General features: G+C 41.7%; 4 protein-coding genes and 1 long non-coding RNA gene across 5 annotated transcripts; 3 read left to right on the top strand and 2 right to left on the bottom strand.

Annotated features, from left to right (window-relative positions):
• Positions 1-30,435: 30,435 nt before the first annotated feature.
• Positions 30,436-30,942, top strand: LOC306941781 (cofilin-2-like; the record flags this gene model as incomplete). The annotated part of the gene is made up of 1 exon (XM_079527424.1): positions 30,436-30,942. The coding sequence occupies one exon, from the start codon at positions 30,436-30,438 to the stop codon at positions 30,940-30,942; it is 507 nt and encodes a 168-aa protein (XP_079383550.1).
• A 7,927-nt stretch (positions 30,943-38,869) lies between these two features.
• Positions 38,870-54,989, bottom strand: rtn4ip1 (reticulon 4 interacting protein 1). Its single transcript, XM_079527744.1, has 9 exons — positions 54,445-54,989; positions 53,556-53,707; positions 52,073-52,141; positions 50,647-50,771; positions 49,877-49,925; positions 48,420-48,556; positions 47,587-47,770; positions 40,515-40,607; positions 38,870-39,549 (listed from the first exon to the last, which is right to left on the bottom strand). Exons 1-9 carry the CDS (start codon positions 54,707-54,709, stop codon positions 39,406-39,408), a joined length of 1,218 nt encoding a protein of 405 aa, XP_079383870.1. The 5' UTR covers positions 54,710-54,989; the 3' UTR covers positions 38,870-39,405.
• Positions 54,990-55,139: 150 nt separating this feature from the next.
• On the top strand, positions 55,140-67,292 carry qrsl1 (glutaminyl-tRNA amidotransferase subunit QRSL1). The gene is made up of 11 exons (XM_079528243.1): positions 55,140-55,257; positions 55,905-56,064; positions 59,467-59,565; positions 59,682-59,778; positions 60,045-60,206; positions 60,752-60,927; positions 61,568-61,680; positions 61,910-62,102; positions 63,856-63,973; positions 65,217-65,422; positions 66,294-67,292. Exons 1-11 carry the CDS (start codon positions 55,234-55,236, stop codon positions 66,497-66,499), a joined length of 1,554 nt encoding a protein of 517 aa, XP_079384369.1. The 5' UTR covers positions 55,140-55,233; the 3' UTR covers positions 66,500-67,292.
• Positions 57,496-58,780, top strand: LOC306942392 (tRNA (guanine-N(7)-)-methyltransferase non-catalytic subunit wdr4-like; the record flags this gene model as incomplete). The annotated part of the gene is made up of 1 exon (XM_079528244.1): positions 57,496-58,780. One exon carries the CDS (start codon positions 57,496-57,498, stop codon positions 58,753-58,755), a length of 1,260 nt encoding a protein of 419 aa, XP_079384370.1. The 3' UTR covers positions 58,756-58,780.
• Positions 67,293-70,899: 3,607 nt separating the features above from the next.
• On the bottom strand, positions 70,900-71,805 carry LOC306942480. Its single transcript, XR_013792302.1, has 3 exons — positions 71,755-71,805; positions 71,433-71,507; positions 70,900-71,304 (listed from the first exon to the last, which is right to left on the bottom strand). It is a non-coding gene; the product is annotated as an uncharacterized lncRNA (long non-coding RNA).
• Between the last annotated feature and the right edge of the window lie 284 nt (positions 71,806-72,089).

The raw sequence follows: 72,089 nt of genomic DNA, 5'->3' as shown, positions 1-72,089 counted from the left end.
ATGGTCTCGGAGTGATTTTCGTCTTTTTTCCAAATCCTCAAAAATTATGAAAAACGGCATGCTATGGTATGCCGTCCGATATGGGCTATAGCCCATGGTCATAAATGATGAAAAACGAGGATTTGAAAAAAAGACGAAAATGACTCCGAGACGATGGGCTATAGCCCATGGTCTCGGAGTGATTTTCGTCTTTTTTTCAAATCCTCAAAAATGATGAAAAACGGCATGCTATAGTATGCCGTCCGATATGGGCTATAGCCCATGGTCATAAATGATGAAAAACAAGGATTTGAAAAAAAGAGAAAAATGACTCCGAGACGATGGGCTATAGCCCATGGTCTCGGAGTGATTTTCGTCTTTTTTTCAAATCCTCAAAAATGATGAAAAACGGCATGCTAAAACTATGAAAAACTATAGTATGCCGTTCGAGACCATGGGCTATAGCCCATCGTCTCGAAATGATTTTCGTCTTTTTTTCAAATCCTCGTTTTCGTCTTTTTTTCAAATCCTCAAAAATTATGAAAAACGGCATGCTATAATATGCCGTCCGATATGGGCTATAGCCCATGGTCATAAATGATGAAAAACGAGGATTTGGAAAAAAGTCAAAAATGACTCCGAGACGATGGGCTATAGCCCATGGTCTCGGAGTGATTTTCGTCTTTTTTCCAAATCCTCAAAAATTATGAAAAACGGCATGCTAAAACTATGAAACATTTCAAAGATTCCTTTTCAGGCAAACATGTCCACCGTAAGATGAACCTAAATAGGTTTGAATGGGGTTTCTAGGTGTAAGTATGTAGGACTAGTAGCATGCCAAAGTTTGTGCTATTGCCATTGAGAATGCATTGGGCGTTTAAGTTAAATAACTCAGAAACTACAAATCATTTCAAAGTAAAAAGTTCCAGCATGTGTCTCCACAGTAAACTGAATTTGAAACAGTGTGAATGCAGTTTCTAGGTGAAAGTGCTTTTTTGACGTGCCAATATCTGCCATTGAGCCCCATTGTAGATTTCTCAAATTTGAAAGCACTATATTTCTAAAACTATGAAACATTTCAAAGATTCCTTTTCAGGCAAACATGTCCACCGTAAGATGAACCTAAGTAGGTTTGAATGGGGTTTCTAGGTGTAAGTATGTAGGACTAGTAGCGTGACGACGAGTAGAATAAACTGGAAGAAAAGTAACGAGTGTGTTTTCTGGTCCTGTTGATTGAGCAGAGCAGGACCTATAAACCTTGAAGGTTTATAGGTCCTTCTCAGCTCAATCAACAGGACCAGAACACACCTGGGCTGGCTGCCAGGATCACATCCACCAATGGGGAGGCTGTCTGTGTCCTGTCATGGTTTCTCCTCTGTATTATCTGATTAACATCCACGATAACACTTAAAAGCACTAAAGACACCTTTGATGCACAGCACCATTCAAATGCTCTGTACATGATCCCAAGGCCCCATTTGAAAAGTGACACCAAGAAGAACAACTTAATTACAACCTGAAAATCACTGAGAGCTCAGTGGCACCCTTGTTAAGATGAAGTCCATGTGAGCCAGAGGTTGTGAGTTCTAATCCAGCTGAGTTCCTCCTACTTTCACTCTGCAGCATGTTTTGGAGAATAACATCCAGAAGAGAACTGGAAAGAGATGGAAAGCTGAGGAGATTCTCAGAGAGCATGGTGGCACTCTGTGATAAGCTGCTGTCTATGTGACCCACAGGTTGTGGGTTCAAGTTCAGCACATGGCCTCAGACGGCATACTATAGCATGCCATTTTTCATCATTTTTGAGGATTTGAAAAAAAGACAAAAATCACTCCGAGACCATGGGCTATAGCCCATGGTCTCGGAGTGATTTTCGGCTTTTTTTCAAGTCCTCGTTTTCGTCTTTTTTTCAAATCCTCAAAAATGATGAAAAACGGCATGCTATAGTATGCCGTCCGATATGGGCTATAGCCCATGGTCATAAATGATGAAAAACGAGGATTTGAAAAAAAGAGAAAAATGACTCCGAGACGATGGGCTATAGCCCATGGTCTCGGAGTGATTTTCGTCTTTTTTTCAAATCCTCAAAAATGATGGAAAACGGCATGCTATAGTATGCCGTCCGATATGGGCTATAGCCCATGGTCATAAATGATGAAAAACGAGGATTTGAAAAAAAGACGAAAATGACTCCGAGACGATGGGCTATAGCCCATGGTCTCGGAGTGATTTTCGTCTTTTTTTCAAATCCTCAAAAATGACAAAAAAAAGGCATGCTATAGTATGCCGTTCGAGACCATGGGCTATAGCCCATCGTCTCGGAGTGATTTTCGTCTTTTTTCCAAATCCTCAAAAATGATGAAAAACGGCATGCTATAGTATGCCGTCCGATATGGGCTATAGCCCATGGTCATAAATGATGAAAAACGATGATTTGAAAAAAAGACGAAAATGACTCCGAGACCATGGGCTATAGCCCATCGTCTCGGAGTGATTTTCGTCTTTTTTTCAAATCCTCGTTTTCGTCTTTTTTTCAAATCCTCAAAAATTATGAAAAACGGCATGCTATAGTATGCCGTCCGATATGGGCTATAGCCCATGGTCATAAATGATGAAAAACGAGGATTTGAAAAATAGACGAAAATGACTCCGAGACGATGGGCTATAGCCCATGGTCTCGGAGTGATTTTCGTCTTTTTTTCAAATCCTCAAAAATGATGAAAAACGGGATGCTATAGTATGCCGTCCGATATGGGCTATAGCCCATGGTCATAAATGATGAAAAACGAGGATTTGAAAAAAATACGAAAATGACTCCGAGACGATGGGCTATAGCCCATGGTCTCGGAGTGATTTTCGGCTTTTTTTCAAATCCTCAAAAATGATGAAAAACGGTATGCTATAGTATGCCGTCCGATATGGGCTATAGCCCATGGTCATAAATGATGAAAAACGAGGATTTGAAAAAAAGACGAAAATGACTCCGAGACGATGGGCTATAGCCCATGGTCTCGGAGTGATTTTCGGCTTTTTTTCAAGTCCTCGTTTTCGTCTTTTTTTCAAATCCTCAAAAATGATGAAAAACGGCATGCTATAGTATGCCGTCCGATATGGGCTATAGCCCATGGTCATAAATGATGAAAAACGAGGATTTGAAAAAAAGAGAAAAATGACTCCGAGACGATGGGCTATGTTACGTATAGCCCATGGTCTCGGAGTGATTTTCGTCTTTTTTTCAAATCCTCAAAAATGATGGAAAACGGCATGCTATAGTATGCCGTCCGATATGGGCTATAGCCCATGGTCATAAATGATGAAAAACGAGGATTTGAAAAAAAGACGAAAATGACTCCGAGACGATGGGCTATAGCCCATGGTCTCGGAGTGATTTTCGTCTTTTTTTCAAATCCTCAAAAATGATGGAAAACGGCATGCTATAGTATGCCGTCCGATATGGGCTATAGCCCATGGTCATAAATGATGAAAAACGAGGATTTGAAAAAAAGACGAAAATGACTCCGAGACGATGGGCTATAGCCCATGGTCTCGGAGTGATTTTCGTCTTTTTTTCAAATCCTCAAAAATGACGGAAAACGGCATGCTATAGTATGCCGTTCGAGACCATGGGCTATAGCCCATCGTCTCGGAGTGATTTTCGTCTTTTTTTCAAATCCTCGTTTTCGTCTTTTTTTCAAATCCTCAAAAATTATGAAAAACGGCATGCTATAGTATGCCGTCCGATATGGGCTATAGCCCATGGTCATAAATGATGAAAAACGAGGATTTGAAAAAAATACGAAAATGACTCCGAGACGATGGGCTATAGCCCATGGTCTCGGAGTGATTTTCGGCTTTTTTTCAAATCCTCAAAAATGATGAAAAACGGTATGCTATAGTATGCCGTCCGATATGGGCTATAGCCCATGGTCATAAATGATGAAAAACGAGGATTTGAAAAAAATACGAAAATGACTCCGAGACGATGGGCTATAGCCCATGGTCTCGGAGTGATTTTCGGCTTTTTTTCAAATCCTCAAAAATGATGAAAAACGGTATGCTATAGTATGCCGTCCGATATGGGCTATAGCCCATGGTCATAAATGATGAAAAACGAGGATTTGAAAAAAAGACGAAAATGACTCCGAGACGATGGGCTATAGCCCATGGTCTCGGAGTGATTTTCGGCTTTTTTTCAAGTCCTCGTTTTCGTCTTTTTTTCAAATCCTCAAAAATGATGAAAAACGGCATGCTATAGTATGCCGTCCGATATGGGCTATAGCCCATGGTCATAAATGATGAAAAACGAGGATTTGAAAAAAAGAGAAAAATGACTCCGAGACGATGGGCTATGTTACGTATAGCCCATGGTCTCGGAGTGATTTTCGTCTTTTTTTCAAATCCTCAAAAATGATGGAAAACGGCATGCTATAGTATGCCGTCCGATATGGGCTATAGCCCATGGTCATAAATGATGAAAAACGAGGATTTGAAAAAAAGACGAAAATGACTCCGAGACGATGGGCTATAGCCCATGGTCTCGGAGTGATTTTCGTCTTTTTTTCAAATCCTCAAAAATGATGGAAAACGGCATGCTATAGTATGCCGTCCGATATGGGCTATAGCCCATGGTCATAAATGATGAAAAACGAGGATTTGAAAAAAAGACGAAAATGACTCCGAGACGATGGGCTATAGCCCATGGTCTCGGAGTGATTTTCGTCTTTTTTTCAAATCCTCAAAAATGACGGAAAACGGCATGCTATAGTATGCCGTTCGAGACCATGGGCTATAGCCCATCGTCTCGGAGTGATTTTCGTCTTTTTTTCAAATCCTCGTTTTCGTCTTTTTTTCAAATCCTCAAAAATTATGAAAAACGGCATGCTATAGTATGCCGTCCGATATGGGCTATAGCCCATGGTCATAAATGATGAAAAACGAGGATTTGAAAAAAAGTCAAAAATGACTCCGAGACGATGGGCTATAGCCCATGGTCTCGGAGTGATTTTCGTCTTTTTTCCAAATCCTCAAAAATGATGAAAAACGGCATGCTATAGTATGCCGTTCGAGACCATGGGCTATAGCCCATCGTCTCGGATTGATTTTCGTCTTTTTTTCAAATCCTCGTTTTCGTCTTTTTTTCAAATCCTCAAAAATTATGAAAAACGGCATGCTATAGTATGCCGTCCGATATGGGCTATAGCCCATGGTCATAAATGATGAAAAACGAGGATTTGAAAAAAAGACGAAAATGACTCCGAGATGATGGGCTATAGCCCATGGTCTCGGAGTGATTTTCGTCTTTTTTTCAAATCCTCAAAAATGATGAAAAACGGTATGCTATAGTATGCCGTCCGATATGGGCTATAGCCCATGGTCATAAATGATGAAAAACGAGGATTTGAAAAAAAGAGAAAAATTACTCCGAGACGATGGGCTATAGCCCATGGTCTCGGAGTGATTTTCGGCTTTTTTTCAAGTCCTCGTTTTCGTCTTTTTTTCAAATCCTCAAAAATGATGAAAAACGGCATGCTATAGTATGCCGTCCGATATGGGCTATAGCCCATGGTCATAAATGATGAAAAACGAGGATTTGAAAAAAAGAGAAAAATGACTCCGAGACGATGGGCTATGTTACGTATAGCCCATGGTCTCGGAGTGATTTTCGTCTTTTTTTCAAATCCTCAAAAATGATGGAAAACGGCATGCTATAGTATGCCGTCCGATATGGGCTATAGCCCATGGTCATAAATGATGAAAAACGAGGATTTGAAAAAAAGACGAAAATGACTCCGAGACGATGGGCTATAGCCCATGGTCTCGGAGTGATTTTCGTCTTTTTTTCAAATCCTCAAAAATGATGGAAAACGGCATGCTATAGTATGCCGTCCGATATGGGCTATAGCCCATGGTCATAAATGATGAAAAACGAGGATTTGAAAAAAAGACGAAAATGACTCCGAGACGATGGGCTATAGCCCATGGTCTCGGAGTGATTTTCGTCTTTTTTCCAAATCCTCAAAAATGATGGAAAACGGCATGCTATAGTATGCCGTTCGAGACGATGGGCTATAGCCCATGGTCTCGGAGTGATTTTCGTCTTTTTTCCAAATCCTCAAAAATGATGGAAAACGGCATGCTATAGTATGCCGTCCGATATGGGCTATAGCCCATGGTCATAAATGATGAAAAACGAGGATTTGAAAAAAAGACGAAAATGACTCCGAGATGATGGGCTATAGCCCATGGTCTCGGAGTGATTTTCGTCTTTTTTTCAAATCCTCAAAAATGATGAAAAACGGTATGCTATAGTATGCCGTCCGATATGGGCTATAGCCCATGGTCATAAATGATGAAAAACGAGGATTTGAAAAAAAGAGAAAAATGACTCCGAGACGATGGGCTATAGCCCATGGTCTCGGAGTGATTTTCGGCTTTTTTTCAAGTCCTCGTTTTCGTCTTTTTTTCAAATCCTCAAAAATGATGAAAAACGGCATGCTATAGTATGCCGTCCGATATGGGCTATAGCCCATGGTCATAAATGATGAAAAACGAGGATTTGAAAAAAAGAGAAAAATGACTCCGAGACGATGGGCTATGTTACGTATAGCCCATGGTCTCGGAGTGATTTTCGTCTTTTTTTCAAATCCTCAAAAATGATGGAAAACGGCATGCTATAGTATGCCGTCCGATATGGGCTATAGCCCATGGTCATAAATGATGAAAAACGAGGATTTGAAAAAAAGACGAAAATGACTCCGAGACGATGGGCTATAGCCCATGGTCTCGGAGTGATTTTCGTCTTTTTTTCAAATCCTCAAAAATGATGGAAAACGGCATGCTATAGTATGCCGTCCGATATGGGCTATAGCCCATGGTCATAAATGATGAAAAACGAGGATTTGAAAAAAAGACGAAAATGACTCCGAGACGATGGGCTATAGCCCATGGTCTCGGAGTGATTTTCGTCTTTTTTTCAAATCCTCAAAAATGACGGAAAACGGCATGCTATAGTATGCCGTTCGAGACCATGGGCTATAGCCCATCGTCTCGGAGTGATTTTCGTCTTTTTTTCAAATCCTCGTTTTCGTCTTTTTTTCAAATCCTCAAAAATTATGAAAAACGGCATGCTATAGTATGCCGTCCGATATGGGCTATAGCCCATGGTCATAAATGATGAAAAACGAGGATTTGAAAAAAATACGAAAATGACTCCGAGACGATGGGCTATAGCCCATGGTCTCGGAGTGATTTTCGGCTTTTTTTCAAATCCTCAAAAATGATGAAAAACGGTATGCTATAGTATGCCGTCCGATATGGGCTATAGCCCATGGTCATAAATGATGAAAAACGAGGATTTGAAAAAAATACGAAAATGACTCCGAGACGATGGGCTATAGCCCATGGTCTCGGAGTGATTTTCGGCTTTTTTTCAAATCCTCAAAAATGATGAAAAACGGTATGCTATAGTATGCCGTCCGATATGGGCTATAGCCCATGGTCATAAATGATGAAAAACGAGGATTTGAAAAAAATACGAAAATGACTCCGAGACGATGGGCTATAGCCCATGGTCTCGGAGTGATTTTCGGCTTTTTTTCAAATCCTCAAAAATGATGAAAAACGGTATGCTATAGTATGCCGTCCGATATGGGCTATAGCCCATGGTCATAAATGATGAAAAACGAGGATTTGAAAAAAATACGAAAATGACTCCGAGACGATGGGCTATAGCCCATGGTCTCGGAGTGATTTTCGGCTTTTTTTCAAATCCTCAAAAATGATGAAAAACGGTATGCTATAGTATGCCGTCCGATATGGGCTATAGCCCATGGTCATAAATGATGAAAAACGAGGATTTGAAAAAAAGAGAAAAATGACTCCGAGACGATGGGCTATAGCCCATGGTCTCGGAGTGATTTTCGGCTTTTTTTCAAGTCCTCGTTTTCGTCTTTTTTTCAAATCCTCAAAAATGATGAAAAACGGCATGCTATAGTATGCCGTCCGATATGGGCTATAGCCCATGGTCATAAATGATGAAAAACGAGGATTTGAAAAAAAGAGAAAAATGACTCCGAGACGATGGGCTATAGCCCATGGTCTCGGAGTGATTTTCGTCTTTTTTTTCAAATCCTCGTTTTCGTCTTTTTTTCAAATCCTCAAAAATTATGAAAAACGGCATGCTATAGTATGCCGTCCGATATGGGCTATAGCCCATGGTCATAAATGATGAAAAACGAGGATTTGAAAAAAAGACGAAAATGACTCCGAGACGATGGGCTATAGCCCATGGTCTCGGAGTGATTTTCGTCTTTTTTTCAAATCCTCAAAAATTATGAAAAACGGCATGCTATAGTATGCCGTCCGATATGGGCTATAGCCCATGGTCATAAATGATGAAAAACGAGGATTTGAAAAAAAGTCAAAAATGACTCCGAGACGATGGGCTATAGCCCATGGTCTCGGAGTGATTTTCGTCTTTTTTCCAAATCCTCAAAAATGATGAAAAACGGCATGCTATAGTATGCCGTTCGAGACCATGGGCTATAGCCCATCGTCTCGGAGTGATTTTCGTCTTTTTTTCAAATCCTCGTTTTCGTCTTTTTTTCAAATCCTCAAAAATTATGAAAAACGGCATGCTATAGTATGCCGTCCGATATGGGCTATAGCCCATGGTCATAAATGATGAAAAACGAGGATTTGAAAAAAAGACGAAAATGACTCCGAGACGATGGGCTATAGCCCATGGTCTCGGAGTGATTTTCGGCTTTTTTTCAAATCCTCAAAAATGATGAAAAACGGTATGCTATAGTATGCCGTCCGATATGGGCTATAGCCCATGGTCATAAATGATGAAAAACGAGGATTTGAAAAAAAGACGAAAATGACTCCGAGACGATGGGCTATAGCCCATGGTCTCGGAGTGATTTTCGGCTTTTTTTCAAGTCCTCGTTTTCGTCTTTTTTTCAAATCCTCAAAAATGATGAAAAACGGCATGCTATAGTATGCCGTCCGATATGGGCTATAGCCCATGGTCATAAATGATGAAAAACGAGTATTTGAAAAAAAGAGAAAAATGACTCCGAGACGATGGGCTATAGCCCATGGTCTCGGAGTGATTTTCGTCTTTTTTTCAAATCCTCAAAAATGATGGAAAACGGCATGCTATAGTATGCCGTCCGATATGGGCTATAGCCCATGGTCATAAATGATGAAAAACGAGGATTTGAAAAAAAGACGAAAATGACTCCGAGACGATGGGCTATAGCCCATGGTCTCGGAGTGATTTTCGTCTTTTTTTCAAATCCTCAAAAATGACGGAAAACGGCATGCTATAGTATGCCGTTCGAGACCATGGGCTATAGCCCATCGTCTCGGAGTGATTTTCGTCTTTTTTCCAAATCCTCAAAAATGATGAAAAACGGCATGCTATAGTATGCCGTCCGATATGGGCTATAGCCCATGGTCATAAATGATGAAAAACGATGATTTGAAAAAAAGACGAAAATGACTCCGAGACCATGGGCTATAGCCCATCGTCTCGGAGTGATTTTCGTCTTTTTTTCAAATCCTCGTTTTCGTCTTTTTTTCAAATCCTCAAAAATGATGAAAAACGGGATGCTATAGTATGCCGTCCGATATGGGCTATAGCCCATGGTCATAAATGATGAAAAACGAGGATTTGAAAAAAATACGAAAATGACTCCGAGACGATGGGCTATAGCCCATGGTCTCGGAGTGATTTTCGGCTTTTTTTCAAATCCTCAAAAATGATGAAAAACGGTATGCTATAGTATGCCGTCCGATATGGGCTATAGCCCATGGTCATAAATGATGAAAAACGAGGATTTGAAAAAAAGACGAAAATGACTCCGAGACGATGGGCTATAGCCCATGGTCTCGGAGTGATTTTCGGCTTTTTTTCAAGTCCTCGTTTTCGTCTTTTTTTCAAATCCTCAAAAATGATGAAAAACGGCATGCTATAGTATGCCGTCCGATATGGGCTATAGCCCATGGTCATAAATGATGAAAAACGAGGATTTGAAAAAAAGAGAAAAATGACTCCGAGACGATGGGCTATGTTACGTATAGCCCATGGTCTCGGAGTGATTTTCGTCTTTTTTTCAAATCCTCAAAAATGATGGAAAACGGCATGCTATAGTATGCCGTCCGATATGGGCTATAGCCCATGGTCATAAATGATGAAAAACGAGGATTTGAAAAAAAGACGAAAATGACTCCGAGACGATGGGCTATAGCCCATGGTCTCGGAGTGATTTTCGTCTTTCTTCAAATCCTCAAAAATGATGGAAAACGGCATGCTATAGTATGCCGTCCGATATGGGCTATAGCCCATGGTCATAAATGATGAAAAACGAGGATTTGAAAAAAAGACGAAAATGACTCCGAGACGATGGGCTATAGCCCATGGTCTCGGAGTGATTTTCGTCTTTTTTTCAAATCCTCAAAAATGACGGAAAACGGCATGCTATAGTATGCCGTTCGAGACCATGGGCTATAGCCCATCGTCTCGGAGTGATTTTCGTCTTTTTTTCAAATCCTCGTTTTCGTCTTTTTTTCAAATCCTCAAAAATTATGAAAAACGGCATGCTATAGTATGCCGTCCGATATGGGCTATAGCCCTTGGTCATAAATGATGAAAAACGAGGATTTGAAAAAAAGTCAAAAATGACTCCGAGACGATGGGCTATAGCCCATGGTCTCGGAGTGATTTTCGTCTTTTTTCCAAATCCTCAAAAATGATGAAAAACGGCATGCTATAGTATGCCGTTCGAGACCATGGGCTATAGCCCATCGTCTCGGATTGATTTTCGTCTTTTTTTCAAATCCTCGTTTTCGTCTTTTTTTCAAATCCTCAAAAATTATGAAAAACGGCATGCTATAGTATGCCGTCCGATATGGGCTATAGCCCATGGTCATAAATGATGAAAAACGAGGATTTGAAAAAAAGACGAAAATGACTCCGAGATGATGGGCTATAGCCCATGGTCTCGGAGTGATTTTCGTCTTTTTTTCAAATCCTCAAAAATGATGAAAAACGGTATGCTATAGTATGCCGTCCGATATGGGCTATAGCCCATGGTCATAAATGATGAAAAACGAGGATTTGAAAAAAAGAGAAAAATGACTCCGAGACGATGGGCTATAGCCCATGGTCTCGGAGTGATTTTCGGCTTTTTTTCAAGTCCTCGTTTTCGTCTTTTTTTCAAATCCTCAAAAATGATGGAAAACGGCATGCTATAGTATGCCGTCCGATATGGGCTATAGCCCATGGTCATAAATGATGAAAAACGAGGATTTGAAAAAAAGACGAAAATGACTCCGAGACGATGGGCTATAGCCCATGGTCTCGGAGTGATTTTCGTCTTTTTTTCAAATCCTCAAAAATGACGGAAAACGGCATGCTATAGTATGCCGTTCGAGACCATGGGCTATAGCCCATCGTCTCGGAGTGATTTTCGTCTTTTTTTCAAATCCTCGTTTTCGTCTTTTTTTCAAATCCTCAAAAATTATGAAAAACGGCATGCTATAGTATGCCGTCCGATATGGGCTATAGCCCATGGTCATAAATGATGAAAAACGAGGATTTGAAAAAAAGTCAAAAATGACTCCGAGACGATGGGCTATAGCCCATGGTCTCGGAGTGATTTTCGTCTTTTTTCCAAATCCTCAAAAATGATGAAAAACGGCATGCTATAGTATGCCGTTCGAGACCATGGGCTATAGCCCATCGTCTCGGATTGATTTTCGTCTTTTTTTCAAATCCTCGTTTTCGTCTTTTTTTCAAATCCTCAAAAATTATGAAAAACGGCATGCTATAGTATGCCGTCCGATATGGGCTATAGCCCATGGTCATAAATGATGAAAAACGAGGATTTGAAAAAAAGACGAAAATGACTCCGAGATGATGGGCTATAGCCCATGGTCTCGGAGTGATTTTCGTCTTTTTTTCAAATCCTCAAAAATGATGAAAAACGGCATGCTATAGTATGCCGTCCGATATGGGCTATAGCCCATGGTCATAAATGATGAAAAACGAGGATTTGAAAAAAAGAGAAAAATGACTCCGAGACGATGGGCTATAGCCCATGGTCTCGGAGTGATTTTCGTCTTTTTTTTCAAATCCTCGTTTTCGTCTTTTTTTCAAATCCTCAAAAATTATGAAAAACGGCATGCTATAGTATGCCGTCCGATATGGGCTATAGCCCATGGTCATAAATGATGAAAAACGAGGATTTGAAAAAAAGACGAAAATGACTCCGAGACGATGGGCTATAGCCCATGGTCTCGGAGTGATTTTCGTCTTTTTTTCAAATCCTCAAAAATTATGAAAAACGGCATGCTATAGTATGCCGTCCGATATGGGCTATAGCCCATGGTCATAAATGATGAAAAACGAGGATTTGAAAAAAAGTCAAAAATGACTCCGAGACGATGGGCTATAGCCCATGGTCTCGGAGTGATTTTCGTCTTTTTTCCAAATCCTCAAAAATTATGAAAAACGGCATGCTATAGTATGCCGTTCGAGACCATGGGCTATAGCCCATCGTCTCGGAGTGATTTTCGTCTTTTTTTCAAATCCTCGTTTTCGTCTTTTTTTCAAATCCTCAAAAATTATGAAAAACGGCATGCTATAGTATGCCGTCCGATATGGGCTATAGCCCATGGTCATAAATGATGAAAAACGAGGATTTGAAAAAAAGACGAAAATGACTCCGAGACGATGGGCTATAGCCCATGGTCTCGGAGTGATTTTCGGCTTTTTTTCAAATCCTCAAAAATGATGAAAAACGGTATGCTATAGTATGCCGTCCGATATGGGCTATAGCCCATGGTCATAAATGATGAAAAACGAGGATTTGAAAAAAAGACGAAAATGACTCCGAGACGATGGGCTATAGCCCATGGTCTCGGAGTGATTTTCGGCTTTTTTTCAAGTCCTCGTTTTCGTCTTTTTTTCAAATCCTCAAAAATGATGAAAAACGGCATGCTATAGTATGCCGTCCGATATGGGCTATAGCCCATGGTCATAAATGATGAAAGACGAGGATTTGAAAAAAAGAGAAAAATGACTCCGAGACGATGGGCTATAGCCCATGGTCTCGGAGTGATTTTCGTCTTTTTTTCAAATCCTCAAAAATGATGGAAAACGGCATGCTATAGTATGCCGTCCGATATGGGCTATAGCCCATGGTCATAAATGATGAAAAACGAGGATTTGAAAAAAAGACGAAAATGACTCCGAGACGATGGGCTATAGCCCATGGTCTCGGAGTGATTTTCGTCTTTTTTTCAAATCCTCAAAAATGACGGAAAACGGCATGCTATAGTATGCCGTTCGAGACCATGGGCTATAGCCCATCGTCTCGGAGTGATTTTCGTCTTTTTTCCAAATCCTCAAAAATGATGAAAAACGGCATGCTATAGTATGCCGTCCGATATGGGCTATAGCCCATGGTCATAAATGATGAAAAACGATGATTTGAAAAAAAGACGAAAATGACTCCGAGACCATGGGCTATAGCCCATCGTCTCGGAGTGATTTTCGTCTTTTTTTCAAATCCTCGTTTTCGTCTTTTTTTCAAATCCTCAAAAATTATGAAAAACGGCATGCTATAGTATGCCGTCCGATATGGGCTATAGCCCATGGTCATAAATGATGAAAAACGAGGATTTGAAAAATAGACGAAAATGACTCCGAGACGATGGGCTATAGCCCATGGTCTCGGAGTGATTTTCGTCTTTTTTTCAAATCCTCAAAAATGATGAAAAACGGGATGCTATAGTATGCCGTCCGATATGGGCTATAGCCCATGGTCATAAATGATGAAAAACGAGGATTTGAAAAAAATACGAAAATGACTCAGAGACGATGGGCTATAGCCCATGGTCTCGGAGTGATTTTCGGCTTTTTTTCAAATCCTCAAAAATGATGAAAAACGGTATGCTATAGTATGCCGTCCGATATGGGCTATAGCCCATGGTCATAAATGATGAAAAACGAGGATTTGAAAAAAAGACGAAAATGACTCCGAGACGATGGGCTATAGCCCATGGTCTCGGAGTGATTTTCGGCTTTTTTTCAAGTCCTCGTTTTCGTCTTTTTTTCAAATCCTCAAAAATGATGAAAAACGGCATGCTATAGTATGCCGTCCGATATGGGCTATAGCCCATGGTCATAAATGATGAAAAACGAGGATTTGAAAAAAAGAGAAAAATGACTCCGAGACTATGGGCTATGTTACGTATAGCCCATGGTCTCGGAGTGATTTTCGTCTTTTTTTCAAATCCTCAAAAATGATGGAAAACGGCATGCTATAGTATGCCGTCCGATATGGGCTATAGCCCATGGTCATAAATGATGAAAAACGAGGATTTGAAAAAAAGACGAAAATGACTCCGAGACGATGGGCTATAGCCCATGGTCTCGGAGTGATTTTCGTCTTTTTTTCAAATCCTCAAAAATGATGGAAAACGGCATGCTATAGTATGCCGTCCGATATGGGCTATAGCCCATGGTCATAAATGATGAAAAACGAGGATTTGAAAAAAAGACGAAAATGACTCCGAGACGATGGGCTATAGCCCATGGTCTCGGAGTGATTTTCGTCTTTTTTTCAAATCCTCAAAAATTACGGAAAACGGCATGCTATAGTATGCCGTTCGAGACCATGGGCTATAGCCCATCGTCTCGGAGTGATTTTCGTCTTTTTTTCAAATCCTCGTTTTCGTCTTTTTTTCAAATCCTCAAAAATTATGAAAAACGGCATGCTATAGTATGCCGTCCGATATGGGCTATAGCCCTTGGTCATAAATGATGAAAAACGAGGATTTGAAAAAAAGTCAAAAATGACTCCGAGACGATGGGCTATAGCCCATGGTCTCGGAGTGATTTTCGTCTTTTTTCCAAATCCTCAAAAATGATGAAAAACGGCATGCTATAGTATGCCGTTCGAGACCATGGGCTATAGCCCATCGTCTCGGATTGATTTTCGTCTTTTTTTCAAATCCTCGTTTTCGTCTTTTTTTCAAATCCTCAAAAATTATGAAAAACGGCATGCTATAGTATGCCGTCCGATATGGGCTATAGCCCATGGTCATAAATGATGAAAAACGAGGATTTGAAAAAAAGAGAAAAATGACTCCGAGACGATGGGCTATAGCCCATGGTCTCGGAGTGATTTTCGTCTTTTTTTCAAATCCTCAAAAATGATGGAAAACGGCATGCTATAGTATGCCGTCCGATATGGGCTATAGCCCATGGTCATAAATGATGAAAAACGAGGATTTGAAAAAAAGACGAAAATGACTCCGAGACGATGGGCTATAGCCCATGGTCTCAGAGTGATTTTCGTCTTTTTTTCAAATCCTCAAAAATGATGGAAAACGGCATGCTATAGTATGCCGTCCGATATGGGCTATAGCCCATGGTCATAAATGATGAAAAACGAGGATTTGAAAAAAAGACGAAAATGACTCCGAGACGATGGGCTATAGCCCATGGTCTCGGAGTGATTTTCGTCTTTTTTTCAAATCCTCAAAAATGACGGAAAACGGCATGCTATAGTATGCCGTTCGAGACCATGGGCTATAGCCCATCGTCTCGGAGTGATTTTCGTATTTTTTCCAAATCCTCAAAAATGATGAAAAACGGCATGCTATAGTATGCCGTCCGATATGGGCTATAGCCCATGGTCATAAATGATGAAAAACGATGATTTGAAAAAAAGACGAAAATGACTCCGAGACCATGGGCTATAGCCCATCGTCTCGGAGTGATTTTCGTCTTTTTTTCAAATCCTCGTTTTCGTCTTTTTTTCAAATCCTCAAAAATTATGAAAAACGGCATGCTATAGTATGCCGTCCGATATGGGCTATAGCCCATGGTCATAAATGATGAAAAACGAGGATTTGAAAAATAGACGAAAATGACTCTGAGACAATGGGCTATAGCCCATGGTCTCGGAGTGATTTTCGTCTTTTTTTCAAATCCTCAAAAATGATGAAAAACGGCATGCTATAGTATGCCGTCCGATATGGGCTATAGCCCATGGTCATAAATGATGAAAAACGAGGATTTGAAAAAAAGACGAAAATGACTCCGAGACGATGGGCTATAGCCCATGGTCTCGGAGTGATTTTCGTCTTTTTTTCAAATCCTCAAAAATGATGGAAAACGGCATGCTATAGTATGCCGTCCGATATGGGCTATAGCCCATGGTCATAAATGATGAAAAACGAGGATTTGAAAAAAAGACGAAAATGACTCCGAGACGATGGGCTATAGCCCATGGTCTCGGAGTGATTTTCGTCTTTTTTTCAAATCCTCAAAAATGACGGAAAACGGCATGCTATAGAGTGCCGTTCGAGACCATGGGCTATAGCCCATCGTCTCGGAGTGATTTTCGTCTTTTTTCCAAATCCTCAAAAATGATGAAAAACGGCATGCTATAGTATGCCGTCCGATATGGGCTATAGCCCATGGTCATAAATGATGAAAAACGAGGATTTGAAAAAAAGAGAAAAATGACTCCGAGACGATGGGCTATAGCCCATGGTCTCGGAGTGATTTTCGTCTTTTTTTCAAATCCTCAAAAATGATGGAAAATGGCATGCTATAGTATGCCGTCCGATATGGGCTATAGCCCATGGTCATAAATGATGAAAAACGAGGATTTGAAAAAAAGACGAAAATGACTCCGAGACGATGGGCTATAGCCCATGGTCTCGGAGTGATTTTCGTCTTTTTTTCAAATCCTCAAAAATGATGAAAAACGGCATGCTATAGTATGCCGTCCGATATGGGCTATAGCCCATGGTCATAAATGATGAAAAACAAGGATTTGAAAAAAAGAGAAAAATGACTCCGAGACGATGGGCTATAGCCCATGGTCTCGGAGTGATTTTCGTCTTTTTTTCAAATCCTCAAAAATGATGGAAAACGGCATGCTATAGTATGCCGTTCGAGACCATGGGCTATAGCCCATCGTCTCGGAGTGATTTTCGTCTTTTTTTCAAATCCTCAAAAATGATGGAAAATGGCATGCTATAGTATGCCGTCCGATATGGGCTATAGCCCATGGTCATAAATGATGAAAAACGAGGATTTGAAAAAAAGACGAAAATGACTCCGAGACGATGGGCTATAGCCCATGGTCTCGGAGTGATTTTCGTCTTTTTTTCAAATCCTCAAAAATGATGAAAAACGGCATGCTATAGTATGCCGTCCGATATGGGCTATAGCCCATGGTCATAAATGATGAAAAACAAGGATTTGAAAAAAAGTGAAAAATGACTCCGAGACGATGGGCTATAGCCCATGGTCTCGGAGTGATTTTCGTCTTTTTTTCAAATCCTCAAAAATGATGGAAAACGGCATGCTATAGTATGCCGTTCGAGACCATGGGCTATAGCCCATCGTCTCGGAGTGATTTTCGTCTTTTTTTCAAATCCTCAAAAATGATGGAAAATGGCATGCTATAGTATGCCGTCCGATATGGGCTATAGCCCATGGTCATAAATGATGAAAAACGAGGATTTGAAAAAAAGACGAAAATGACTCCGAGACGATGGGCTATAGCCCATGGTCTCGGAGTGATTTTCGTCTTTTTTTCAAATCCTCAAAAATGATGAAAAACGGCATGCTATAGTATGCCGTTCGAGACCATGGGCTATAGCCCATCGTCTCGGAGTGATTTTCGTCTTTTTTTCAAATCCTCGTTTTCGTCTTTTTTTCAAATCCTCAAAAATTATGAAAAACGGCATGCTATAGTATGCCGTCCGATATGGGCTATAGCCCATGGTCATAAATGATGAAAAACGAGGATTTGAAAAAAAGACGAAAATGACTCCGAGACGATGGGCTATAGCCCATGGTCTCGGAGTGATTTTCGTCTTTTTTTCAAATCCTCAAAAATGACGGAAAACGGCATGCTATAGTATGCCGTTCGAGACCATGGGCTATAGCCCATCGTCTCGGAGTGATTTTCGTCTTTTTTTCAAATCCTCAAAAATGATGAAAAACGGCATGCTATAGTATGCCGTCCGATATGGGCTATAGCCCATGGTCATAAATGATGAAAAACGAGGATTTGAAAAAAAGACGAAAATGACTCCGAGACGATGGGCTATAGCCCATGGTATCGGAGTGATTTTCGTCTTTTTTTCAAATCCTCAAAAATGATGGAAAACGGCATGCTATAGTATGCCGTTCGAGACCATGGGCTATAGCCCATCGTCTCGGAGTGATTTTCGTCTTTTTTTCAAATCCTCGTTTTCGTCTTTTTTTCAAATCCTCAAAAATTATGAAAAACGGCATGCTATAGTATGCCGTCCGATATGGGCTATAGCCCATGGTCATAAATGATGAAAAACGAGGATTTGAAAAAAAGACGAAAATGACTCCGAGACGATGGGCTATAGCCCATGGTCTCGGAGTGATTTTCGTCTTTTTTTCAAATCCTCAAAAATGATGGAAAACGGCATGCTATAGTATGCCGTTCGAGACCATGGGCTATAGCCCATCGTCTCGGAGTGATTTTCGTCTTTTTTTCAAATCCTCGTTTTCGTCTTTTTTTCAAATCCTCAAAAATTATGAAAAACGGCATGCTATAGTATGCCGTCCGATATGGGCTATAGCCCATGGTCATAAATGATGAAAAACGAGGATTTAAAAAAAAGTCAAAAATGACTCAGACGATGGGCTATAGCCCATGGTCTCGGAGTGATTTTCGTCTTTTTTCCAAATCCTCAAAAATTATGAAAAACGGCATGCTATGGTATGCCGTCCGATATGGGCTATAGCCCATGGTCATAAATGATGAAAAACGAGGATTTGAAAAAAAGACGAAAATGACTCCGAGACGATGGGCTATAGCCCATGGTCTCGGAGTGATTTTCGTCTTTTTTTCAAATCCTCAAAAATGATGAAAAACGGCATGCTATAGTATGCCGTCCGATATGGGCTATAGCCCATGGTCATAAATGATGAAAAACAAGGATTTGAAAAAAAGAGAAAAATGACTCCGAGACGATGGGCTATAGCCCATGGTCTCGGAGTGATTTTCGTCTTTTTTTCAAATCCTCAAAAATGATGAAAAACGGCATGCTAAAACTATGAAAAACTATAGTATGCCGTTCGAGACCATGGGCTATAGCCCATCGTCTCGAAATGATTTTCGTCTTTTTTTCAAATCCTCGTTTTCGTCTTTTTTTCAAATCCTCAAAAATTATGAAAAACGGCATGCTATAGTATGCCGTCCGATATGGGCTATAGCCCATGGTCATAAATGATGAAAAACGAGGATTTGGAAAAAAGTCAAAAATGACTCCGAGACGATGGGCTATAGCCCATGGTCTCGGAGTGATTTTCGTCTTTTTTCCAAATCCTCAAAAATTATGAAAAACGGCATGCTAAAACTATGAAACATTTCAAAGATTCCTTTTCAGGCAAACATGTCCACCGTAAGATGAACCTAAATAGGTTTGAATGGGGTTTCTAGGTGTAAGTATGTAGGACTAGTAGCATGCCAAAGTTTGTGCTATTGCCATTGAGAATGCATTGGGCGTTTAAGTTAAATAACTCAGAAACTACAAATCATTTCAAAGTAAAAAGTTCCAGCATGTGTCTCCACAGTAAACTGAATTTGAAACAGTGTGAATGCAGTTTCTAGGTGAAAGTGCTTTTTTGACGTGCCAATATCTGCCATTGAGCCCCATTGTAGATTTCTCAAATTTGAAAGCACTATATTTCTAAAACTATGAAACATTTCAAAGATTCCTTTTCAGGCAAACATGTCCACCGTAAGATGAACCTAAGTAGGTTTGAATGGGGTTTCTAGGTGTAAGTATGTAGGACTAGTAGCGTGACGACGAGTAGAATAAACTGGAAGAAAAGTAACGAGTGTGTTTTCTGGTCCTGTTGATTGAGCAGAGCAGGACCTATAAACCTTGAAGGTTTATAGGTCCTTCTCAGCTCAATCAACAGGACCAGAACACACCTGGGCTGGCTGCCAGGATCACATCCACCAATGGGGAGGCTGTCTGTGTCCTGTCATGGTTTCTCCTCTGTATTATCTGATTAACATCCACGATAACACTTAAAAGCACTAAAGACACCTTTGATGCACAGCACCATTCAAATGCTCTGTACATGATCCCAAGGCCCCATTTGAAAAGTGACACCAAGAAGAACAACTTAATTACAACCTGAAAATCACTGAGAGCTCAGTGGCACCCTTGTTAAGATGAAGTCCATGTGAGCCAGAGGTTGTGAGTTCTAATCCAGCTGAGTTCCTCCTACTTTCACTCTGCAGCATGTTTTGGAGAATAACATCCAGAAGAGAACTGGAAAGAGATGGAAAGCTGAGGAGATTCTCAGAGAGCATGGTGGCACTCTGTGATAAGCTGCTGTCTATGTGACCCACAGGTTGTGGGTTCAAGTTCAGCACATGGCCTCAGACGGCATACTATAGCATGCCATTTTTCATCATTTTTGAGGATTTGAAAAAAAGACAAAAATCACTCCGAGACCATGGGCTATAGCCCATCGTCTCGGAGTCATTTTCGTCTTTTTTTCAAATCCTCAAAAATGATGCAAAACGGCATGCTATAGTATGCCGTTCGAGACCATGGGCTATAGCCCATCGTCTCGGAGTGATTTTCGTCTTTTTTTCAAATCCTCGTTTTCGTCTTTTTTTCAAATCCTCAAAAATGATGAAAAACGGTATGCTATAGTATGCCGTCCGATATGGGCTATAGCCCATGGTCATAAATGATGAAAAACGAGGATTTGAAAAAAAGAGAAAAATGACTCCGAGACGATGGGCTATAGCCCATGGTCTCGGAGTGATTTTCGGCTTTTTTTCAAGTCCTCGTTTTCGTCTTTTTTTCAAATCCTCAAAAATGATGAAAAACGGCATGCTATAGTATGCCGTCCGATATGGGCTATAGCCCATGGTCATAAATGATGAAAAACGAGGATTTGAAAAAAAGACGAAAATGACTCCGAGACGATGGGCTATAGCCCATGGTCTCGGAGTGATTTTCGTCTTTTTTTCAAATCCTCAAAAATGATGAAAAACGGCATGCTATAGTATGCCGTCCGATATGGGCTATAGCCCATGGTCATAAATGATGAAAAACAAGGATTTGAAAAAAAGACGAAAATGACTCCGAGACGATGGGCTATAGCCCATGGTCTCGGAGTGATTTTCGTCTTTTTTTCAAATCCTCAAAAATGATGGAAAACGGCATGCTATAGTATGCCGTCCGATATGGGCTATAGCCCATGGTCATAAATGATGAAAAACGAGGATTTGAAAAAAAGACGAAAATGACTCCGAGACGATGGGCTATAGCCCATGGTCTCGGAGTGATTTTCGTCTTTTTTTCAAATCCTCAAAAATGTCGGAAAACGGCATGCTATAGTATGCCGTTCGAGACCATGGGCTATAGCCCATCGTCTCGGAGTGATTTTCGTCTTTTTTTCAAATCCTCAAAAATGATGAAAAACGGCATGCTATAGTATGCCGTCCGATATGGGCTATAGCCCATGGTCATAAATGATGAAAAACGAGGATTTGAAAAAAAGACGAAAATGACTCCGAGACGATGGGCTATAGCCCATGGTATCGGAGTGATTTTCGTCTTTTTTTCAAATCCTCAAAAATGATGGAAAACGGCATGCTATAGTATGCCGTTCGAGACCATGGGCTATAGCCCATCGTCTCGGAGTGATTTTCGTCTTTTTTTCAAATCCTCGTTTTCGTCTTTTTTTCAAATCCTCAAAAATTATGAAAAACGGCATGCTATAGTATGCCGTCCGATATGGGCTATAGCCCATGGTCATAAATGATGAAAAACGAGGATTTGAAAAAAAGACGAAAATGACTCCGAGACGATGGGCTATAGCCCATGGTCTCGGAGTGATTTTCGTCTTTTTTTCAAATCCTCAAAAATGATGGAAAACGGCATGCTATAGTATGCCGTTCGAGACCATGGGCTATAGCCCATCGTCTCGGAGTGATTTTCGTCTTTTTTTCAAATCCTCGTTTTCGTCTTTTTTTCAAATCCTCAAAAATTATGAAAAACGGCATGCTATAGTATGCCGTCCGATATGGGCTATAGCCCATGGTCATAAATGATGAAAAACGAGGATTTGAAAAAAAGTCAAAAATGACTCAGACGATGGGCTATAGCCCATGGTCTCGGAGTGATTTTCGTCTTTTTTCCAAATCCTCAAAAATTATGAAAAACGGCATGCTATGGTATGCCGTCCGATATGGGCTATAGCCCATGGTCATAAATGATGAAAAACGAGGATTTGAAAAAAAGACGAAAATGACTCCGAGACGATGGGCTATAGCCCATGGTCTCGGAGTGATTTTCGTCTTTTTTTCAAATCCTCAAAAATGATGAAAAACGGCATGCTATAGTATGCCGTCCGATATGGGCTATAGCCCATGGTCATAAATGATGAAAAACAAGGATTTGAAAAAAAGAGAAAAATGACTCCGAGACGATGGGCTATAGCCCATGGTCTCGGAGTGATTTTCGTCTTTTTTTCAAATCCTCAAAAATGATGGAAAACGGCATGCTATAGTATGCCGTTCGAGACCATGGGCTATAGCCCATCGTCTCGAAATGATTTTCGTCTTTTTTACAAATCCTCGTTTTCGTCTTTTTTTCAAATCCTCAAAAATTATGAAAAACGGCATGCTATAGTATGCCGTCCGATATGGGCTATAGCCCATGGTCATAAATGATGAAAAACGAGGATTTGGAAAAAAGTCAAAAATGACTCCGAGACGATGGGCTATAGCCCATGGTCTCGGAGTGATTTTCGTCTTTTTTTCAAATCCTCAAAAATGTCGGAAAACGGCATGCTATAGTATGCCGTTCGAGACCATGGGCTATAGCCCATCGTCTCGGAGTGATTTTCGTCTTTTTTTCAAATCCTCAAAAATGATGAAAAACGGCATGCTATAGTATGCCGTCCGATATGGGCTATAGCCCATGGTCATAAATGATGAAAAACGAGGATTTGAAAAAAAGACGAAAATGACTCCGAGACGATGGGCTATAGCCCATGGTATCGGAGTGATTTTCGTCTTTTTTTCAAATCCTCAAAAATGATGGAAAACGGCATGCTATAGTATGCCGTTCGAGACCATGGGCTATAGCCCATCGTCTCGGAGTGATTTTCGTCTTTTTTTCAAATCCTCGTTTTCGTCTTTTTTTCAAATCCTCAAAAATTTTGAAAAACGGCATGCTATAGTATGCCGTCCGATATGGGCTATAGCCCATGGTCATAAATGATGAAAAACGAGGATTTGAAAAAAAGACGAAAATGACTCCGAGACGATGGGCTATAGCCCATGGTCTCGGAGTGATTTTCGTCTTTTTTTCAAATCCTCAAAAATGATGGAAAACGGCATGCTATAGTATGCCGTTCGAGACCATGGGCTATAGCCCATCGTCTCGGAGTGATTTTCGTCTTTTTTTCAAATCCTCGTTTTCGTCTTTTTTTCAAATCCTCAAAAATTATGAAAAACGGCATGCTATAGTATGCCGTCCGATATGGGCTATAGCCCATGGTCATAAATGATGAAAAACGAGGATTTGAAAAAAAGTCAAAAATGACTCAGACGATGGGCTATAGCCCATGGTCTCGGAGTGATTTTCGTCTTTTTTCCAAATCCTCAAAAATTATGAAAAACGGCATGCTATGGTATGCCGTCCGATATGGGCTATAGCCCATGGTCATAAATGATGAAAAACGAGGATTTGAAAAAAAGACGAAAATGACTCCGAGACGATGGGCTATAGCCCATGGTCTCGGAGTGATTTTCGTCTTTTTTTCAAATCCTCAAAAATGATGAAAAACGGCATGCTATAGTATGCCGTCCGATATGGGCTATAGCCCATGGTCATAAATGATGAAAAACAAGGATTTGAAAAAAAGAGAAAAATGACTCCGAGACGATGGGCTATAGCCCATGGTCTCGGAGTGATTTTCGTCTTTTTTTCAAATCCTCAAAAATGATGGAAAACGGCATGCTATAGTATGCCGTTCGAGACCATGGGCTATAGCCCATCGTCTCGAAATGATTTTCGTCTTTTTTACAAATCCTCGTTTTCGTCTTTTTTTCAAATCCTCAAAAATTATGAAAAACGGCATGCTATAGTATGCCGTCCGATATGGGCTATAGCCCATGGTCATAAATGATGAAAAACGAGGATTTGGAAAAAAGTCAAAAATGACTCCGAGACGATGGGCTATAGCCCATGGTCTCGGAGTGATTTTCGTCTTTTTTTCAAATCCTCAAAAATGATGGAAAACGGCATGCTATAGTATGCCGTCCGATATGGGCTATAGCCCATGGTCATAAATGATGAAAAACGAGGATTTGAAAAAAAGACGAAAATGACTCCGAGACGATGGGCTATAGCCCATGGTCTCGGAGAGATTTTCGTCTTTTTTCCAAATCCTCAAAAATTATGAAAAACGGCATGCTAAAACTATGAAACATTTCAAAGATTCCTTTTCAGGCAAACATGTCCACCGTAAGATGAACCTAAATAGGTTTGAATGGGGTTTCTAGGTGTAAGTATGTAGGACTAGTAGCATGCCAAAGTTTGTGCTATTGCCATTGAGAATGCATTGGGCGTTTAAGTTAAATAACTCAGAAACTACAAATCATTTCAAAGTAAAAAGTTCCAGCATGTGTCTCCACAGTAAACTGAATTTGAAACAGTGTGAATGCAGTTTCTAGGTGAAAGTGCTTTTTTGACGTGCCAATATCTGCCATTGAGCCCCATTGTAGATTTCTCAAATTTGAAAGCACTATATTTCTAAAACTATGAAACATTTCAAAGATTCCTTTTCAGGCAAACATGTCCACCGTAAGATGAACCTAAGTAGGTTTGAATGGGGTTTCTAGGTGTAAGTATGTAGGACTTGTAGCGTGACGACGAGTATAATAAACTGGAAGAAAAGTAACGAGTGTGTTTTCTGGTCCTGTTGATTGAGCAGAGCAGGACCTATAAACCTTGAAGGTTTATAGGTCCTTCTCAGCTCAATCAACAGGACCAGAACACACCTGGGCTGGCTGCCAGGATCACATCCACCAATGGGGAGGCTGTCTGTGTCCTGTCATGGTTTCTCCTCTGTATTATCTGATTAACATCCACGATAACACTTAAAAGCACTAAAGACACCTTTGATGCACAGCACCATTCAAATGCTCTGTACATGATCCCAAGGCCCCATTTGAAAAGTGACACCAAGAAGAACAACTTAATTACAACCTGAAAATCACTGAGAGCTCAGTGGCACCCTTGTTAAGATGAAGTCCATGTGAGCCAGAGGTTGTGAGTTCTAATCCAGCTGAGTTCCTCCTACTTTCACTCTGCAGCATGTTTTGGAGAATAACATCCAGAAGAGAACTGGAAAGAGATGGAAAGCTGAGGAGATTCTCAGAGAGCATGGTGGCACTCTGTGATAAGCTGCTGTCTATGTGACCCACAGGTTGTGGGTTCAAGTTCAGCACATGGCCTCAGACGGCATACTATAGCATGCCATTTTTCATCATTTTTGAGGATTTGAAAAAAAGACAAAAATCACTCCGAGACCATGGGCTATAGCCCATCGTCTCGGAGTCATTTTCGTCTTTTTTTCAAATCCTCAAAAATGATGCAAAACGGCATGCTATAGTATGCCGTTCGAGACCATGGGCTATAGCCCATCGTCTCGGAGTGATTTTCGTCTTTTTTTCAAATCCTCGTTTTCGTCTTTTTTTCAAATCCTCAAAAATTATGAAAAACGGCATGCTATAGTATGCCGTCCGATATGGGCTATAGCCCATGGTCATAAATGATGAAAAACGAGGATTTGAAAAAAAGACGAAAATGACTCCGAGACGATGGGCTATAGCCCATGGTCTCGGAGTGATTTTCGTCTTTTTTTCAAATCCTCAAAAATGATGGAAAACGGCATGCTATAGTATGCCGTCCGATATGGGCTATAGCCCATGGTCATAAATGATGAAAAACGAGGATTTGAAAAAAAGACGAAAATGACTCCGAGACGATGGGCTATAGCCCATGGTCTCGGAGAGATTTTCGTCTTTTTTTCAAATCCTCAAAAATGATGAAGACAAAAATCACTCCGAGACCATGGGCTATAGCCCATGGTCTCGGAGTGATTTTCGTCTTTTTTTCAAATCCTCAAAAATGACGGAAAACGGCATGCTATAGTATGCCGTTCGAGACCATGGGCTATAGCCCATCGTCTCAGAGTGATTTTCGTCTTTTTTTCAAATCCTCGTTTTCGTCTTTTTTTCAAATCCTCGTTTTCGTCTTTTTTTCAAATCCTCAAAAATTATAAAAAACGGCATGCTATAGTATGCCGTCCGATATGGGCTATAGCCCATGGTCATAAATGATGAAAAACGAGGATTTGAAAAAAAGACGAAAATCACCCCGAGACGATGGGCTATAGCCCATGGTCTCGGAGTGATTTTCGTCTTTTTTTCAAATCCTCAAAAATGATGGAAAACGGCATGCTATAGTATGCCGTCCGATATGGGCTATAGCCCATGGTCATAAATGATGAAAAACGAGGATTTGAAAAAAAGAGAAAAATGACTCCGAGACGATGGGCTATACCCCATGGTCTCGGAGTGATTTTCGTCTTTTTTTCAAATCCTCAAAAATGATGGAAAACGGCATTCTATAGTATGCCGTCCGATATGGGCTATAGCCCATGGTCTCGGAGTGATTTTCGTCTTTTTTTCAAATCCTCGTTTTCGTCTTTTTTCCAAATCCTCAAAAATGATGAAAAACGGCATGCTAAAACTATGTAACATTTCAAAGATTCCTTTTCAGGCAAACATGTCCACCGTAAGATGAACCTAAATAGGTTTGAATGGGGTTTATAGGTGTAAGTATGTAGGACTAGTAGCATGCCAAAGTTTGTGCTATTGCCATTGAGAATGCATTGGGCGTTTAAGTTAAATAACTCAGAAACTACAAATCATTTCAAAGTAAAAAGTTCCAGCATGTGTCTCCACAGTAAACTGAATTTGAAACAGTGTGAATGCAGTTTCTAGGTGAAAGTGCTTTTTTGACGTGCCAATATCTGCCATTGAGCCCCATTGTAGATTTCTCAAATTTGAAAGCACTATATTTCTAAAACTATGAAACATTTCAAAGATTCCTTGAAGGTTTATAGGTCCTTCTCAGCTCAATCAACAGGACCAGAACACACCTGGGCTGGCTGCCAGGATCACATCCACCAATGGGGAGGCTGTCTGTGTCCTGTCATGGTTTCTCCTCTGTATTATCTGATTAACATCCACGATAACACTTAAAAGCACTAAAGACACCTTTGATGCACAGCACCATTCAAATGCTCTGTACATGATCCCAAGGCCCCATTTGAAAAGTGACACCAAGAAGAACAACTTACAACCTGAAAATCACTGAGAGCTCAGTGGCACACTTGTTAAGATGAAGTCCATGTGAGCCAGAGGTTGTGAGTTCTAATCCAGCTGAGTTCCTCCTACTTTCACTCTGCAGCATGTTTTGGAGAATAACATCCAGAAGAGAACTGGAAAGAGATGGAAAGCTGAGGAGATTCTCAGAGAGCATGGTGGCACTCTGTGATAAGCTGCGGTCTATGTGACCCTTGTGGGTTCAAGTTCAGCACATGGCCTCAGACAGCATACTATAGCATGCCATTTTTCATCATTTTTGAGGATTTGAAAAAAAGACAAAAATCACCCCGAGACCATGGGCTATAGCCCATGGTCTCGGAGTCATTTTCGTCTTTTTTCAAATGAAAAACGAGGATTTGAAAAAAAGAGAAAAATGACTCCGAGACGATGGGCTATAGCCCATGGTCTCGGAGGGATTTTCGTCTTTTTTTCAAATCCTCAAAAATGATGGAAAACGGCATGCTATAGTATGCCGTCCGATATGGGCTATAGCCCATGGTCATAAATGATGAAAAACGAGGATTTGAAAAAAAGACGAAAATGACTCCGAGACGATGGGCTATAGCCCATGGTCTCGGAGTGATTTTCGTCTTTTTTTCAAATCCTCGTTTTCGTCTTTTTTTCAAATCCTCAAAAATTATGAAAAACGGCTTGCTATAGTATGCCGTCCGATATGGGCTATAGCCCATGGTCATAAATTATGAAAAACGAGGATTTGAAAAAAAGAGAAAAATGACTCCGAGACGATGGGCTATAGCCCATGGTCTCGGAGTGATTTTCGTCTTTTTTTCAAATCCTCAAAAATTATGAAAAACGGCATGCTATAGTATGCCGTCCGATATGGCCTATAGCCCATGGTCATAAATGATGAAAAACGAGGATTTTAAAAAAAGAGAAAAAAGACTCCGACACGATGGGCTATAGCCCATGGTCTCGGAGTGATTTTCGTCTTTTTTCAAATCCTCAAAAATGATGGAAAACGGCATGCTATAGTATGCCGTTCGAGACCATGGGCTATAGCCCATCGTCTCGGAGTGATTTTCGTGTTTCTTACAAATCCTCAAAAATGATGAAAAACGGCGTGCTATAGTATGCCGTCCGAGATGGGCTATAGCCCATGGTCAAAAATAATGAAAAACGAGGATTTGAAAAAAATGGAGTATAGCCCATGGTCTCGGAGGGATTTTCGTCTTTTTTTTTCAAATCTTAAAAATTATGAATAACGGCGTGCTATAGTATGCCGTTCGAGATGGGCGGCAAAGGAAGACTGTGTTGTGCCAGATAGCAAGTAGTTGCTATCTGGCACAACACAGTCTTCCTTTGCCTTTGAGTAACAACATTGATACGAAAGAATAACTAGAGAACATTTACCACAACAGTATTGAACCAAAGTTGTTTGCTTTAAAACATGAATATATTCAAGACTTGCACACATTTTCACTGTTCAATTCTCAAAAATAGATTTACACACTCATAGCACACTATGAGCTAAAGCTGGAGGGTTAAGAAATGAGCACAAGAGGGTGTTCTTTATCATCATTAATGCACGACTGCGATGCTGCAGGAAGAGTTCCGAAAGCTCATAATGACAAATGTAGCCACTACGACCACAAATGTCCCTAGAAACTATAGCTAGCCTTAAAGTACAAAAAGTGAAAGTACTAATTGTGTACTAATAAGTTCAAAATATATATAAATCTTTTGAAAATAGCAGATTTACAAGGTCACAATGCATCGCATACAACAGGACAAATGGTGAATAAGCCAGCAGGCAACGCAGGGAGTTGCACCCCATCCTAGTAAACCAGGAGTACCATTCTACCAGAGCCGTTTGCTGTTTAACACCATGCCCTCCTTGCATGTGGATACTTTTGAGTGGTGCAACCACTCCAAGGAACAGCAATGTCCGTGTTCAACTATGTTTGTTTGTGTGTGACTATGTTTGTGTGTGACCAGTACCAATGAGCACCAAAAGTGGCGCTGTTGTTCCAGAAACAGAGAGAGAGAGATAGTGCTGCACTGTTGCCTGCTAATGAGAGAGAGAGAGAGAGAGAGAGAGAGAGAGAGAGAGAGAGAGAGAGAGAGAGAAGGGGGGGGGGGATTTGCACCACTCAGTTCACACGGGGGTGATTTTTATATACTGTATATCATAGAACATGTAAGAAATGGAGAGAGATGGATTTAAACTTGAACTGTTCCCAGTGTTTCCCCGGGGATAAAGCTGAAGCAGTGGTGCCACAGGCTGTATCAGATGCTGCTGATCCATGGCCTGAAAAGAAAAAGGTGTGAAAATGATGACAAAGGACACTGAGGGCACATTCTACTGGGAGCCAGCCCAGCAACAAAACGTCAGCAGTAGGCTAGCAAAAATAATAAAAACTGAATAAAGTTCCACAATGGGAACATAACACTGGTGTACTGAAACAATCATTTAGTAAAGTTTGAAGTATGCTTTCATCCAAGCATTTTACATAGATGCCACATGGAAAGTGGACCGCATCCATAATGCCATTAGCCTTGACAAGAACTCATGAATGAGCTGGCCAAAGTTAAGTCAATTTAGTAAAATGCTTATATTTGTGAGGGGGGTGCAAATACATAGTATTAGTACATACGCATACGGCACACCATATAAATCGAGTGCATCCTCTGCTTCCATGGTTACATCAAAGTACTTTGTCCAATCGGTGTGCAGCTGTGATGCACCAATTTGGGAGAGTTCGGGAGTATAAATAAAGGTGTCTTCATAGCTACCTCATTCAGTTTCAAACCTGTGAGAAGTACTATTTCACAGCAAGGGAAGGCAAGTTCATTTGTATAGCTCAACATCAAGGCAATTCAAGTAAAAAGCAGCAACGATCATAAGGTCTTTAGTTTTGATTTAAAAGAACTGAGTTGCAGCAGACCCCGCGGTTCAAATATGTTCTGCAAAACATCAATGACCTCTGGGATCAAAGTGGCGGATGAAGTCATCGAGGTTTTCAATGACATGAAAGTGCGTAAGGCTCAGGACAACGAGGACAAGAAGAAGTGGAAGAAGGCTGTGTTGTTCTGCCTGAGCAAGGACTACCGGACTATTGTCCTTGATGCCGGCAAGGAGATACTGCTGGGAGACATAGGAAACACCATCCAGGACCCCTACCAGTACTTTGTAAAGATGCTGCCCACAGACGACTGCCGCTATGCTCTGTACGATGCCACATACGAAACCAAAGAGATAATGAAGGAAGAGCTGGTCTTCATCTTCTGGGCTCCAGATGATGCTCCCCTGAAAAGTAAGATGCTTTACGCCACCTCAAAAAACATAATTAAGAATCAATTCACGGGTATCAAGCATGAGTGGCAGGTCAACAGTATGGAAGACATCAAAGACAGGCGTACCCTCGCTGACAAGCTTGGTGGTGTAGATGTAGTCACTGTGGAAGGATGTCCTATAAATCTCTAAAATCTAGTCTCAAGCTTCAATTGAGGCCTACCAGACACATCAGCGTTCCAACTTGGTATGGAGGGGAAGGACAGAGGCAAGAAACAGGATCATGATCATTTGTGGCACTTTTAGGGGGGGAACCACAGTTGGATAATAGTTTTATTTTTGTTTGTTATTTTTGTTTTGTTTCTGTTTTGAAGATGTAAATCCCAAAACATGAATGATATGTTTTTATTTGTAGTCGTCCATAACAAAGGATAGAAAAGATGGGGGCTAATAATGGGTTAGAAGTCATCTACTGTAGATCACTGGTTCTCAAAGACGGCTCCAGGGACCACCAGGGGTCCAAATGGACCCTTGAGGGTCTGTACCGCAGAGTTAAATAAACAGAATCAATTGGGGGTCCCAGAGATTAAAAAATAAAATAAAACATCAAATGGAGGTCCAAATGCATAAACTGGGGGCACATAAAATGTGTTCTTGAAGGGTTCCGATGAGGAGTGATGGATTTGGAGCTAGATCAATCACGTCTTAGACCGATGATTGAATGATGGCTGTTTTGTATTGTCACCTATATCTCTAATGAAAGGCACTAAACTACAAAAAAACGTTTTTGTTTAATTAGCACATTTACACCTGTAGTGAACAATGAAGCACTAAAGCTTAATTACAACTATGTTTAATGAGAGTTTGGTTTGGTTTCTAGATCAGGGCCCACTTGAAAACAAACCATTGTAATGATTAATTAATCAATTGCTTATGTTCAGGCTTGGATCAATGGAACCAATGTAGTATAGTTTTAAAAAGATAGGGTATATATATGATATTTTTTGTAAAAACAAAATGTTTTTTGTTAAAAGGTTAAATCACTCTATTCTGACAGTGTTCTAAAGTGTGTGTTCAGTAACAGAGAGGTCTCCCTGCAGTCTCTCCAGCTCTTTAATAAACAGATCCTGTTACTGAACCAAACACTGAACACTATAGCAACGAGTACTATCACAATATAGATTGTGATAGTACTCCAAAGCAAATTGCTGAACCTCAGGGGGATAGCTGCCTACATGAGGGTCTTGCATGTCTGTTCAGAGATAATCTCACAACTGCTGGCCAAGCTTTGTATGTCACAATGCCATAGGCCAATTTATTTCCCCCCACTTTTTTGTTAATTTAATTTTACCAGGCTGTGACATCAGTCCTCAATCTATGACATATGACTCCATATTTAGGACAGGTTTCAGTGCGATCACAGCCCCATTTTATTCAACATTTAAATTTGGTTAGTGGGGAGGACAGAGAAGGAGATCAGTTGGAGAATCGGAGCTGTATTGCAGTCACTGTACTACTGTGACGAAAAGAGAGTTGAGCCAGAAGGCAAACCTCTCTATCTACCGAGCAATCTTCGTTCCTACTGTCACCTATGGTCATGAAGTGTGGGTCATGATCGAAAGAATAAGGTCGCGAATACAAACGGACAAAATTAGTTTTCTTCGATGGGTGGCTGGCATTTCTCTTAGTGATAAGTTTGGTCACGCGAGAGAGACTCGGAGTAGAGTCGCTGCTTTTTCGCCTGGAAAGGAGCCAGCTTATGTGGTTCGGGCATCTGGTTAGGATGCCTCTTGGGCGTCTCCCTAGGGAGGTCCTCGAAGCACGTCCCACTGGGAGCAGACCAAGGCGCAGTTGGAGGAAACACATCGACTCACTGGCCGTGGAACGTCTCGGGATCCCCCAGGAGGAAGTCACTAATGTTGCTCTGGAGAGGGAAGTCTGGAACATTCTGGTGGAGCTGTTGCCCCCGTGACCCAACTATGGATAAGCGGTTGAAGATGGATAGATGGATGGATGGGTTAGGGTTAGTCAAATTTGAAGTCGGTGGGGCGAACGGTTCTCGAGTTACGTGGATTGCAGACGTACATACACTTGTACAGAGACGTGGTGCATTAGATGGGGTCCACAATGGCTTATCACCCAGCTATGAAACCAATGCTCTCAGCAAGGGTGAACACTACTGATGTTGGTGACCCATTGCCTTTTCCTGTGCTCTCATAGATGCTTTATAACACAGGCCCTCTGTATACATTTACTCTGGTCTGTTGTGAGCTTGTAGATCTGCCATGGTTATGGTTCAAGTGGAACTGGGGAACCATGAAGCGGATAATTCAATAGGAGCAGACCCCATTGACCCGTGCCAATGGGTGCACACAATGGGTGCCTACACGCAATATAACTTTATGTCCATCCAGGCTTTATAGAAACAAAATAAAATGACTATATTATAAGCATGATACAGTTGAGGATATTCTCTTATGGCAAATCTGGATTTAAACTTGGACTTTGTTACAGAGATTTGTGAATGCGTTTGGTTTGTTGTGTGCTATTTGCTTTTCCTTTTTTGTACGTATTATAAACTGCATATACGTACTGTATAACAATTGAACAAAAGGTTAAGCAAATGACAGTGTGTGTGTATATGTGTGTGTGTGTGTGTGTGTGTGTGTGTGTGTGTGTGTGTGTGTGTGTGTGTGTGTGTGTGTGTGTGTGTGTGTGTGTGTGTGTGTGAGAGAGATGTGTAGGCAGAATGATAGCCTAACAGTTAGGCTATCCATCCACCTATACGTTACAGGTGTTTTTCAAAAATAGCAGATCTACAAGCTTGTAGGTCTGCTATTTTTGAAAAATCAAAGAACCACTGACATAGAAACATAGCTTTTTCAGGAAACTGTCAGGATGTAGAAGACATTTTTAGAATCTGATCTCAGGTCAAAATGGGTTAATCTGAGCGGGCCTGCATGGCTAACCCAGATCAACCCCAATAAGGCACAAGTTCAAAGTTGTCTTCTTCAAACTGCCTCTGTGTAGCCTACGGTTGTTTTTTTTGCTAATGGTACAAGATACTACCAGTGTTGTGGCTCTTTCGAATTCGTAGCGGTAACTTTGGTGCGAGGGGTAACATACACTTTTTTTTGTATGCTATTGTTTTATTGACCCATATGTGATTTGGAAAATAATATCCAAGCTTTGTAGGCCTAGAATGGGGAGCCAGTGGAGAGAGGCAACATTTTTGACTGGAACACAGCAGTGCCCGAGACTACTGGCCTGGGCGGGTTGAAGTGACCATGATTGTCCTAAAAGTACAAACGTATCTGTATGAACAGATCGACAATATGTGTGTACACAGTGTTATAAAATGTCATATTAAGACTCATTGTTAATTATGTCCATTTTGTATCTCTGATAGTGAACAAATGAAATATGTGTTTTATTTAATTGGTAACTGTCATATATAATCACACGATTACACTCAAGGGTTGTCATTTATTTTCATTATTGACACTATTTATCGTCTTGATTGACAGTTTAGTGTCATTATCAACACGTGATGTTTACTTGCTGCAAGGCAGGCATCTTGACACTGACAGTGATGCCAGTGTTGTGTCACTAATGGTGGTAAGATTACACCCTCTGGTTAAATATTGATGGCTGTGCAGTCCAGACAATTGGCCAGAACAGAATTGTAATCATCTCAAACCTCCAACGTAAACGTTTGCTAGGGCCCCACACAGACCCTAGGGCAGTGTGTCCGTTTCTCAATGCACTTATATGTCCACTCAGGTGGTGTGCACACGAGGACGTCTCTATATTTGCCAACTGTCAATGCAGCTTGTCTTTTTTTTCTTACTCCCTGCTCTATCATGTTTAGACACAAGGGGGTGGTGTTTAGCTTTCTGTCACGAATTTGGAAAGCAGTATAATTTAAAGTTCATGAAATACTACTGTTATTACATTTTCTACACCCCTTACTACATAATGAAAACATGAAACCCCCTAAAACTCCTGTTTGATGTTTAATCATGTCCCAGTGGATGGCAGAAGTTACGAGTCAGCCGTCAATCTAAATAGTAGACAAACAAGTAGATCTGCTATTTACAGAGCTGATTTATAATTATAAATCAGGCTAAAAAAGTGAAAAAAGGGACTTTAACTGTCTGGGATCTCAACCTCCCAGTGTTTACACTGACTCATAGCACCACCTGCTGTTTGAGAGGGATAATTATCAGGACATTTGTGAATCTGTTACAAAGAAGCATTAAAGTGTGTTCATAAGTTATTTTAACTACAATAATATAGCGTTATAATTAGATTATAATGGATTGTGTAAATAATGCATCATTGACATTATAGTAAAGTGTTACTGGAGAACTTTTGATAAAACTAGCATGGAGAGATAAATCTCACTCACACTCACCACAAGCAACTTGGAATTAAGTTGATTCAATATATAAAAAAATAAAGAAAATAAACCGGCGTTGATGCAATACATTTTGTCAGGTTGCTGAATCTTAGCTTTCTACATTTCTCTGGAGAGTAGCTTCAGTGTAGTCAGTGGTGGAAACTAAAGTAACTATTCTAAGTACATTTACTTAAGCACTGTACTTAAGTACAATTCTGAGGAATTTGTACTTTACTGGAGTATTTCCAATTTCCTATATTTTCTACATCTCAACTCCAAAAAATGTACTTTTACTCGACTACAATAATTTGAAAACTTTAGTTAATAACTTTGTAGATTTTGTTTAGCCGATCAGCTCACAATGCGTCGCGATGACACGTTGTGAGCTTGTAGATATGCTATTTTCAAAAGATTATTATACATTTGAAAACTTGAAATGGAACATTCTGCACAATGACTACTTTCTTTTTGTACTTTAAGTACATTTTGATGCCAATACTTGTACTTAAGTACATTTTCAATTCCAGACTTTTAGAGGTGACTCACACGGTCGCAACAGATTGATGTATGCTTGTTGTATACAAAGCGTGTGATACATCTTGCCCCAATGCATTTCCAATGGGAGTCACATTGTTTGACACAACATTTGTGTTGTATGAGGGGGAGGGGGGGCAGTCGAAACACATAGAAAAACCATACAACACAAATGTTGTGTCAAACCATGTGACCAGGGCTGGACTGGGACAAAAATTCGGCCCGGGCATTTTCGCGTGAATTTGGCCCAGACCGGCCCACCACAACCAGCGCGCAGATAGCAGAAACTCTACCACCCACTCCGTCGAGGCACACACACAAACAAGCCCTAATACCACCACTTTTACAGAACAACATAAATGATACAAACAGTAGTGGCCCTAAGCAACATAATATTATGTGGCCCCACCCCTGCACTGCACCGCCGGGGGGGTCAGGGGGGGCGCTACCTGGTGGCCTGCCGCCTATTGGCCTGCCTGCCTGTCAAAAAAAAAACGACTGCGCCCCTCCCCCTCACACAACACAATGTTGGGTCAAACCATGTGACCTCCATTGGAAATGCATTGGGCCGCTGGGCGGCCATGACACAACACCCAACGAGCACAGAGAATTGCATGAAAGGTGTGAGCTCAGCCTTACTTCTACATTGCAGTATTGATTCTTGTACTTAAGTAAAACACTTAGAGTACTTTTCCACTACTGAATGTAGTGAAGCTTAATTTAATGTAGAATGGTAGCTTATCTCACTACACTTCCCAGGTAGCTTATTGCCCAACACTGGCTGGGGCCATTTCAAATGACCAGAAACTGAACCTACAGTAGCCTAGAAGCATAAACTTTAAGATTGTATTATGTGTCATGTATATTGTAATGACTAACTGAATAGGTTCATGATGCAAAACAGCAAATCATAAACATCATGGACTTATAATAACTGCCCATTCGTAGAACATTACCAACTGAAAGCATTAAAACACAAATTCTGCTTCATAAAACTAAGCAACTGAAATTAGTTTTTCTTCTTTTGTGGAAAATTACCAAAGTTCCCACACACACACACACACTCTACAGCATCAGAAATATGATGCCTTTTCAAAGCCGATACCCACACTCTCTAATGCTATCATATTCATCATCAACTATAGACAAACATTCTGAATACCGGTAACACTACAATAATACCTTCCTACCAGGAACGTGTCCCAGTGACCCACTGCTCTCACTCACACACTCACACACACACACACACACACACACACACACACACACACACACACACACACACACACACACACACACACACACACACACACACACACACACACACACACACACACACACACACACACACACACACACACACACACACACACACACACACACACACACACACACTCTCTCTATATCTCTGGGGATATTCCAAAACCTCTTTCCCGCAGGCCAAAAAGGTACCAGCTCTACACAGGTTCAATCTAGGCCAGGTAGCTATAGCTAGGCTTATATAACTCATAAGATATAACTTATATGACAACAGAGGCATGGAACTTGCCCAGGGTTATTGTGTCTATGTGTGCATGTGCACGCGTACACTTAGACATAACATGTCTCAAGCACTGCAGCATGTGATCTACGTAGGTTAACCATTTCAGTGAAGAGTGGGAATGCCATAATGTCAAAGTTAGATTGATACGGAAGGTCTAAAGACACTGTTCACCTCAATTTGGCAAAAAGCAACTCCGTTTGGAACCAAATAACACTCGGAGAAAAGTAATTGTTTGTGGTTTGTGGTCCAACTGTATTAGGAAGCTGCTAGGTCTGTCAGTGTCGTTTCTCAAGGGATTCAGATTCGGGGGATGAATTCAGAAAGTGGACACAAAGCTTTACACTGTGGGCTATGATTACCATTGTCAACCAAAGGAGAGAGAGAGGGAGGGGCTTGGCCGGGCGCAACAATGAACAAGTGAAGAAGGGAACTGCTCCTTGCACATTACCGGTACACCTGAGTTGTACTTAGGTTGCAGGTATCTGGAAACCGCTGATATGGCTGATCTACATTACATGGTCTATTTCCAGTGCTCGACACAGAGCGTGATGCTCTCGTGAAACTCATTGGCCATGTTTACCAGAGGACATATGTGGTCGTCTTTGTTGTCTACATGGAATAAAGATGAATAAAATCTCATGACTGAAAGTTTAATGATGTTTAGGTATTATTTATCATTCTAAACAAAGTGTTGCTGCTGTTCACTTCAAATACAGTTTAATCTTAAAATAACTAATGACAGAAAATAGCACCATATCAGCCTAATATTGGCAGAATAGTTAATTGGCTCATGTTCATTTGGGTGTTCGGAATCGCTACTTTACCCTCCATTCTTAGTGAAACAGACCTGAGTTGTAATTGTATTTCGTACGTGCTTTAATCACTCCACAAATCCCTTTGAAACACGTTCTTGGCAAATGTTTCCCCAGAATAGGGGCCGTTAATCCATCAAAAACTGTCAAACTGTCAATTTTAAAACCGAATTAACATTTCATGAAAATCTCTCCTTCTGGCTCTCAACAGAGAAACACAGTTTTTAAATCTATTTCCTGGTAGAAATGATGTCAGCTCACCGCCAGGTTGTAATGAAGTCACTGATTGGCCAACGCTATGCAACTATGCATAGATGAGTGGTTCCCATTTTCCCAAAATGTTTTAGCTCAAGACCCGAAAGAGAAATGTGATGTCTCCCCACAAACAAGTGAAAATAGCTAATCTCAAAACAACAGATACAAGCTCTTGGGCCTTTCTCAGCCCCACCTCTCTCCCTGTGTTTTAGGATCCAAGATGGCCGCAGCACCAGGAGGGGGTGGCCTTACTGGGCTGCGTTCACAAATTCAAGACACCTGTCTTGCGTTTGTCTTGTGTCTGTGTTTAATGGCCACTCCAATGCATTTCCAATGGAATCCCATATGGTTTGACCAAACATTTTGTTTGATGGGGTGGGGGGGGGGGGGCAGAACACATCCATTAAAGCTGTGTTCAGACACAAGTCAGGTCTATTCTATTCTATTCTATTCTCTGTCGACCCCGCCCGCTCACTTCTGCCCCACCCCCTCCTGGTGCTGCGGCCATCTTGGATCCTAAAACACAATGGGAGAGAGGTGGGGCCGAGTAAGGCCCTTTCATTCCCACACGTAGATTGCACAGGTGAAAGCACTTCGAAGTTCGGGGAAGGTCTTCTTACTCGTATGCAGTTGACATCGTTTTATCAATTTCTTTGACATCACTCTCATAATATTCATCTTAGGTTTGTAGAGCGGTTTTTCTCACCTAGGAAATACAGTGCTTAATCGTGTTTTTGTATACATTATAAACTGATTTAATTTACGTTTTCCAACAACCAAGCATTAAAATTAAACACGTACATTTTTACTGTACACTCATGGTTAAATGAACACTGTATGTACCCTTATGGGTTCATTTGTAGGCTCTCAGAGTTATGGGGGTCTTTGAATGAATGCACACAAAGTGAGAAACCATTTAGAAAACTTTTCTAAATAAAGTTTTTAGCACTCACTAGACAGTGTGCGGGACAGCGCTCTGTGTGCCTTTGGACCAGCCTTTTGGGCTGCGCACCTGTAATCAACCTTTGAGGTTAACGACAGGCCTTTTTTCCTCCCCCAAGTTCGGTCTTTGAATTAAAAAAATTCAATGTACAAATGTAATGTCAGTGCTATGACTTGGGTCCTCCACCACCACCACCACCACCTCCTGTGACCTGGACGACAGTCTTGCCTCTGGCGTGACCCTGCTGCACCTTCTCCATGGCCTGGGGAACCTGAGAGAACAAGAACTGTTCCTCCAACACCGCCCGGATCTGGGGGAGCACAGACACAAAGGTTCATTTTTCAAGGGACGCTACTCAAAGATCGGTTTCCAAATACTGAGCTTCATGTTAAAAAACTTGAATATTGATTTAGTAAAGATATTACATTAAAGCTGATCCATTAGTGCTCTTCACAAATTAAACATGTGCAACGTAACTATAATAATTTAACTAAGGATGGATACGAAGCATTACTAGTAAATACTAGGGCATTCACTTCTAGTCATTTTTACTAGTTGACTAGTTGCCTAGTTTACTAGTCGACTAGTCGACTAGTTGTTAAACCACCTTTTATGTTTGGGGGGGGGAAAAAACGTTCTTTTTTTTTTTTTTTTTTTAATAAATATTTGTACATTTAAAAACTGTGTACATTGGTGACTATAACTATAATCTACCTGATATTGAGGCCTACAAAATCGGGGAAAAAAAGAAAAAAGAAAATGAACTTTTTTTTTTCTTTTTTTTCTTATCAACTAGTCGACTAGTACCAGCAAGGTCGACTAGTGGACTAGTAAACTAGTCGACTAGTTGCTTAATGCCCTAGTAAATACATACCTAAACTCATGTTAAAATGCATGATTATGCACTAACAATCATCGTGAACTACTGAAGGACCTTCCCCCCAGAGAAATACAGGGTTTTTTGTGTCTTATTTTATATTTTTAATAGGAGGGACAGACAGTAGGCTGACAGGAAATGGGGAGAGAGATGGTGGGGTGACATGCAGTAAAGGCCGTCGGGATCGGGAGTCGAAGCCGCGGCACACTGCCAGACTTGAGCTACCGGCCAAGGTGCCTTGACCGCTGGGCCAAGGTGCCTTGACCGCTGAGCCACGGCCCAGGCCCCTATGTGCATCTTAGAGTAATTCAAGAGGAAATAGATTTGAAAGGAAGGGAAAGAATTGCTCACTGTGGAATATGGAAAGGCATAATAGAATAGAAGTGCTTGCTTGGTACCTGTCCTGCATCCACCATTTCAGAGATGTCATCCAGGGCAGGACCACTCGGTGCAAAGAACCCCCAGCGGTAGTGGACGCCTTTATACAGATGCTGAGAACAAGAAGACAGTTTATTATTGCAGTATTCCACGTTCCACTTTCGCTTAACAAAAACAAAACCTGTAGTACCTCTGCATACCCCTAGGGGTACACATAGCCCCATCTAGAAACACCCTAAGTATTACATTGTGCTGTGGGTTACACTCAACACACTCCACGCCTTGAAGGAAAGCAAAAATAATTGTTCATACATCAATTTCTGTCTCAGGAGACTAAGAACTTTCCCCAATCGTTAACTCAGGTTGAGTCATCTCCCAGTGTTAGATGAGAACAAGAAGACAGTTTATTATTGCAGTGGCTCCCAAACAGTTAGGCCCATTTATTGTCATAGTTAGTCACAACTATCTATTTTTTTGTTGCCTACATAGTTTTTTTCCCCCAACAAATTCCCAATTTTACATGAATAAAAAACACATTCAAAGATTTTTCAAAATAATTTCTTAAATAAAAACAAGCTAAAATAATCCATGAATTAGAGAGATGGAAAAAAAGTATTGTTCCACTTTTTGCTTTGGCAATGTAAACGTGTGTTTTCTGATGCCAATGAAGCCCTTTGAATTTAATTGAAAATCTTAATTGAAAAAAAGCAGCTGTGAGCATGTACGTAGATAGGCTATTTTGGCTAGTTAAAAGGAATACAGGTAATTTCTTTCTTTTCATTTTTAAATTCTACTTTCTTGTATCCTTTGAGTGAAAAAGTGATGGGAGTTTGGCCATGTGATTATTGCTGCGGCGGCAGACAAAAATACAATATGGAGGTAAGAGGTTTCTTGCCTGACAACGAAATGACAGCCACATTGCATCCCAGGGGTTGCCATTTCCTGAAAAGTAACAGTTTTGGACATACAAGGCTTCCGCCCGGCCCCCGACCGAGACGATTTACGACCCCATAACTGGCTCTGCAGGTGAGAATCCCTGGCGTCCCGAGAGCCCTATTGTGGTTTGTTCACTTTGTTTATATTTTCTCAATCAGACGACACGTTCCAAAGAGGCTACGGGAGGCAGGCCAACATCTGAAGAAAAGAGCCTCACAGGTGTCAGGTGACTGGGTGGGGACACAGTCCACTTTTCACACACATAATCCCTATTCAGACTTTAGCGATGCAAAAGGACAAATGATTTGTCTCAGTCTTTTGTGCTGTGTGTGTGTGTGTGTCAATATACTTGTGAGGACCATTATGTCCCCACAAGTATAGTAGAATTTTGAGAAATAGACACATCTTTCTAGTTAGGATTAGATATTTAAACGTTAGATTTAGTAATTATGCCAGATTTATACTCAGTTTTGTAAGTGCCGTGTACTGAAAATAGGCAAACATGTAGCACAGTGACACGTTGTGAGCTTGTAGATCAGCAGAATTACGTGACGTGGATTCCCAAGCCCTATTTGGAAACGAGGACACCTTATCTGCTGGGCCAGTTGTGGGCGTTCTAGTTCTCATTTCAGTGCATGTGTATTATATGAGTGTGGATAAATGTTAGGCTGTGAAACAGAGTGGTATGAGAAATGCTCAGATTTCTTTACTTAAAGGGGAAAACCACCCATTTTCAACATTTTACTCATTAATATACCTTAGAGCTGTGGAAATAATAAAATAAAGTCCCCCGCATTCTGTGTTTCCCAGAACTGTAATTATGAAAAAACCTTTTTTAGACCTCTAGTTAGTAAGGTATATTAATTACATAGTAAAATGTTGAAAATTAGTGGAATGCCCCTTTAAGTAAAAGTGACAAAACCACAATGTAGAAATACAATAATAAAAGTGTTGGCAATTTGAAAGTACCAAAATTAAAAGTGATCCTTATGCAGAAATGTCAGAATTAGCTGTTTTCCGAATTTGTCCAAATCCTTCCGAAATAGCCGATCTACAAGCTGTGTAGTGGAGGAGCTGCTGGTGGAAATGCTTCTGCTCCTGCTCTCCACTGTACTCGAGTTTAAAAAGTACAGTGCAATTACCCCAAAATTGTAGTAAATGTACTTAGTTACTTTCCAACCCTGCCCTGAAGACATACAGTACTATACTGCTGCTTCCTTCCTAAAAACCCACAAGGTATCATCCTCTCTCACCACATGCCCTCCCATCCTCTTCCGTTCTGCAGCTGTCAAATGCATACTGTAAATGTGTCTTTTGACACATTTATGTGTCTTTTCTCAATCTTTATTTGTTCGCTCCAGTACGCCCTTAAATCCATGTACAGCAGACATATTTAAACTGTGTCCATAACATTTCAGTTTTGATGTCTGCATGTTTCTAAATATGCAAAACAACCGCATAATGGCAAATAAGTATTGCTTTCCATTTAAACATAAGACTAAAATGCATTTTTCCATGTTCCTGTAGTACCTCTGCATACCCCTAGGGGTACACATAGCCCCATCTAGAAACACCCTAAGTATTACATTGTGCTGCGGGTTACACTCAACACACTCCACGCCTTGAAGGCAAAAATAAAAGCAAAAAATAAAAGCAAAAATAATTGTTCATACATCAATTTCTGTCTCAGGAGACTAAGAACTTTCCCCAATCGTTAACTCAGGTTGAGTCATCTCAGTGGGGGAATCCTTTGTCCTTTATTTTTTTGGGAGACAAGGCATTGAAATCCAGTGAAGGACAATTGTACTTGTACACAGCAACGCCCCTGTGGGACACCCTCTCTTTGTTCCCTATCAAAGCTACTGTACTCAGGTCATGGATAAAAGCACTGTCCTTATCATCTACAACTTATTTTAGGGCGTATTGATGTCTGCACCAGCTACTTACACTGTAAACAAGTGTAATGCTTAATTGGGTCGTCCACTCACAGTTAACAGTTATCTTTGTATTGAGTTTGTGCTTGAAATGTACTGTAATTCTGCAAACTGTTAATAAATATTTCAATCAATCAATCAATCAAACTTAACCAAATGCATACCAGTTTGGGGGTCCTTGACATGAAAATAGTATAAAAAGTATAAACAACAAATAACAATGTCATTCATTCTTGCAATAAAATAACTGCATCTACTCCCATGAATTCAGTTCAGTTGATTATGTTTAACCCACTACATACAGGAAAATAACCAAACTAAAAAAGGATGACATGATAAGTACAATTAAACTGAATTCAATTGATCTCTCTGTGTTCTTACTCCTTATCATGGAATAGACTTAATTTCCTTATCAGACCCACTTTCTCCTTGCAACCACACTAACATCCGTTGAAGGGAGTGTACACACACACACACACACACACACACACACACACACACACACACACACACACACACACACACACACACACACACACACACACACACACACACACACACACACACACACACACACACACACACACACACACACACACACACACACACACACACACACACACACACACACACACACACACACACACACACCCCCACACACACACACACACCCCCACACACACACACACACACACACACACACACACACACACACACACACACACACACACACACACACACACACACACACACACACACACACACACACACACACACACCCCCACCCCCCTCTCTATTTTCCATACTTATGCAGACCTGTGAAATTACTCAAATTAAATTCCATACTTTCCATACTTGCGTAGGAACAACCCTGCAGATAATATTTAAAATAATCTATTCAATGTTTCTGTGTTGATTCAGTGATAAGATATAGTAGGTGCTTCAATTAATAAAATCACACTTGTGTGAAGTGAGGGACGCAGGGGGGGGCAGTATTTACATCAGCCAGATGACATCTTACATTGTCATTGACTGGGCAGTAACTGACAACGTAAAACAACGCAAACAAACATTAAAGTCCATAGATTTGGCTGGCACATGACGTAATTTCGGGAAGGACATGCATTTTTGAGGGCTCAAAAAAGTAATCAATATACCAGTACTTACTCCCTAAGTAAATAATCAATAATTCCCTAGGCTAGTGGACAGTATAGTCTGAACGAGTAGTGTTCGCACTATACCTGAGGGAGAAATAACTTCTACCATCCAACTATACACTATACCTGAGGGAGAAATAACTTCTACCATCCAACTATACACTATACCTGAGGGAGAAATTACTTCTACCATCCAACTATACACTATACCTGAGGGAGAAATAACTTCTACCATCCAACTATACACTATACCTGAGGGAGAAATAACTTCTACCATCCAACTATACACTATACCTGAGGGAGAAATAACTTCTACCATCCAACATTGAAAAGTGTTACTTGCGCTGTTCATTCCAGAAGACATCAGTTATCCATTGATCAAACACATGGACTCTGTAATCCATGAGTAGTGGATTCATATCCCTTACAGAGAGACACAATGTTAGTTAGTGGTGTCATCTGTGAGGGCAATGATTGATTGATTGATGAATTTATTAACAGATTGGAGAATTACAGTACATTTCAAGCACAACTCAAAACAAAACTGTTTACTGTGGACGACACTAGCCCAAGATTTAGACTCTCGTAGAGTTTTCGATTTTGACGATATCGCTCTCTACGAGACTCTAAGGCTTAGACTCTCGTAGAGAGCGATTTGATTGATTGATTGAAGAATTTATTAACAGTTTGCAGAATTACAGTACATTTCAAGCACAAACTCAATACAAAGGCTGTTAACTGTGAGTGGACGACCCAATTAAGCATTACACTTGTTTCCAATAGGGTCCACCATGTTCAAATCATCAAAACATTTAGAGACGTACAAATAGACACTTCTATAGACAGAACAGGAATTCATCATAAAGGTGGTAAAAAGGGAAAAGAAATATATACAGTGAGGGGAAAAAAGGGGGGGGCGGGGGGGGGGGGGGGATTTAGATTTTACGGGGGCCAGTTTCGAATTGCAGCCATCCGTAGGTGCCCTTTGAGAGCGGTTTTGAAGGAGTCAAGGGATTCGCATGTCTTAATGACAGTTGGTAGGGCGTTCCACATTTTGGTGGCATAGGAGCGAAAAGAATTTAGTCCCTTGTTTGTGCCGAATCTGGGTTGTACATGGTTCGTTGCACTCCCTCTGGTGTTGTGGGTGTGGACTTCGTTAACATTAAGGAAGTATCTAGACAGGTACATGGGTATCTTGGTGGTGTATCGAATCTTGTGGACCAGACCCATTGCAAGATGCTGTACTCTGTCGTCGACCCTAAGCCATTCCAGCCTGTCGAAGTGGGCAGGGGTGAGGTGGGTTCGGGGGGCTAGATCAAGTAGGAGCCTGACCAGTTTGTTTTGGGAAGTCTGGAGCCTGGTTTTAAGGGCCTTTGAGGTGCTGTGGTACCAGGAGGTGCATGCATAGTCAAAAAAACCCTGTACAAGGGCTCCTGTTAAGGTCTTCAAGGTGTTTTTGTTGACCAGTGAGGAGATCCTGTAGAGGAATCTTGTTCTGTGGTTGACTTTTTTGATTACGTTGGTGGCCATTTTATCACCGGAAAGATTAGCCTCCAGGATGGAACCTAGGTAGGTAATTTCATCTTTACGTGTGATAACATTGTCACCCACTCTAACCAAGAAGCCATTTGCCTTGCTGAGATTACTAATAGAGCCAAAGAGAATGGATTCAGTTTTTCCCGATATCTATCTATCTAAGTGCACTACTGCTCAATTTTTGGAGCGGGCGAACAATTTTGCCTCAAAATCACTCTTACCTTGTACAAATGCAAAATCTGAGCTGCTTTCTTGTTTGCCCCACTTGTCCGGTTAGTGTGCGGGAAACAATTACACGCCGCACAGCCGTAGTTTTCAATAAAAAGGGTATTTTGATCCACTATGTCCATACTCTGTCTCGGAATCTGGCGTCCAACTTGGATTTCTCTCCATTGTAAATGCGCTACATTTACAATGGAGAGAAATCCAAGATGCCCACCATGTTCAATTCAGCAAAATGCATCATCATGCTGCAGACAAGTGGTGTTTTTCTTTGTGTGAGGCTTTCATGCGAGTCAGATTCAGTGACTAACAACGTGGCACAGAGGTAGTTGTTACTGGAAGGACAAGGTGAAATCCAAAGGGACTGTCTGGCTGCCTTGGCTTAAAGCTACCATATGTGACTTATTTTAATGAATAAAACATCATTTTAACTAATTGTTATCTAATGTTAATACAACTACAGTACACATCTGCAGTAGCTGGTCTATGCAGCACTATGCACAGCTCTGTGCGTCTGTCCGTATGAGCACGGAATGTGCTCAGCTGATTGGCTGAGCACCGAATGTGATGTATGATGCTAAGAGCGCCCCTCACTTCACACAAGTGTGATTTTTTTTATGAATAAAATGTAATTGTGTCCAATCTGTATGGTAGAGTATGTTAACACAACATACGTTGTACAATTTGAGTGGAACTATAGGATACCAGGTAAACATTGAATGAACCTACCATCTGTTTAATTATCATGCTATCTACATTACATTTTGAACATTGCGGTCCAGAAGACAAGCCTAAGTGACAAAAACATGAGAACAAATGACCAAGGCATGTCTACAAGGTTGTCATAACTAGGTCAGTCGCTAGCCTCAATCAAGCAGAAGACAGCATACCGACTACTTCACTGGTTCTCAAACATTTTCATGACAAATTGATTGTATTTGAATGTCTTTAAATGTTCTGATTAATTGAAAATGTAAACCCTTATGTAAACAAGTCTTAGTGCATTTTCTGGTTTTATCCTCTTAGCAGATGTTGTATTGACCTTTACTTTACTTGAACTGTACTCATTCTCATTCTGCAAACTGTTAACACCCTTATCACCCTGGACGGAGGCTTCCGTCCTATTAAATCATTACGCTCACCGCCCAGGACGGAGATTAATCAAAAGTTTGTTTGGACATCTCTCTCTCTCTCTGTCAGGAGAAGTGGTTCTCAAACTGTGGGTCCCACAGGTTGGGAATCGCTGAGTCGGTGGTGACACAATTAACCTTGAGGGCCATAATGGCCACGGTGGCCCCTGTACTAACCTTGAGGGCCTTCTTGGCCACGGTGGCCGTCGTCTGCAGCATGCCGTCACAGATGCCCAGCGTGTCGGTGTTCTGGAGGAAGGGCGTGACCAGGGTGATGTACTTGGAGCCGCTCCAGGGCTTCAGCAGGCCCAGCGCCCAGCGCTCCGTGTCGCCGCCCACGTTGTCCAGGATCAGGTCAAATCTGGGAGGGAGGGGAGATGAGGGAAGGGAAGGGTCAACTAGTGATGGGGGATTTTTTTTATTGTTTAATCGAAAAAGTAATCGACAGTTTTAATGGATTAATGGAAGGTCGGGCATGGCTGACGGAAGTAAAGGAGGTGTGGGCTACTAGAGTCAAACAAGTCGACAGGGGAGTTCATTTACCGTTTATAATAACCTAGTATTTTCCCTTGTACGGAGCCCCTGAATGGCCATGCATTCAAAATATATTTTATCTTGTCCGTACAAGATATTATCTCGTCCGTACAAGATAATTATTATCATGTCCGGACGAGATAATTATCTTGTTTAAACGAGATAATATCTTGTCCGGACGAGATAATATCTTGTCCGGACGAGATAATATCTTGTACGGACAAGATAAAATATATTTTGAATGCATGGCCATTCAGGGGCTCCGTACCCTTGACATGTTTCTGTTTTAGCTTGTATTTTCTACGAAAAGCACCTTGTGCGTTTATTTTGACAGTGCTACAGTACACAAAGATTATCATTATCAAGTCAGCTTGTGGGGCTCTTTGCATATTATAGCTAAAGAATGAGAAATTTGATTGCCCAGGTTGACAAATGGACAAGCAACCCTAATGTGCGTGCGTCCGTGTTCCACTCACTTCTCCAGTGTACCTAGAGGTACCTCAACCTCCTCAGCAGTGTAGTCCACCACATGGTCTGCTCCCAGTCCTCTTACCAAACGCTCTGCATTCTGGGAGCATGTCACTGTCACGTGGGCTCCCCATGCCTTCGTCATCTGACCACAACACAATTATATAATGTGATTAGAATAATACGGTAACATTTATTGTTCAGTTAATGATTAAAGACATTTAATAGTTATATCGTCTATGCTTTTCCTATCCATCTGAATAGATTTTTCAATCAGGTGTAATAATAAAATACTGCCACTAACTACAACAAAGAACGTTATTTGTTTTGGTATTTTGCCAGCTGCGGGAACCAGTCCTGTGTACAGCATATGGAGCCACTACTATCATTTAACATTGAGAGCATACAGTACTACACTTGCTACAGTAACATGAGCTATTTGGACCACCATTTAAACCAAATTGCTAGCAATACAATCTGTATTGTATTGTGTTTTTGTAGGGACATAGTGTTGGGTGCTGGCACATATGCACACATGGCATAAACACATGGTGTTGTGTGCTGGCACACTACACACTCTGTCTTTCTTTTATCTGTATTGTATTGCATTGTATTGTACTGTATGTTTAGTTTTACTACCATTTTAAGAGCCTGCTCAGCTACTACAGATGTAAATTAGCTTATGGCTAACATTTACATGGAAGTGAAAACTGAAATGTTGATTAAAGAGCATTGTCCCTGTCAAATAAATAAATGTAACACATTTTGTAAACCCCTAAAGCAGTGTGTATCACCTATCACTTTTATGGAGCATAATTTATATAACACATTTGTTTATATTTGGTTGGACTCATTGCTGCCGTTTCTTCTATGACCACTGTTTGTGGTGGTGTTATGTACGACAATTTATATAATTGTGTTTAAGAAGAGAATTGTCTTGCTGAGGAGTGAGGAGTGACTAATAATTTAACTCAGGGGTGACAAACTGGCGTCCCATGGGACAAATGCATCCACGAAAGACACTGGGACAAATGTGTGGACAAAATGTGTCTGCGAAAGACAAATGCGTGAATATGGTCATCATGAATTTAGCCTGTCTGTGCGAGAGCTGAGCTCGGGCTACTCACTTGCTACTGTCTCTCAATACGGCTGCAGTCTAGCCTGCAGTTTTGTTGTGGCTAGGCTACTTAGGAGAACAATAGACACTAACACTATGGTCCCGTCCCCCCCACGCACACACGCAACTGTCCCAGCAAGAATGTGTTGGTCCCGAAGTCACAGATAATTTCTCCTTTTGCAGTCAGTGCGTGTCTTAACTCTCATCATCATAATCCGATTTTAAAAACATTTGAACCCCAGTATGCATATTCTGTGGGTAACATGGTGTGGGCTTGTAGATCGGCTATTTTTGGCAAATTCAGGTCCAGTTTACTACGTTTGGAGGGTTCACGAGTGGTTAAAGTACCTGTATAGCAAACGTTCCGACTCCACCTGAGCCTCCCAGAATCAGGATCCTATGAGGAAAGGAAAAGATGTGTAAAAAGGTGCCAACTAAAGACTTGATTCCACAAATAAATTAAAACACGTTCTCTTCTTATTGTAAGAATCTCAACTGCAGTAGAGGTCTGAACCTTCCTGACAAATAGACCAAGGCTTTCTGTGTGTTCAGGGGGGTTCATTGCCATAATGGTGAGACAGCGTCTCAGACTATAAAAATATTATTATTCTGCACTTTACTCCGTTAAAAGATTTATCTTCACCTTTTTTATCTTTTCACTGAATGTGCTTTTATAATGCACTTCCTTTGCTCAATGTTTCGTGTAAAGCACATTGAATTGCATTGTTGTTGAAATGTGCTATACAGATAAACTTGCCTTGCCTCCAAGGTTTATGACCACCTCCAAGGTCCAAAATACCGCTAAACTAGCACCCACTGGAATAATGAAAAGGCACAAACAATGCAATCTCTAAATGTGTGTGTGTGTGTGTGTGTGTGTGTGTGTGTGTGTGTGTGTGTGTGTGTGTGTGTGTGTGTGTGTGTGTGTGTGTGTGTGTGTGTGTGTGTGTGTGTGTGTGTGTGTGTGTGCGTGCGTGCGTGCGTGCGTGCGTGCGTGCGTGCGTGCGTGCGTGCGTGCGTGCGTGCGTGCGTGCGTGCGTGCGTGCGTGCGTGCGTGCGTGCGTGCGTGCGTGCGTGCGTGCGTGCGTGCGTGCGTGCGTGCGTGCGTGCGTGCGTACCTCTTCTTGGCACAGTTCTCCTTGGTAAGCCCACCTGTGTTGACCAGGCATGACCAGGCCGTAGCAGCCACGTATGGCATAGTTGCCGCCTCTATGTGACTCAGTGACTTTGGCTTATGGGACACCTGAACACAACAACAAATGAAGGAAGGCGATGATGACGGCAGGCCCTCCACTTCCTCCACCCCACCCACAGTTACAGTTTCCAACACAGCTATGCATGCACCACATTGTCTGCCAGGCAATACTAAATAGATATAATGAACTGGGTTAATGAGCACGCTGAAGAAAACATATACAATAATGCAAATAATTAATAATTTGCGTCTTCCTCCATAACAAACTCATAAGATGGTTCCATTTCTGTTTACTCGCTCAGAGGCAGGCTATGGACAGCTAAAATGTGTGTTGAATTGATGTCAATGACATCACTTCAGAGCTACTGATAGCCTTTCTCTTCCTTGGATGTGCTAACCTAGTATACAAGCATAGTATAGTATACAAAATAGAATCGATAGCTAAAACAAACAAATTACATACAGTTTGAAATCCCCACAGATTTATTTTTCTAGGTATCCGCACCCCGCCTTTGACACACACAGTGTGCGGACAGAAATGGTACCATCCTATAGTGAGCATTAGTGGGAAGATAAAGGTTGACAAAAGTTGTAACTTTTGTGTAGCATTGTATTGCATTTTTTTAATAAATTGTGTTCATTGTTATTAACATCAGCCAAATTGTTTACATGAGCCTGGAATGTTTTCCCCCCAGATTGCTAATTTTTTTATATAGTGTTTGTGTTATTTATTTTGCAATAGACATTTAGCAAAATGGCATCCTAACCAGATGCCCGAACCACCTAAGCTGGCTCCTTTCCAGGCGAAGAAGCAGCGACTCTACTCCGAGTCCCTCTTGTGTCGTGTGACTGAACTTCTCACCCTATCTCCAAAGGAGATGCCAGCCACCCGTCGAAGAAAACTCATTTTGGCCGCTTGTATTTGTGACCTTATTCCCACACTTCATGACCATAGGTGAGAGTAGGAACGAAGATTGCTCGGTAGATAGAGAGCTTTGCCTTCTGGCTCAACTCTCTTTTCGTCACAACAGTGCGGTACAGCGACTGCAATACCGCCCCTGCCGCTCCGATTCTCCAACTGATTTTATTTTTATTTTCCAGGCATATTCAAATTTGGCTCAACAGATGTATTAGAGTGTAATACAGTAATTTTAGTTCAAATAAATAGTGCGTGGATATTTTCAAAAGGGTGAATTTAATTACCTTACCTAAGAATTACCAACGTATACAGTACATACCCTCATGTACACAAAACGTGTGTAAAGTCTGCTAATGCCAAGAAGTCAATGAATGGTCACTTGTTTAAACCCCAGTAACAATCAGCGTCCAAGAGCTGAACAATAATATACCTCATTGGCACTCATCACTGCAAACTCTGCCAAGCTCCCCTGCTTCCAGGGTGGTATCGCAGCCCAAACCTGACAGAGACAAACAATACAAAACAACACATATTATTTATTTGCCTCATGACAAGCTAATGAGCTTCTCTCGACAGAAAGTCTACCTTGATGCAGTATGCCCAGGTTGAGTGTCACAGTACAGTAACGTATCTGTCCCTTCGCCCCAAGGCTTATGCAAGACCAAACAATGTGACGCTCCACATTTCAGCGTTGCTTGGATTAGTAAACAAAGGGAAGAGGGAAGTCTTTTCAAAATACAAGCTCAGTGGATGACTTCATGACTCATGAGTGAGCTGAAAATGTTAAAAAATGCTTTAAAATGTTCACAAAATAAAGTTGATTTTGGTTATAATCTTTCACGGGTATATTTTTCACACGTTGCATGATTGTTGTTTTTGACAACTTCTCTAAACTTTTATTCACTCATTCGACACTCGCTGCAAAATGATGTAGGTACCGGCCCGGACATATATTTATGTATTTGATTGGCTGAGCACGGAATGTGTGATATTTCAAGATTATAATTTATAATCTTGAAATATCACACATTCCGTGCTCAGCCAATCAAATAATCACAAATGTCATTCTGGCCAATCACTTTTGGCATCTTCACTTTTATCTTCAATATGTACTTTGTTCAGCCAATCAAATCATCGCCATGGGGTGATCAGCCAATCACAAGCCAATGTTTGTGTAAATTTGTGTTGACATAGACGCATATACCCGGAAAGCTGGGCATAGGCCATAGGGGGTAGCGCCCCTCAATAAATACAGTTTCTGACAACTTGTTGCATTCCAAAATATCCTTGGTCGCTAGGAACGTGCAATATTCCTTTTTGAGTGGTTCTGCCGTAACAAAAGTTGTAGCATAGTGAGAATGTTACATAGTATTAGCCTGGCTAATAAGCCAGACTCAAATCACACTGTCGTGTGGTATTTGAGTCTGGAGATGCTGTGTATGGATCTTGTTTCCCGGGGGGCGGGTTCAAACATTTTCTCTTTGACGCAATTGGTCAGAGCTACTGTCAGTCAAAGGTCTCAAGCATTGAACGTCACTGTACCAAAGCCCGCCCATATTGCATACCGTGTCCCGATTGGCCACACCAGTTCTCTGGTGTAGGAAATGGGCGTACAATTGAGCCTCTCCAGACCGTAATCCGCCGGCAGGCAATTTTCTTTTTGCCAACGGTAGTATTAATTTAAAGACGTTTACGCCGCGGACAAAGCCAACTCTTGTTGTGATAAATCATGACAATAAACACAATGTTTTGGGCCGGTCAAATAATTAGTACGAAGAAAAACAAAACAAAAAGTGTTGTACCCTGACTTTTTTGAAAATGAACAGGGAATTATTTCCTGGGCCCTCGTCGGGGGCGGGACTGTGACGCTCTAGTCTATATCGTTGTTTTTTCCCCGTTTCCTGTTCTCTTACCTCGTCGCCCTCTTTGAAGTACTTAACGTCAAGACCACACTCCATGATGACCCCGGACACATCCCTTCCCAGGATGAGAGGGAACTCACTGCCCGTCTGATTGATGTTCAGAGGGTCTCGCTGCATAGACATGGTGGAAGAACCATAGCCACCTGGATGGACAACAAGCAATGACAAACAAAACCTTCATAAGAAAACCTTCTCGATTCTTGAATCTACATTCAGTTAGTACATGCAGAAACAGTGATTGCATTATGTGAGTTATGTGACTCATATCCTATACACCATAGACTAGTAAATGTATAGTGGCTAATAACAGTAAGACACCTGAGGGCGAGAAGCGACCACGCCCTAAAGGGCAAGATCGCATGCGCCTCGTTGACGGCAGACTGCCTACTTGGAACGATGCAAGTTGGCTTGCCCATATATGGAGTTCTTTGTCAGGCATGCCCAAATGTGGAGTATATGCAGACGTCAGGTCAGAATGATGTCAGAACAGGCCAGCTCCAGATATGGACCCTGGGCAGGGGCCCTGTCCAGAGCCCGGGCAGAGGCCTTTTTGGGGGCGGTTCAGGACAGCCGTTGGTCCGACCGACTCGACACCAGCCACTGCACCCCCTGCGGTGGTGTGTCAAATTCGAAGTCGGTGGGGCGGTTCTCGAGTTACGTGGATTACACACAGACAGACAGACAGACGTCATACGTACAGAGACTTGTAGCCCTGGTCCAATGCTTATAAGGAGAGACTGGCTATAAGCACTGGACCAGGTCTAAGGGGGGGGACACCCCCCACAGGCCATTTTGAAATGAAAAACACTGATGTATTTTAGACTTGAAGCAAAATAAACTTCTGGACAACTATTTGTATGTCACACTGACATACACTTACCTCTCATGCTGACGTCAATAGGGTTGAGTCCTGCCGCGTGCACCTTGACTATGACCTCATTGGGGTAGTGGATGATGGGGATGCTGGCGTTGTTGGTGAACCGCAGGACGTCATTGCCGCCGTACCTATCGATGACCCAGGCAGGCATCACCGTGGGGCGTCTCTGGGAGCTACTGAACAGCCTGCTCCGAGCCATGCCATGGTGTCTGGAGGGCAACGACAGCCACCTACTACACACCACCACCGACTGTCTCAATGCACTCATTTCTCCTCCTCACAAACAAACACACACGTTCAAGTTCAACTTAAACACTGCACTGAATTACTATCCTCCTTAGCATAGTGTGTGCACTGACTCAGTTTAATCAAGGACACCTGTTATGTACAGCCAGCACTGGCAGTGTCGCCGAAATGCATGTGCAATAAGCAGACAATAACTTGTGACCAATGCCGCTCGATAAATATGTTTTTAAAACGCATAAAGGGTTAGAAATGTGAATATCTCTAGTAAAGGACATGTCTCCTTGGTTCAGCTTGCGTTCATGCTGCAGTATGAATGTCTGTGCTGTTTCCTTGCAGACAGCCCCGCCCCCCGGCCCGGCGTGACGTCCCCTGACTGTCCAGCCAATCGGCACGCGCGTAGCTCAGCGGCCGTCCAATCACAGACCGCGACGGCGTGGGAGCGTGACGTCGCAGCCATAATAACAAACATGGCAGCCTCCATGGCGCTGCAGTTACTGTAAGTCGCTCCATGCTGAAGGTTGACAACTGAGACATTTTCGGAGGATAATGCTCGGCCTGACCATACGAGAGGTTAGTTGCGATTGAAGAGCATATCTGATGGCTTACTAGATGTGTGGTTTTCTTGTGCATGCTGCGCCGAAAACACTGTCGGAGGTAGACTGAGGATTTTGCAGTGTGACATTCAAAGCGATGAATGAAACCCCCAGCAATGGTCAACTGATACACAACAATGTGATTGGTTGATTGATTGATTTTGATTGAAATATGTATTAACAGTTTGCAGAATTACAGTACATTTCAAGCACAAACTCAATACAAAGACTGTTAACTGAGTGGACAACCCAATTAAGCATTACACTTGTTTACAAGAGGGTCCACCTTGTTCAATTCATCAAAACATTTAGAGACGTACAAATAGACACTTCTATAGTCAAAGAACAGAACAGGAATTCATCATAAGGGAGGTAAAAAGGGAAAAGAAACATATACAGTGAGGGGAAAAAGGGGTGGGCAGTCGCTCACATTCCATATGCCTTTATATTCAAGAACATTTTATTTACGAGGCACGTTTTGAAAACGACCAAGGCTGATCAAAGTGCTGTTTACTACAAACTAAGTGACTATTACACATATACAGTGGGTCCCAGAAATAAATGGTTTGACATCTCGTCTTGGAACAAATGATTTGACATTTCGCCTTGGATATTTTGTTGCAGGTGTCTCTGGCACTGAGGGAGGGCAGGATCTCCCCCACAGAGTTGTGTAAGAAATGTTTGCACCGCATCAAGAAAACACAACGTCTGAACGCCTACATCACGGTGACCGAGGAGCTGGCTCTGAAACAGGCTCAAGAGGCAGAAAGCAGATTGCTCCGAGGTGTTTGCATATAATATTATGTACTTCTAAATAAAATATTGAGTTGCTCCGATCGATCGACCACCGAACGTTGATCGGACGATTTTCACTCCAATGATCGGTGATAATTTTACCTGATCTGGAGAAACCGATCTTTTATACCATTTAAGTGGTATAAAAGTCAATCAGATATATAGTATAATATCTTTTTGCATCTTCATGACAGGCCTAAAACATTCTCCCCTTCCTCGCCACACACAGGAACAGTTTTGATGTGCGTTTTGACATAATCATTTTGGAAATATTCACATTTTCCCCTTATGCACAATATTGGTATCGGCCGATCGTGAGGAAAAACAATGAGTGATCGATCCCAAAAAACCTGATCGGAGCACCTCTAATGAAATATGTTCAGTATATCTGATTGTCTGACCGCTTGTATTGACTGTTGAAACATTTGCCATGTTGTGCTAGCCTGGATCCAGCCCAAAGACCCCGCCCACTCTCTGAGTGGACTGCGTCTCTTGGTCTGGTGTTGCTCTGTGAACCTATAATTTCTTCGGTACAAAAATGTATTATCCAATGAGAATCGGTGGTGGGGGTGGGTCTAACGAACAACCAATCAGCGCCGAGTCCCGTTTTCAGCGTCGTCACGCAGCGCAACACACAGAGGAAGGAGGGAAAAACAACACCAATGGCTACTGGTTGAGGGAAATTCTAATCCCCTCCCCCTTGAAATCGCTCAGACAGGAGACAATGTCAGACTGAAGCTTCAAGAAAGCTACAGTCTGATAATCAGGCTAATGTTGTGCAGTAATCTAGAAAAGTGTGATGCATCACAATGCATCGTAGAGTCAAATCATTACCTGGTGAATCGCAATCGAATTGAATCGTGAGGGCAGTGCCAATGCACACCTAATGTCCTGTGCTGAGAAGAGTACCGTCGGAGATCCTGGGGGGCGTTGCTGGATCTGAAGGTCTTGAAGATACATTCTGGGGAGTCGAGATAGTTGGAAGATTCCTGAGTGCGTTGGTTAGTATCTGTTATAACAGGGGAGGTCTGCTCCTTTCATACTGTTCTTCTGAACTGGTCGAGTAACCTGGTGCTGTCAGAGTGATGTGTAGTCATCTCTATGTATGGAGATCCAGCCGATGTCGGTGTTGGTCCGCTCCATATATGGAGATTCAGGTAACATAGAATCGATATTAGGGACTGTTTTCAGGATAGGTCCGCTACACGGAAGTACGGCGGCTATGACAAAATCGCTAAGCAAACAGTCGGTGGCGGCATCCATTTTTGGTTCCCATGGTGACGCGTCTATGCAGTATGTGTCAAACAAACAAAAACATTTTTAAACACCCCGTCGCGCGTCAGCTAACTTGCCGATATTGCTTAATTCTTATACATGCGCTGATGCGCTGGACATGATCAGCTGTGGAAAGGAGGAAAACATGACGGCTATCTCTGTATGTGGAGAGTGGTTTGTCTGCAGTAGCGACAAAAAGCTCATTGCTGTTCACACCAAACAAGCCAGGGAACCGTTCGTTTTTGACTGCAGCACAGCTGAGAAGAAACCAAAGAACACAGAGGCTGACAGCCAAAGGGACGGCTCAGAAGAAACAGGAAATGACAAGATCTTGGCCCTCGCTGTCTCTCCTTCTGGAAACCTGGCAGCGTTGACCGATGACAGCAAGCGGCTGGTTCTGTTCCGCACTGAATCATCATGGCAACATATCAGTACTAGGTGGGTTGTGAGGAGGTGCACCTCGTTGGTATTCACCCAGGCCGAGGATGTGCTGCTGGTGGCAGACAAGTCAGGAGATGTTTACTCCTTCTCAGTGGTGGATCCCCAGAAGGACGGAGAACTGAAGTTGGGACACCTGTCCATGCTGCTGTCTATGACCCTCACACCCAACGACAAGTATGTCATCACAGCAGACCGCGATGAAAAGATCCGGGTCAGTCACCTCAAGTCGCCTTACAACATCCAGTCATTCTGTTTGGGACATGAGGAGTTTGTCAGTGTTCTGGTCATCCCGTCAGTTCACCCACAGTGGCTTCTGTCTGGATCAGGGGATGAGACAGTGAAGTTGTGGGAGTACGAGTCAGGCCGGAAGCTGCAGAGCTGGGACCTGAAAGCACTAAGAGAAACGCCAAGTACCGAAACTGAGCAAGAGAAGAAAAAGAGGTATGCAGTCAGCAGGATTGCATGCTCCCCTGATGGAGGTCACGTAGCTGTGCAGTGTGAGAGATTACCCATAGTGCAGTTCTTCAGGATTGATCAAAGGGCCGAGGAGAGGCTGGTGGTCTGCAGCAGGGTGACCCTTTCCCACAGTCCACTCCATATGACCTTTGACCCCAAAGGCAGACTGTGGGTACTGCTGGACAGCCGTGAGGCACCGCTCCAGATCTACACACATGCCCAGGACTGCTGGGAGTGTGACGCAGAGAGCTCCAAACTAAACCAAGTGGTGGACTGTCTCAAGCCCCATTGGGAGGCACTTCAGGCTGGTGCAGAGACAGAGAGCTGCTTCCAGCACCTGTACAAGGTGAACTTCGACAATATGGCGTCCTACATGCAGAAGAAGCGGCAGCGTCTGGAGCAGCAGAAGACTCACTGGGGGAAGAAGAGGCCGGCGAAGACCACCAACGGAGCGTCCAGCACCAAAAAGAACAAGAAGCCCAAACCTGTTTCTCAAGCAGCAAGCTGAACACCATGAGTCAGCCATGATTGAATCACTTTGTTTGTTTGTTTTTTGTTTCATTTGGGGAGGGGGGGGATTTTTGGCTGAATCTGAGTTGAGTGTTTTGATGAAGAATGCTGAATTGTCAAATGGCCTATGTAGATTGTATATTTTATTTTTGTGGATTATAATGGGGTTGATTTATAAAAAAATAAACCTAAAATAAATAAAAACAACCTAAAAAAGAGGAAGGTGCTGGAGCAATCTGTGCTATTCTAAAACCGATTTAATAAACATGGTTATTATGACATATGGTATTAGTGTTATTTCTTCATTCAGAGCATGCCAACACATTACACAAAATGAGAGAGGTGATGGAGCAATCTCTGTAAATGTATGACAGCTATAATTTCAATAAACATGGTTATGACATGGACATGGCGTTGTAGACACTACGTGGAAGTGTAGGTTCTGCCGTAGTAGAAAGGGCTGCGACGGCAAGCAGGTCTATGTATCGAGCACTGATCCATTTCCGGTTGCCGGAGCGGACTGCCATAGCCGCTAAGTCCCTAATGTCAGTCGTAGTACCAACTTGTCAGGTAACTATGGTAACCTAACAAACAATCAAGGTGATGTGAGAGCATATTTGAACGTGTGTGTGCGCGCATGTGCGTGTGTCCCCCTGTCATATCTGTAGCCTTGTTACTACTACTACTAATTCAGCTTTTCTAATTTCAGGTGCTCCCAAAGGTCCTCTAGATGGAGTCCCCTTTGCTGTCAAGGACAACTTCTGCACAGAGAGTGTCAGGACCACTTGTGCCTCCAAAATGTTGAAAGGTACCCCAATCAAAACATGCCACAACTTGACATCTCATATTTCTCTCTCTCTTCACACACTCTGCCGGTAAACCTCTTGAACTGAAGGTAATCATATACCTGTATTTGTGCTACAGAGTACACACCACCATACAGTGCTACCGTGGTCCAGAAGCTCCTTGACCAGGGTGCCGTTCTCATGGGGAAGACCAACATGGATGAGTTTGCTATGGGGTAAGACTGCCTACACAGAACTACCAATATGCAGAATTGTTTTTTATATTTGGTGCCGGGTTACATAAAGGTTTGGTTTGTTGATGTTGATGTGGCACCGTGGCGGTTTCCTCTCCGTCACTTCATCCCTCTTGTGCCTATCTTATTTTGGTTCCAGACAGATGAATGCCAGAGAAGATGAATGCAACCCTTTTGTGCCCAGGGTTTATTCATTGGTGCACAATGGTGTATTTCCACTTTATCCCTCTGTGTCATATCTTTTCCAGTGCTGGCAGTACAGATGGTGCTTTCGGTCCAGTGAGGAACCCCTGGAGCTACGCTGCCACGTACACAGACCGCACAGGGGCGGAGCCAGACTCTGATTGGGTCATCACAGGGGGAAGCTCCGGAGGAAGTGCTGCAGCCGTGGCGTCACTTACCAGTTACCTGTCAGTGAGCACATGATCAAAAATAAATGCAATTTCAAAATCCTTGAACAGAAACGATATATTGTTTATAGAGATGTCTTTGAAGACATATTTGTATGGGATGACAAATAGCGAAATTAGCAAATCTACAAGCTCACAATGCACTGCAATGGCATGTGTTGTGAGCTTGTGGGTCAGTTATTTTCTCTAGTTATGTCAATTTCAGACATTCTCAAAATAGTGATGCCAGGTAGAAAGCAGTTAGTAACAGAGTTGTTTTGATTTTATCTTTAGAGTATTATGCACATTATAGCCTGATAATGTACTGCAGTTCATTATAGTAAAAATCACACCCGTGTGAACTGAGTGGTGCAACTGTTCACACACTACGTCACACACTAACCATAGCAACCATGCTCATCTGTACGTGGCCCCACGCATACACAGACACATACAAAGCTGGTTGTTGGAGTGGTTTGCACCACTCAAAAATGGTCATATACTGTGTAAGCACTATAACAAAACATTATTTACTCAAAGTACCCTTACCCTTGGGGTCTTGGCAGGGCTTTGGGATCAGACACTGGCGGCTCTACCCGTAACCCCGGAGCCTTGTGTGGGGTCGTTGCCCTGAAGCCCACCTACGGCCTGGTGTCCAGGCACGGCCTTATCCCCCTGGTCAACTCCATGGATGTCCCCGGCATTATGACCCGGAGTGTCAGCGATGCAGCCACTGTATTAAGTAGGTTACGTCAGGCGACTGGCTGTCGTACACAAACACACTATCATAATCATTGTGCAGCTCATTCAATCAATGGCTGTGTAGGATCACCGACCTTTGTTGTTGTTGTTGTTATTTTCCAGGTCCTGGCTTCACTGAATATACAGTGAGGTGGAAAAACAAATTACCTTTTTAGTTGTGTTTTTTTCTTTATTATTTTCTTATTATTATTTTTGAGTGGTGTAAACCACTCCTACAACTGGCTTTGTTAGTTTGTCTGTCTGTTCGTACCAAAATATGAGCATGGTTGCTATGGTCACCCAGTTCACACGGGTGTGATTTCATTACATCAGACATTACGTCAGACCACAGCTGATCAGTCTATATAAGACCTTACACCACTCAGTTCACACGGGTGTGATTTTTTACACAGTTAATAACATTTATCTCCGACTATTTGCCTCTTTTTAGGCTTTCTGTTATGTGTTATAATCCTAATAGTGTAGTTATGTCCGAATATGTAAAACCCACTATAAGTTAGTGCACTTTCTTTTTCCCCATTGATGTTATGTAGACTTTTTTTTTTTCATGACACAATGCACATTGTTGCACTTGTTCATTACATTAGTAACATCTGGGGTTGTGTTGATATGACACCCAGGCATCATCCAAGGCCTTGATGTGAGAGACTCCACAACAGTCCACAGCCCATCGTCATCTGCAGAGCTGCCAGAGGAGTTTGATGTGAAGGACATCTGCATAGGCATTCCTAAGGTAAGTTTAGAACTATATTTATTTACCAAGTCTATAAGCATAGTCAGGCTTCCTCATTAACCACTAGTACAACCACTGGCCAATTGGCCATAATAAAATGTAATGTATACTCTAGTTTTAAAAGTAGCTTCCCACAATTGTTTCTTTTAGATATTGGTTCTTTATTAAATAGAATATGTTTCTATGGTAGTTTCTAAAATTGACCCTCTGATCTCCACATGTGGGTCAGGAATACCACGCCCCAGGACTGTCCCGGGAGACACTGGAACAGTGGAGTCGTGTTGCGGACATGTTTGAGAGGGCAGGGGCAAGGGTGGAACAGGTCTCCCTCCCCCACACCCAGCACTCCATTGTGTGCTACCATGTGCTGTGCCACGCCGAGGTGGCGTCCAACATGGCTCGATTTGATGGCCTGGAGTACGGTATGGATTTGTTTGTGTTTTATTAACCCATTTAGGCCTGACCTCGAAATTTAAAAAAAATCTTCTAAATCCTCCAGTTTTCTGAAATAAATATTTTCACGATTTTTCAAAAATAGCAGACCTTCAAGCTCGTAGCGCGCCACCGAGTGGCACGCTACGAGCTTGTAGATGTTTAAAACACCAAAAGGGGTTCCCGCCCAAAATGGGTTAAAGAGCAGCTTTACTAAGCCGGCCTGGTTTATAACCTGAATACAATCATACTGTCATGAGAAGGACATATATATATTTCACAGTGCATTCTGTGCCTTGAGAGAAAAAAACTGCCAGACTACATTTGTTGTAAAACACTGACCCCGTAACTGCTCCCCAAGTGCCCCTAGGTGGCAGCCCACTGCTTCTATTTCCTGATTTACACTTGGTTGGCTGAAAATGGTGTCTGCCCCTAAAATAGTCAATCTACACATGGACACCATTCCTGCATCCCTTGAGAAATGACACGCACACAGGACATGTGGCCGTCGCACGGGCCAGATTTACATTACATGCATTTGATAGCCCACCCACTGAAGTTAAAGTAGCTCACCCATGTGGCTCCACAGTGTCTACACAGCTATACTACTTAGCAGGTCACACAACAATGGACCGTTTATATGCATATGCTATTGACACTTGGCAGCTTTGTGGTGTGTTTGCGCACAGTGCACGTCTATGCATGTCATAGATTGCCAATCCATGACAAATAGCAGCACCAATTTGAGGGAGTTTAGAGGGACAGTCAATGAGAGAGACATAAAAAAGGGCGCGAGTGAGGGAGGGGGGGGAAAAAACCTTCTGTAGCGGTAGCCTACTTTTTAATTAATAGTGTTTTGGTGCCCGGGCGGCTGGCGTAGCCGTCTGGGCACCTTGGCTGGTAATCCAGTCTGGCAGTGTGCCGCGGGTTCGACTCCCGATCCCGACGGCCTTTACTGCGTGTCACCCCCATCTCTATCTCCCCATTTCCTGTCAGCCTATCCCTCTATGAAAAAGAAAATAAAGGCGAAAGCCACAAAAAATATATCTTAAAAAAACAAAAACGTGTTTTGGTGTCAAACCTTGCACAGGGACTGATAGACAGACAGACATGACAAGGACTTGTTTGTAAGAAGCTGCTGTGGGTAAAGAGAAATATGGTGTATATATAATAATGTGTATATGTATGCATTATGCTTTCTCAGTGATGATTCCCAAAGAAATTTGAAATGCAGACCTGTGTACAAATATTTCTGGTTGTTCTCTCCGTTCTCTTCTGGCTCAGATTGTTGCAAAGCCAGTACAGTACAGTACAACAAACAGAGGTACAGTGTACATAACTGACTAGGTCTGTTTGAGGATGATAACTGATTGATTGATTGATTGATTGAAGAATTTATTAACAGTTTGCAGAATTACAGTACATTTCAAGCACAAACTCAATACAAAGGCTGTTAACTGTGAGTGGACGACCCAATTAAGCATTACACTTGTTTCCAACAGGGTCCACCATGTTCAAATCATCAAAACATTTAGAGACGTACAAATAGACACTTCTATAGACAGAACAGGAATTCATCAAAAAAGAATTCATCAAAAAGGAGGTAAAAAGGTAAAAAAGGTAAAAAATATATACAGTGAGGGGAAAAAGGGGGGGGGGGCGGGGGGGGGGGATTCAGATTTTACGGGGGCCAGTTTCGAATTGCAACTTAAACAAAGATGTGTGCGCTGCGTGTTTTGGTAGGTCACCGAAGCGAGGTAGACAGTTCTACGGATGCCATGTACGCCGCCACCCGCCACGAGGGCTTCAACGACGTGGTGAGAGGGAGAATACTGTCAGGGAACTACTTCCTGCTTCAACAGTAAGCGCACCAGTGTTCATTTTGACTTTTTTTTTTCATAGTCATTTTTAATAATAACATTTTGTTTTAGTCATCTGAAAAGTAGCCTCGGAAACCCAGACATTTTTATTTCTGAAAAGTAACTGAACTAGTTTTAGTTGACTGAATATCATAAGATTAATGTAGACATCAGCTGTCGATTAATGGCGACAGTTGGCCTTGATGGCGCGCGCCGCAATGGTTGATTTTACAGTTGGTTGCGTGCTGAGAATAGCCGATCTACAAGCTCACAGCGTGTAGATCTGCTAACCGAACATAAAATGACTATTGATGGTATTGTCAATATATTTAGTCTTAGTTTTAGTCATCATATAGCTTAATTTTTATGAAGTTTTCTTCAATGAAAAAACGGTAGTCGACGAAAACCTTTCGTCATAGTTTGTCAACGAAATTAACACTGAAGTGCACACGCCATTTAGATGATCCATCACTCATTTCAAGTGTGTAGTTGACAGCTATTTCATAGCTTTGACCTTATGTAGTGCTATTTGATCGCATTGTCGTGTGCAAAGGATATGGGCGTGTGGCTGCTGTAACATGGCATATTATCAGTTTAACTAAACTGCTGGATCAAAGGGGGGAGACTTGAGTTTGTATAGGACAGGTAAAATCCTAACAATTTGTATAAAATGAGGATTATTATAATTTATAATAATCCTCATTTTATACAGCACTTTCATACATAAACTGCAACACAAATTGAAGACGAATGCCTAAAACATCATAGAAGAAGCACAGTATAAGGAGACATTCAAATATGTATCAGTGTAATCACTAAGGTGGGTGAGACTGATTTGTCTTAAGATCGCGCGTTAAAATTGTGTACAGTTTAAGCCATTTTGAGATTCTCTGGCAGGGTATTCCAAAGGCTGGAGAGGTATACAAACTAAAAGCTGCCTTTCCATGTGTCTTGGTCCTTACTTCTAGAACTGTTAAGTGTTCAGTGGACCTCAGAGATTCACTGGTGTGTACATATTACGAGCATGCCCGAAATGTACTCCGGTGCACGGCAATGGAGTGATATACAGTAGACTAGTAGTCTAGTACACAAGATTCTTAAAATGTATAATGATGGTGACAGGTAACCAATGCAGTGATCTTAATACTGGGGTGATGTGTTTGTTACCTTCATCTACTCTTATTGAGGATATTGATTCCAAAACCATGCAATAACCCGTGGAACACTTTGTCACTCACCCCTCAGGAACTACGAGCGCTACTTTGTGAAGGCGCAGAAGGTCCGCCGGCTGATCGCTGACGACTTCAAGCGAGTGTTCGGTTCGGGCATTGACGTGCTGCTGACGCCCACCACTCTGTCCGACGCAGCGCGCTACACCGACTTCGCCCAGGAGGACAACCGCACGCGTAGCGCACAGGAAGACGTCTTCACACAGCCCGTCAACATGGCAGGTACTCGAGAGACATTACTACTGTTCGTGTTTGCACATGTACAGTACACGGAGAGACCGAAATCTTTTCAAGTCCAATCCACTTTACCATTTCCTTTACATATTCAGCATTGTGGCAGTGTTTTTTCTGGGGGGGTCCCTGGCACAATGCATTTTCTTCTTTTTTATACATTTAGAGTAGCCTATTTTTTGTACCCCCTTTTTCTACCCAATTTAGTCATTATGCCAATTAATTCCTCCCCACACACACATTTTTGTGTTGTCACTGCTGCTGTATCCTACTGACTCCTGGCCCTACGTCCACTGGGAGGACGTAGGGCCTTCGTCCTACTCATGACTACAGGTGCTGCCCCAGCTCAACTAATTTTCCCATCCCCCGAAAATAATGTTTATGTACGATAATATGGCCAGTCAGAGTGACTGACTAAACTAACCTCGGACTGACCCGGTGATGACCCAATTAACCTTGAGGTCCTTGAATGGCTATTATTGTGGAGTTCGAACCTGCTTTTATTGTATTACCAATTGCACATTGAAACTCTCTTCATCTTAATACTTAATTGAGAAAAAACAAAATAAGGTGGTAGTAAAAGTAGCTATGTTTGGTCTATACAGTACATGTTCACGTTGCTTTAGAAAGTAAGGGCAGAAATTCTACCTGGGTCAACCCATTGTTATTGTGAATCAGATAAAAGTAGTATTCAAAATAGCTGATCCCTCTGCAGGGACTGTTTACATTTGAGGGCAGTTAAAGTTTCCCCCAACCTTTACTGCTCTCCAATAGAACCTTTTAAATAACCTTGAGTTCCTAATCTTTGCCTATCCATAAATAAACGTTCTCTCAACTCTCCATTTTGTTGTTTTTGCCCCAGGCCTCCCTGCTGTTTCAGTACCAACCGCCTTATCAAGTCGGGGCCTTCCCATTGGCCTACAGCTCATAGGCCCCGCCCTGCAGGACAGGAAGCTGTTGACGGTCGCCAGGTGGGTGGAGCAGAGAGTCGCGTTTCCCTCCATCGACTTCCATGAAGACTCCTGTGACGCAGAGGTCACCAAAAGGAAACGGACTTCACCTGCATGAGGGGAAAAAAACATGGAGCTGTAAAGACAACACAATGTTATGAAAGACATAATGTAAAGTAGGGCTTTAAGCAACTAGTCGACTATTGAACTAGTTGACTAGTAAATCCACTAGTCGACCTTGTTGGTATTAGTTGAGGTTAAAGGAAAAAAGAAAAAGAGGGGGGTTTTGTAGGCCTCAAGATCAGCTAGATTATAGTTATAATCACCAATGTACACAGTTTTTAAATGTACAACTATTATTTAAAAGCCCTAATGTAAAGGTACGTTCAGACTTGTATGGTTAGAGCCACGCGATTACATACAAAGTCAATGCAAAGACAAGAAGTTGCGTGAGCGCCGCGATCTGGCACAGCACAAACGGGACGAACTGAGAAGAATATTTAAGTCTGAACGCAGTTTGGAATTGGTATGACAAAACCATGCAATAACAGTGAATTAATTGCTACCGGTATATGTCCGGCTCATAGAGTACAGACACAACAGATAAAAATGATAGCAATATTTGAACGTATATCATCATGTCCAGCTACTTCTACAACCCAAAGTTCTAGTGCAGTTCAATCAATTTAAGATTGCTTGATTATGTCATGATCATGGGTGACAAGTCACCCTTTCATCAGTGTCACGCAACTCTCTTCATGCACCCGATACCCGATGTTCCAATATAACAGTCGTATTGTGTTCATGGGTTGATACCACATTGTGAATGTGAAATAAATGAAACATGAATATCTGTGGGTTTGCATTGTACACAAACCACACACAGAGATATTATGTATTGTTTAACAAGGCATCTTTGTTCAGACATTTTCTTTTCTCATCAGTCCCGAAGGCCTTGATCCTGTTAATGGAAGGGGTTAATGTGCTGCACTCATTTGGTCATTCAAAGCGGTAAGCCGCAGTGTATGCAGCTCAAACAAGATAGAGCTGTCTCTTGTTTCCTGTGATCTGATCTTATTTGCACTGTACACAACAAACAATACTGTATGTATTGTCACTGTCAAACCTGCTATGTCAACACACAGACTTACTTATATTCATTGTTTGATAGAACAGTCTGTTACTTCAAAGGCTAGCATATTTCAAAGAATATACATGAATTGAGGATGTGAGATAGGAAGCTTCGTCATATTTTGTATTCGTTTTCATTAGCCCACACGGTAAACCTTTCCACAGACACAGGTTTACCTAACATTTAAAGATGTCTGAGAAAGTGATGTAGCACTTGACAATAACTGTATGACGGCATTTGAACCAGTTTTTTACTCTCAATACATTCATATGTACTGTAGTTTCACCCAGTACCCAGGAGAGGGTTGTGAGGAGTTACAGATGTACCGCATTGGCCACAATATAAATGTAGATATAGGCCTCAGCTTAGGTCAGGTGCATGCGTCATCACACATGCATTTGCCATTGACAAATAGATCGTTTGCATGTTTCAAAGTCATAGTTTGCATGTGTCAGTGTCAAACAGAAATGTGAGTCATGAGTCCAGAGTGTTCTCTCTCTCTCTCTGAAGGACCATACCTGATACCAGGAATCAAAATGTGGGTTTGCATTGTAGCCTACACAAACACAGGTGTACGCACACACACACACTAATAATAAACACATACTGGCACACCCATATACAGGTACAAACTCACACATATGGTGGCAAAAGGCTCCCAGGGGTCCACTCAGCAGACGCATTTGCCGACATCTCCAACATCTCCCCACACCTGAACCAAGCTGCTAATTGCCCTGCTGAATCATCATGGACACCATTTCAGTTCGAGCAGCAATGCTCAGTTTCTCCTTTGTTCATCAAAGACTTCCAAGTTCCAACCACATTTATTTTGGAATGACAAGTGTTGTTCGTCAAGGATTCAACTTTAATGTTGTTCACACTTAGCACTTACAATAACAATATTGTTGTTCACAATTGTCTTCATAATAGTCGTGGTGTAAACTATGCCTTCCACTTGAGTTTTGTGCACTTCAGAATAACTATATAATAGTTATTATAAGGTAGTTATACATCGTTATAGTGCTTGGTGTGAATTATACTATCCTGGGGTATATTGTTCTTCTGAACTGACCGATTGTGTTAACCAGTATGGACATTTAGTGATTTAGTCTATTAAGTCTATTCTTTAGGCCTAATCCAATGCAGACTGCATATCGGTTATTCCTGTCATTGTTTTATTTCCATTATTTAAAATTATTCCATTATGAATTATTCCTGATTATTCCATATGCTATGGCATACTGAATTAAGCCTTTGATTTAACCGTTCTTTATTTTTCTCTGTTTATTGTACACATCCCGATAACGTCTTCCATAAACACACCTAAACCAGTGGTTAAACCTACAGTATACTCCTGCCTCCCTCCTTTAGCTTTTTTTTTTTTTATAATTTTTTTATCCCATGATTTTGTAACCCATTTTTCACCCCTGTGTCAATTACCTAATGTGATCCTGGGCTCTACACACCCTCCCCCAACCTGGGGAGAGCAACGGACTTGAACTCATGCTTCCTTTGTCCAAGTTGCTCCTTTACACCTGACAGGGGGGAGTTTCCCTGGTTGGACGTAGCGCGTGGAAGGAACACGTTATTCGAACCAGTTCCTTTCCCCTCCATCAGGCGCCCCGGCTGGCCAGGGGGAGGCAGTTTATAGACCAGAATTACTGCATGTTTTTTGTAAAGGTACCTACCCTAGGGGACACGGGGAGAACATGCAAACTCCACACAGAAAGGCCCTTTCGCCAACCCGGCCTCGGGTATGGGCACTGATGACGCGGAGGAGGGAACACACCCCGGCCCCAGCGCCCACAGCGTCCCCAGCGGGAATCGAACCCAGGACCTTCTAGCTGTGAGGCGACAGCGCTACCAACTGTGCCCCCTTTATGATTAATTATACTTCGTCCTACGTGTCATAGTCCAGCGTCCACGCGCACAAAACGCTTACGATAAAAGCATGACATTTGGCTCACAGTTAGAGCATGCCATAAGGAACATTTTTGGCTATATAGCCGGGGAGCCAGCACCAAAAATTTGAGAGGAAGTGGATATGGCCAAATTTAGAATGCTTGGAATGGATTCAGAATCATGAAAACCCCCTAGTTTGACATGTCACATGCTACTTAAGGTATAAAGAAATTTTGCCTTATATTGGTTGTCTATGGTGGGGTAGACTCCAATGCATTCCGTAAACTTCCGGGTTCAGGCTTTTGTCACTATTCGCCAATAGAAGTGAATGGAGTTGTCGTAACTCTGTCTTACTCTATGGCTCTGGCTAGGACCAACATGCTGCTATTCATCTTTATTTTCTTTAATGTTTTTGTTACCGTTTATTATTCTCACAAAAAAAGTGCGAGGGCAATGATTAGTACCCTTACACAGGCCTATACTTGTATCTAAGACAGAACAATGACAATTAGTATTGTAGTATTAAATCCAGTTTGTGTTGCATGACTCTGGATGTCAGTGCTGGAAAAAGTACTCTTTTTTTTTCTTTTTCTTTTTTTTTTAAGTAGCCTACTCTGTTACATAGTAAAAGTCTGGTATTAAAATGTTGTAAAGGTGCAAAAGTATTGGCATCAAAATATACTTAAAGCACCAAATGTAAAAGTACTCATTATGCAGAATGAACATGTCAATAATGTATAAAAAAACCTTTGGGGAAAAAAAAACAAAAAAGTGTTGCTGCATGGGGACTTGTTTCCATTGTGGTCCTATAACCATAGTCGGAAACTCTTGCTATAATGTGGCTCTAACAACGTCCCTCTTGTGTGAGAGTGTGCACAGTCCCGGGGAAACACAAACAAAACATGTGAACACAGCTTTATCATCATCAATAGTCCATACAATATTTGGAACACAGTCAAAACATTACCATAAACCAAACAGTGTGTGCATCACTCAATAGGCTTTCTGTCAGAAGCACGCTTAACCAAATGGACATAGCTGGTGACTTCAGTAGGAGGCTCTATGCTAATTAAACAAATATTCCATTCCATTCCAGTCATGCCTATGGACTGGAACACAGAAGGCATGCAACATGCTTTGAAGATGGTAATTTGTGGCTTTGTGACTGACAGATGCCTGCGGTTGGTCATGCCATCATGTGGCCATCATTCATTGCCCACCAATGCCCACTGGACAATTGGGACTCTTTCACACCAGTAAATGAGTACTATTATGCTGGCTGCTTTGATGTTCATGATCAAAATAAATCTGTCATATCTAACTCAAGGCTATCAAGTTACTGTTAAAATATACATTCCAACTCTATATGTGAAATGATGCTGTGTGAATTTCAGACCAGTAGGCTCTGTAGTCTGATGAAGACACTACAATGCTACAATAAATAAGTGGACATTGGAGCAGGCAATTTATTCTCAGGGTTTATTTTTTATTTTCAAATATTGAAAATAGCAGATCTACAATCCATCACATTGCAACCTTGTGAGCTTGAAGATCTGCCATTTTTGTCCAACACAATTGAACAACGAAACATAAAATAGGGCTTAAGTGTCAAATCAGACAAATTTAGACAATTATAAAAAAATCTATTCCAATTGTTTCAAGTCAATTCATAGCTATACAAAACAAATTGTAATTCATGAAACAACTGCACTTCTAGACTTCTTAATTAAGTATCCAATACAATAATTGCTAAGAAATGTATCAATAGCTGCAGCCCAATTTGTACAAAACAAGAAAAAGACCACCCCCAAAAATCGGCACGTGCTACGCACACATGTGCCCTTTTCTTGGGTTTGGGCCCCTGCCCCCTCAGTGCTTTCTGCACGGCCCTGGGGAAAAGCAGTGAAAGGTAGGTTAGCTGTCCTCCTACAATAGTACCCCTCAATACAAATTCCATACATTATACAAAGTAGGCTATATCAAAATGACTAAAATAGAACAAAATACCAAAACCTACCCAGTCAATATACTCAGGCTCCCACTGAAGACCCACAGCCTGGATGTGGTTAAACCAGGAAAGGACCTGGAGGCTCTGGAAGTACAGAGGATAAATTAGTCTAACAATTGACTAACCCTGTCCCCATGTCAAAAACCCATAAAAAAAACTCTTTAAAACCCATTTTCTACCCTTTACTGACTCCAGCAGCGTCCCAGCTCCCCCTCACAAAACATCACAACAGTGTAAATGGAATATTAAATTACATTAATTAAAATATATCCCCAGGCATATAATCAAAATGAATGATCAAAGCATCAACAATTGCATTTGGTTTTCTTACCAAGTACTAAGCTGTACACCTCATAGGTCCCCAACAAACACTCAAATCAGGCTTCTGGCCAAACATGAGGCCGCAAACCGCCACCCCTTTTATGCACTACCCTTAAAGAGGCAGTGCAACCTACATTTAGACCAATTCTTCTTTGAGAAAGATTATCAAGGACGTCAGTATGAACCTGCTCTACAGTAATATGTGACACTGTCTATAGGGGTTTATTTTACAGTATATACAGTAGATGATGTATTTACTGCGTCACCTCCTCCTCAAAAGGCGTTAGTCTGACATAGTCCAACATACGTGCCCTGTTAACACTCGCCCATGGCTCCGACATGTGT

The sequence above is a fragment of the Electrona antarctica genome, assembly GCF_951216825.1.
Source record: "Electrona antarctica genome assembly, chromosome: 18".
NCBI lineage: Eukaryota > Metazoa > Chordata > Actinopteri > Myctophiformes > Myctophidae > Electrona > Electrona antarctica.
The sequence above is the reverse complement of the archived record's forward strand: the minus strand, read 5'-3'. Positions and strand labels throughout refer to the sequence as shown.

Bases quoted from the DNA above. Each gene is read 5' to 3' on its own strand.
- rtn4ip1 (XM_079527744.1), bottom strand. From the start codon at position 54,709: ATGAGTGCATTGAGACAGTCGGTGGTGGTGTGTAGTAGGTGGCTGTCG. The intron at 48,557-49,876 runs GTACTTTAACCA...TGTTGTGGTCAG, and splicing joins TCGGAACGTTTGCTATACAG to ATGACGAAGGCATGGGGAGC. The intron at 40,608-47,586 runs GTTAGTACAGGG...TCTTGTTCTCAG, and splicing joins TGGCCAAGAAGGCCCTCAAG to CATCTGTATAAAGGCGTCCA.
- qrsl1 (XM_079528243.1), top strand. From the start codon at position 55,234: ATGCTCGGCCTGACCATACGAGAG. The intron at 59,566-59,681 runs GTACCCCAATCA...TTTGTGCTACAG, and splicing joins TGCCTCCAAAATGTTGAAAG to AGTACACACCACCATACAGT. The intron at 61,681-61,909 runs GTAAGTTTAGAA...CATGTGGGTCAG, and splicing joins TCTGCATAGGCATTCCTAAG to GAATACCACGCCCCAGGACT.